General features: G+C 38.4%; 3 protein-coding genes across 3 annotated transcripts; all 3 read right to left on the reverse strand.

Moving 5' to 3' along the window:
- Positions 1–5,991: 5,991 nt before the first annotated feature.
- Positions 5,992–7,122, reverse strand: LOC121740973 (uncharacterized protein At4g13230-like). Its single transcript, XM_042133646.1, has 3 exons — positions 6,998–7,122; positions 6,741–6,878; positions 5,992–6,512 (listed from the first exon to the last, which is right to left on the reverse strand). Exons 1-3 carry the CDS (start codon positions 7,097–7,099, stop codon positions 6,252–6,254), a joined length of 501 nt encoding a protein of 166 aa, XP_041989580.1. The 5' UTR covers positions 7,100–7,122; the 3' UTR covers positions 5,992–6,251.
- A 1,692-nt stretch (positions 7,123–8,814) lies between these two features.
- Positions 8,815–11,918, reverse strand: LOC121740972 (26S proteasome regulatory subunit 4 homolog A). The gene is made up of 6 exons (XM_042133645.1): positions 11,382–11,918; positions 10,478–10,723; positions 9,815–9,984; positions 9,526–9,742; positions 9,316–9,456; positions 8,815–9,048 (listed from the first exon to the last, which is right to left on the reverse strand). Exons 1-6 carry the CDS (start codon positions 11,856–11,858, stop codon positions 8,965–8,967), a joined length of 1,335 nt encoding a protein of 444 aa, XP_041989579.1. The 5' UTR covers positions 11,859–11,918; the 3' UTR covers positions 8,815–8,964.
- Positions 11,919–23,820: 11,902 nt separating this feature from the next.
- LOC121740970 (CLIP-associated protein-like) lies at positions 23,821–39,104 on the reverse strand. Its single transcript, XM_042133642.1, has 21 exons — positions 38,683–39,104; positions 37,801–37,956; positions 37,607–37,669; positions 33,009–33,077; positions 32,696–32,861; positions 32,191–32,352; positions 31,830–31,927; positions 31,460–31,534; positions 31,315–31,383; positions 31,131–31,216; positions 30,876–30,993; positions 30,661–30,759; positions 30,239–30,581; positions 28,258–30,044; positions 27,974–28,075; positions 27,563–27,667; positions 27,391–27,465; positions 26,319–26,387; positions 26,154–26,222; positions 24,440–24,541; positions 23,821–24,228 (listed from the first exon to the last, which is right to left on the reverse strand). The coding sequence occupies exons 1-21, from the start codon at positions 39,013–39,015 to the stop codon at positions 24,070–24,072; spliced, it is 4,305 nt and encodes a 1,434-aa protein (XP_041989576.1). The 5' UTR covers positions 39,016–39,104; the 3' UTR covers positions 23,821–24,069.
- Positions 39,105–72,089: the final 32,985 nt, after the last annotated feature.

The raw sequence follows: 72,089 nt of genomic DNA on the forward strand, positions 1-72,089 counted from the left end.
GAAATCGCTGTCGCCCCGGAGAAGAAGAGGATGTTGATCAATTTGCTCTCTACAAAATGAGGTTTTGAAGCGAGGTTTTTCAGCGCGTCCCTCTTTAATTACGCCCCCTCCGATCCATTTCAAGTTTCTCAATCGGCCACTAGAAGGGATTGACGGCGTGGGTGTAGTGGTGAAGTTGGAGAAGGAGATGGTGTGGTGTGGTGTTTTTTTATTAAAAACCATTTTAGTTTAGTTATCAATTTTGTAGTGGTGTGTTTTCGGTTAATAATCAGTATTACTTGCCCATTTTATTTAATCAGTATTACCTGCCCATTTTATTTATTTAAATCTGGAATTGTTTATTTTGACTATAATTTAGTTTCAACTATTTATTACTCTTTTCATCCCATAAAATTTGTTTCAAATTGATATGGGTTGATATTTAAGAAATTGTTACTTTTAATTAAACAATTAAACAAAGGTGTATAGTGGAATGGTGTATTTAATATATATTTTAGGTATATATTTAAGTGGGATAAATTTTGCCTGACCGACTAAAATAGTAAAATGAGACAAATTTATAAGATGTGGAACAAAGGGAGTATATTTTTGTTATGAATTCGTTTTATTATAAATTCTATTTTTGTGTTAGATGGTGATGTTGAAAGTTATAAGTTGCCCTTTTTTTTATTATTGATGATACTGTTTTAGAGACGATCCCTCTTCTATTTTCTTTTTACTTGTTTTGTCCTATTTTTGACAATTTTCATCTTAGAAGTTTAGTAAACAGATTTTTTTAAAATATTGTGAACGTATATTTTGAATTTATATTATTCTCTTTTTACTTTGTGATTTTTCAAAGTAAAAAGACATGAAATATCACATATTAAGTCATCAAAAAATATACTAAAAGATATATTGAATACTATCATTTTGATGCATATTTGTTAATATATACTCCCTCCGTTTCTTCATAGTTTAGTCATTATATCATTTCGGGAAGTTCCTTCATAGTTGAGTCATTTCCATATATGTTAACTTTTTTCTCTTTCTTACATTACCATTTTTTACATTATTCTCTCTACTTTATTCACTTTATACTTTATTCCCATTTTTTACTTTATTCTCCTACTTTATTCACTTTATACTTTATTCTCTCTACCTTTTCCTCCCTCTTACGTTTTTACCTATCTATTTATTTGACACACCAACATAAACAGTCCTTTCTAAAACTTCGTGCCAAAAATTTTTGCCTCAACTATGAAGAAACGGAGGGAATATCATTATTTGAAATTTTATTGTCCCGTACATAGCACGGGTGGTAACACTAGTTAGAAAAGTAAGAGAGAGATTTAAAGAATTCTTTTTTAAAAGTATTATAATTAGTGGAGAATGGGTCTCATTTTATTAGAGAGAACGAAGTTTCCAAAAATAGAAAATTCATACTTTTCAGGGATAAACTAAAAAGAAAGAGTTCAAACTTTCCAGAGACGGATGGAGTAGTAATTTGTAATCCGTAACAGCATGCTTAGGAATTTTTTATTTGATATATGCGATATTAATTACGTGTAATTATTTCAAGAAATTTAAAAAATCATCTTATGATATCATAAAAAATAAGGATCTTTGATACATTCTCAACAATATGAATTGTCTGCCTTATAGGCTATCACGCAATCAACAATAACTACATACTCTTGCTTGTTTTTATCCTTGTTTGAATAATATATCTTTTGCTATATCAATTTTTTTTCTCTATTTGACATTAACTCTACAAAGAATAAGACTAAAACTTAAAATGGACACTATGACAGTGGTTAGTGATGTCAATCATACCAGCTGCTCTTAGGTGTACAATAGTGGAACAACCACTCCTCAGCCACAAAAAGAACTTGTCTGTCCAGTCATCACAGCCACGTCTCAGTCACAAAAAAACTTGTCCAGCTACGTCCAACCACGCCACAACCACAAATCACGTTATTTTATCAATTGTTGGTATCTTTTAATTGGATTAGAACAAAATTAATTGAACAAAAATTATTATAAATAAAAACCATAGTTCATTCATAAATTGTCAACGAGAATTACAAATGAAAGTAATCATGATGTGCTCGCTCTCTACGTGCCCATATCTCTTCAACCATATCGGCCTGGAGCTGGAGATGTTCTCTTTCCTTGCGTATATCAAGGAAAACTCAGAGCAAGTCTTCATCAGTGTGCGGTACACCCATCTGTAGGGAGGCGGTGGCAACATCGTGACTTGCTTCAGCATCATCGTCCACTGTTCAATGCTCCACAGATATACCTTCATCATCTACTATCATGTTATGCAGTATGATACATGCATACATGATATCAGTGACGTCGTCAGCGTGTCTGATAGGGCTCGTTACAAACATGGTTTTATAGGGGTTTATTACACTAACATGGTTGATAATGTGCGAAAAAATGGTGAATTTGAGTGTGCATGAGCTATAAAGTGTTGAAGCGGCAAAGTGCAGGAACAACTTGATCAACTCGAGAAAGAAGCGAAAAATTATCATAATCGAAGATAAGTTGATCAGTTGCGGACAAGTAATGAAGCATGCTTACACAACAAGTTGATCAAGTGGAGTCACCACAAGAGATGATGAGTCATAGGAGAGAGAAGAAAAGATGTCATCCTATAAATAGTAGAGAGAGTGCACACAAAAGGGGAGTTCGACATCATCATCCTTTTTCACCAATACATTCCACACTTCACACTTTTTCGTAGCATGGAGTAAGCAAGTTATCAGTAGTCGAAGTCGTCGTTCCACCTCTACTTTCATCTCTTCCTCCTCGTCAAGGAATGAGGGACCTGGATCTGCCCAGAAGTCTTCGTAGTTTGTGTTTTCCTCACACCCGGAGGGGTTAAAACAATTTCTACTCTGTTTTTAGTTCATATTTTCCATAGCTTAGTTGTTTTGATGTTTTTCCCCTAGTTGTTACTCTAGTTACCTTCCTGTTTGTTAATCGATCTTTAAATTTTTGTTTTGGATTCTGCTTTAGTTGTGTTTATTGAAGATCGTTTATGAAATGGAGTTTTTAATGCGCGATGTTTTGGATCTGATGTTTTCTATTTTCAGTGCATGCGTTAGTTTTAGCTCAACTCTGATTCAAAGTTAGATCTGCATAATTTAGTTGTTCAAGCTTAGATCTGAGTTTAGATGGAGTTTGCGATGCATGTTAGTGTAGATTAGTTGATCTTTGAGTTAGATTATGTGCTGATGTTTGCTTGCTATTCTGTTTTCAATTTCCCGTAGGTAGATTTACGTTTTAGTTCGTCAACTTGCACGAGAATATGGTAGATACTTTAGATCTATTTTCTTTACGTCAAATTTACATGGATTTGTGCTTGATTTGTTTGATTTCTGTTTTTATGTTTGTTGCTCTGTTTAGATCTACTATAGGTGTTTTTATTTAGTTGCTTAGCGAAGAAGGGCGTAGTTCGTTAGAATAGAAGTACATGTCACCTTTTCATTGTTTACAGCTCTTTAGTAGTGCGTATATGTGTGTCAGTGGTCCCTAGTTACTTCACCTTTCCGTCCTTAGTCTAGTTGATCAAGTCAGCTATTTCCTTCGTTTTGAGTCTGTCTAGCATAGATTGATCAGTTCAGTTTAGTAAGTTGATCAACTCATGTTTCTTAGTTTAAACTTAACCCACTGAAAGCATGGCCGCAGCCAACCTCCCATATATAACTCAACTCGCTTCTGTCCCTGAGGGATTCGACCCTTACTTTCCTTTACTAAATCAAAGTATTGTGGGTTAAGGTCTTGAAAGCCCTGAGTCTCTCCGTTCGCATACCCAGCGACCAGTAGTTGTTAGCCGACTTGAACCATCTATTGTCTAACTTGATCAAGTTGTGCAACTCTACATGTTTTTAATTTGCATGTGAACTCCAAGTTTTTAAGGACCAGCTTTCAGTGTCAAACTCACGACGGGCACCATATAATGCCCCATCGCGTTGGAGCACACCAAATGCTCGCTCAACATCTTCCTCGCACCCTCTTGGCGTTGCGCAAACCAAGATTTCTTTTGACCAACTGATCGTCTTCAAAAATACAGACCACCGAGGGTATATCCCATCTGCCAACCACCGAGGGTATATCCCATCTGCCAAATAGTAGCCCATATTGTACTACCTGTCGTTGGCTATGAAGCTGATTTCCGGACCCTCACCCCGGCACTGCTCATTGAAGATAGGCGACGACTGCAGAATGTTGACGTCGTTGTTAGACCTTGCAACCCCGAAATACGCATGTCAGATCCACAGTCGGTAGTCAGCAACAGCTTCCATGATCATCATCGGGTGTTTGCATTTGAACCAGGATGTCGCGGGGTCGGAAGCACGGATGTCGTGGGGTCGAATGGGCAGATGAAAGAAACGTTCTGACGGCACTTCGGAGGGGTTGATGGGGTCGGCCGACCCCACGCGACCCCACCTGCATTCGCCACTGTGTGTAGGTATTCGTCGAACATGTCAATCGGTTCACCATAGACCAACTGCCTAATTGCAGCGGTGCACTTGTGTATCGTCGATAGTTCGATCCTGCATCTGGCATCAGATCGGAGGGTGAAGCACATGTACCGCGAAGCCAATAACGACGCTATATGTAGGAAGAACCGTCGAGACATTCTGAAACGCCAACGGAAAAGCTCTAGCGGAAAATGCAGGTTTTCGCCAAAGTAGTCATCCATCAGTCACTGGTTAGCCCCGATATGGTTGCTGGGGATTGTCCGTCGATACTGGATCGGACGAGGCCGTCGCCGCCACCAAGCACCCTTCCTACTACTGTACTTCATGCCCAACCTCTTCAACCAACGTGTCATATGCCTCATCCCATGCGCGTTGATTCTCATCGTCGGAATCCATTTTCGAAGAAAATTTGAGATTTGCGATTGGAATGGAATGAAAAATGAATTGGAAATAGGTATTTTATAGATAGAAATTAAAGAATTAAAAAAAATCTGAAAAGCACTGCCGCGGCAGTCTTGTGGCATGCAATAGGCTGCCGGCCTCCCACCCGGTGCAGCCAGGTACTCGGCTGTGGCATCACCGCCGCGGCGCATAGGTGGCTTACAATAGGATGCGGCGGTGGCTCTATTATGGTTACTCTTATTGCAAGTTAATCATGTGTGGTTAATCAAGCTTAAATTTTACGGGTCAAAATTTTTAACCCTAAAACTAAACTTTTGGTCAACATTGCTCTTTTCGTTTGCTCTTCTATGGCTGTAGTTGGAGACATACGCCCTCCGTCCTCCAATATGCATTACACTTTGATCCGGCACGGATACTAAGAAATATAATATAAAATAGGTTGAAAATGTTAGTGGAATGTGAGTCCTATTTTAATAAACTCCCCTGTCACCAAAAAATAGACCAATTTTATCATTTTGGGTCATCCCCCAAAATTAGACAAAGTATAAATATGGGAAGTTTTCAATAAATAAAAATCGTACACATCATTTATAATATGGACCCCACAATCCACTAACACTCATTCCACTACCCCTCTCTCTCTCTCTTACTTTCTCTCATCTCTCTCTTACTTTACTAATTGCACATTAAAATTCGTGTCATTTATAAGTTTGTCAATTTTTTAGGGACAAAGGGTGTATTAGTTTTATAATAAAATGTAAGTGAAAATGAGTTAGTGAAATGTATGGCCCTCTACCAAAATTGGTAATAACGAAGTGGGATAATTATTATGGAACGTACCAAAATAGAAAACTGAGAGACATAATGAGGGACAGACGTTTTATAAATACATATGTTTTGTATCTTCTACCCTCTGTCCCATTAGAAATGAAGCGTTTTCCTTTTTGGTTTGTCCCATTAAAAATGAAACATTTCTAAAAATGGAAACAATACTCTCTCTACTTTTTCTTCTCTCTTACTTTACTCTCTCTTCATTAACTCACAAAACAACACTACATAAAATTCCATGCCGAAAAACAAATGTTACATATTTAATGGGACGGAAGGAGTATTTTTAACACACTGAATATTTTCATATACATACTCAATATTTACAAACATATCAATATATACCCATCGAATTACAAATGGGGACACCAAGAACTATCAACCTACTAACATTTTTATCCCAACAAGACAAAAGACCTATCTCAGGCACATTGCGGCTGAGATTATTCCCTATAACATATTAATCGTTAAACTGAACATGGTAATTAATATAGATCATATTAAAAATAATACAATAGTCATAGTAGACTTTAGTTAATTGATTCAATTCTTAGAGTTGATGGTGCGGTCGACTTTGGCCGCCCCTTCCCTGACGGCGGCTTTAGCCGACTCGGCGGAGGCGTCGGCCTTTCCCACCACCGTGTCCTTCACCTTCTGAGTGGTGTCTTTGACGGTGCCCCACGCGCTCTCCGCTGTCTGCTGCACTTTTCCGGCAGCCTCCTGTGCCACGTCCTTCACTTTGCTCGCCGCATCTTGGGCCGTCCCTGAAATCTTTCCCGCGACATTTCCCGCCTTTTGACCAACCTGTTCATTATCTAATCATATGAGACAGTGAAATGAACATAAATTTAAAGGTCGTGCTAGACTCTAAGTCAAATTGAAAATGCCAATAACAAATGAGCTATGATTTTTATGTATGTTTTAAAATTGAAAATGTTAATAACAATTTTATAATATATTAAAATCAAACTAAATATATAATACAAAACAAACTAGAAAGAAGCTCATATAAAATATGTAGCATATGCATACCTGATCTGCAGATGCAAAAGCCTCTTTCTTCAGGTCATCGGCACCCTTCTTAGCCGCATCGACCCCCTTCTTTGCAGCGTCGCAACCTTGATTGGCCGCGTCATCAAATTTAGACTTAGCACCGTAACATCTCCTCGCCTTGTAAAACAACAAATATTTATTCGATTCCATAATTAATTCTACAATCATTAATTCAAATTTACACAATTAATTATATTGGTGGATTTTAATGGAGGTATGAATGATTATCACTTCACCTGAGGAGCAAAAACAGAAGTGTTAGGCCTGCGAAAGATGATGTCCAGTTTCTTGGTGGATTGGAGCCTTGTGAGAGAGTTAGTGAATGCCATGCTTGCCATTTCTGTTGTGTTTTTTATGTAATTTTTTCTATTCAATAACAAATTACAAGTTTGTTAGCAATTTTGGAGAGAGAGATGTATTTATAATGGAAAAGTTAAAAATAGTAGTAATATTTTTGGTTACAACATGGTGGACCTCCTTCGAAATGGGTTGACAAAACTCTTTTTGTGGTAGAAGCGGTTGACCAAGTATTGGCGTCATACTAATTTTTTGTGTATATTAACATTAATTTGCATAATTATGAGTTAATTTGGGTGTATACTTGTGGTATTTAATTTTGTGGTAAAACATACGCATATTAACTAGGTGGTGTATACTCACTCACTTATTCACTATCTAGACAAAACTTAAGTATAAAGCAAGATAAGCATTTCCTCAATCATAATCTATAATTTAATTACAAGTTCTTGATGCAAATTGGATATCATTGAAGCATTAATTTCAACAAATAACTCATGCATAGATTTTAGTTGGACAATAATCCTCTAGTTTAATAGGCACTGAGTCTCCAAAGGCCAAACTATTTTTTTCTATTTCACACTAGAATTTAATATAATTCAATTGCTTGATATAATCATACTTATATCCATCCAATTACACACATATGATTCCAAATAAAAATATAGTTATAAGAAATAAATTAATATTTGAATAATATTTGATTATATATCCATCTATGTAATGATGGGATTGTCTCGTACAAGAGCCTCTATAAATTTAATTTGTCAATTGAGTACGTATACTTTTTAGTGCAAAGATATCTGGAAACTCAAACGTATTAAATGTTACATGCGTGCAATTTGAGAATTTGAATGAAATCAAATTACTCCATCCATCCATTAAAATATTCACTTCCACATGGGTGGACGATATTAGTTTTAATGAGAAATTGATAAAGTAGGAGAGAAATGAATAAAAAAATAAATAAAGTATGAGAAAGAAAGAGAAAAAATAGAAAAAAAAATAGTGTTAATAATTTGAGAGAAATTTTCTATTGTTAGAAGAGACTATTTTTTGTGGACACCTCAAAATAAAAGGATAAGACTATTTTTTTAGACGAATATATCAACAATCAACATATGAAATCAAAGTTGTTAATAACAACACATATGAAAAGTGGCTTAGAAAATTTGTAAAGTACTCCTAATAATATACAACTAACTTAAATAAAAAAATTATACAAAGAAAAAGGATTTAACATAGTAGTATAATCTAAATCTATATAAACCACAAGCAGTCGAAAATTCACCTCAGACATCCAAAGTTGGGTAGAGATAGAAATAAAACTAGGCTTGTGTTTTAATTGAGTTTTTTTTTTCATTTTTATTAGCAAGTTTGGGTAGAGATAGAAATAAGACAATGAGATAACCCTTTTCTTGTGATCCTCGCCTTGCTATCGTTGCCGCCTCATGTCGTGTCTTTGTCTCTATGCGGTGTGGGTTTTGTGAGAACGAGAACCCAAACCACATATACAATTCTGAGATATTATAGGCTTCGTGCCTCCTCCAAAACCCAGGGTTAAACAATTTCATCAATTAGGCAATCGTTTAAACCAAACCCTAAGTTATTCTTAGTCTTGGAACCGAATAAGGCTAGAAATTTATTATTCCAAATTTCAAACTTAATGATTTATTATTCAGTTTTGAAAAGTAAGAAACCAACTAATGGAAAACAGCTATAGCAAGAATGTAAACTAATAAAGACAACGCAGTTATTGTTGGTGGAAAACAGATGAAATTCATTGCAATTGATTGTAAACATATCTAGTTTCCAAAAATAACTTTAAAGAGCAACAGTCCATAATAAACTGGCAAACTCAACAAGTGATACACCCAACTCAACATATTCATCACATCACATCACATCACATATATAGCCCCTCTGGAACACCCTCTTTCTTCTTGAACATGACCTTGTCCTTCGCTTTCTTGAAATCTGCATGCGTCACCTGAGAATGAATTGTATACACGCGTTAATAAATACATGTCAAAACACACCAGACCCCATGTATCAGTAGCTTTCAATTACAGTTGACCCCGAGAAAACATCTATTACTAAATTAAGAGCTCTCATCGTGCAATCTACTAGTCCATTCGCTATATAAATTATCTATATGCTGAAATTTAATTTTACGCATGGGTTTCCTTCACCTCATCCCTGATCCCTATGCTTTCAGCAGAAACCTAAAAAAATGGTGACGGCTTTGAAGAGTTACCTTCATGCGACGCTCTCTCAAGGCAAGCAAACCGGCTTCGGTGCATATGGCCTTGATATCAGCTCCAGAAAACTCATCTTTTGTCATAACAAACTCTTCCAGGTTCACATCATCAGCTAATGTCATCCTTGATGTGTGAATCTATAAGAAAAGTTATATTATATGAACTCCCAAAAAATTAGTTTAAACAACAAAGCATCCCGTCATTACCTGGAAAATCCGTCTTCTTGTCTTGATATCTGGTAGAGGAAATTCAATCTTTCTATCTATTCTACCTGGCCTAAGTAAGGCAGGGTCAAGACTTTCAATTTTATTCGTCGCAAGAATAACTTTCACATCTCCTCTTGAATCAAAACCATCTAGCTGGTTCAGTAATTCCAACATAGTCCTCTGAATTTCACGTTCACCACCTGAGTGGGCATCATACCTGTGACCAGAGTTCTCCAATTAGTACCAGCTTTACCTATTTTAAGGGAATAAATATAGAAATTAGTGCTACCTTTTTGTACCGACAGCATCAATTTCATCAATGAAGACAATTGAGGGAGATAGGTCATCAGCAACTCTAAATAGTTCTCTCACCAACTTAGGGCCATCTCCTAGATACTTTTGAATTAGTTCACTTCCAACAACACGCAAGAAAGTTGCTGAAGTAGAATTTGCCACAGCCTGAAGGTTTAATGAAAAATAGAGGTTCATAAATTCAGGCCAAAGTAAGTGTTAACGAACTTGTACTATGAAGATACAAATCCTCCAGAGATGTCCATTACTCATCAGAAATGCAAATACTACTTCCAGTTAGCTTCCAATACCAATGGTTCTTTGTATCTTTCAGCTCAGTAGATTGAGCCATTATAGCAACCAAATGAAAGAAATGAATAAGAATGTTCAGCTTTGGAGCGAGCATTAGCCAGATGCAAGGTCCATTCACTATCACTATTAAAGCTAATCTTGCCCTTAGTGCCTCAAAGTACTAATTTTTCTCACTTCTTTTGTTTCTCCCATAAAAATTCTGGCAAACAAGTTATAACATGACAAATAAACAAGACATGTTGAAAAGAGTATGTTATAATTTACAACATTACCAATTGTGAGAAAAAATAAGATATGATCTTGAACTTTTAGATATAATCATATAATGAACCAAAACAAAAGGACACACCTTTGCGAGTAATGTTTTTCCAGTTCCAGGCTCTCCGTAGAGTATAACACCCTTGGGAGGTTTAATACCAATATCTTCATATAACTCAGGGTGAGTTAATGGAAGCTCAACTGCCTCTTTGATCTCCTGGATCTGGGCATCCAGTCCACCAATATCAGCATAAGACTCCAAAGGAGCCTTCTCAACCTTCATCACAGATACCATGGGATCAACATCATCTTGAAGCAGTCCAACGACAGAAAGAACCTGCAACAAAGGAGATTTTCTAATTTAAGAACCTGCAGCCCCAACTCCAACAAAGGAGAATAAAGTAAGAGAGTGAATAAAGTAGAGAGTAAAAAGTAAGACAGAGAATGCCAAAAAAGGAAATCATGCACTTAGCTTGGGACATCCCAAAAAGGAATCTGCACCCCTTAGCAAGGGACAGAAGGAGTAATAAATAGTTAGAGGATAAGGTAGAGATGACTTATTTTTCCAAAAACGAGTGCAGAAAATGAAACGCCTCTATTAACATGGAATGGAGAGAGTATCTAACAACAAAAACAAAACATCATCCCCTGACCGAATCTAGAAAGCCTATTTACTTTATATTCACAATCTAACGTTTCTCAAATTGGTGTGCTCTTTAACACAACTTGCATCAAAGAAACATCTAAAGAGATCGTTCAAGCTGACATTGTACATAGATAATTAGCAATGAAAAAAGTAGCATTCCAATTTACTATCCATAGCAAACTACAACTCCACTCTCAGATGCAATTATAGGAATCAATCGCAATTATTAGACGCATTATCTTCTCCAATTATATAGGGAAAACACGCAAACAAACGCATACAAACTGTACAAAACCCTAACAAACTGCAAAACTCTAATTACAAAAGCAATCATATGCATATACTATACCTTATTGTGCATCAGAATGGCGCATCCCGGTTCCAGCTGATCCTTATCGACGAACGACAATATCCCGACGTAATACTCAGGTCCAACAGACGACGAAACGATGGCGTGGTTCTCATCAATCAGCTCCTCCAAATTTCCGACGCTCATCGGCGTGCCGCGCAGGTCGTCGACCTTGGAGCGATCCTCCTCCGTCTTCTCCTCCTGTGGCTTTAGGCGTTCCTGATTGGCTACAAACTCCTCCTCCATCAGCAGATAGTCCTTGATTCTGTCGAGCTTGAGGAGTCGCAGCTTGCACTTGGTCAGAGGCGTCACCACAGGGATCCGTGCAGCCGCCTCCGGGCCCTTCTGCTTGCGCTGCTTGCGCCCGACGCGAGCCGGAGGTGCCGCCGGCTCGAATTTTTTGTCCTTCTTGTCGCCGTCGTTCTTGCGGTCGCCGGGGAGCTGCCGATTGAGGCCTCCGGGAGTACCCTGACCCATGATTGGAAGGCGAAATTAGGGATTTCGGAAAATGCAGTGGGAGAGAGTAGAGAAAGTTGTCTTAGCATTCAAGAAATCAATGTAGAGAAATAAGGATACGGGCAGGCCTGTGGGTCGGGTTATTCCTACGCCCTGACCCGGCCCATATAACATGGAGTAACATGTTGGTTGAAAACTTACTCTCTCCCCAAAAAAAATTGAAATAAGCAAATAGTCCATGAACTATCCGTTTTACACGCAAATGGTACCTAAACTTTAAAAATATCGTAGATAGTCCCTGAACTAAGATGTAATCACATTTTTTATACTTTTTCACTATTCATCACAATTTTGCACCAAATATTCCCCTATGCACGAAGAGCATTTATAGACTTTCATATCTAGGTACTAGATTTGATATTTTTTTATCTCTCTATTACTAAATATGATATTTTCTTATAGGTTAAGTACCTAAAATGATATTATTTGCTTCACATTTTTCAATCTTATTTCTCTCTACTTCTCTAAAACTTTTAAAAAGTAAAAAATTAAAATAAAAAATACTACTATAAAATTCTTAATTATGGAATAAAATTTAAAATTATAAATTTAATTATCAAAAACGTTTAGCTAAATTTAATTTTGATTCTGATTCAATTAATTTTTTAATATTAAATATTTAAAAAATTAGAATTAACTAAAAATTAAAAATTTAGTGTTGATTAAAAAAATTTAATTTTTAATATTATAAAAATAATTAAATCCCAATCAAAATTAAATTTTACTACAAATTATTTTAATAATTAAAGTTATAATTTTAATTTTTATAATTAATATATTTAAGAATTTCATACTTTTTTATTTTCTAAAAATTTTAGAGAAAGAGAAAGAAAGAAGATCTGACATAAAGTGATTAAAAAAGTGAAGTGGGGTATTATTTTAGGGACTCAAACTATAAGAAAAAGGCATATTCAGTACTAGAGAGAGATAAAGAAAATATCCTTCATGCATTGGGGGCATTTTGGGTGTAAAATTGTGATGAATAGTGAAAAAGTACCATAAATGTGATTACACCTTAGTTCAAGGACTAACCACGATATTTTTAAAGTTTATGTACTATTTGTGTGCAAAATGCATAGTTCAGGGACCATTTCCGTAGTTCATTCAAAAAAAATAGTCCAGTTTTATCATTTTAGAATGTTCATATAAAAAAAAGTTCCATTTCTAAAAATAGAAAACTTTTACTTCATATTTTATCTACTTTTTCAAATTTCTTTCGTACTTTACCCACAATTTCCCCTCTCTCATGTTGCCTATTTTTTCTCCTTCTTTCTCTTATTTATTAATTCTCATTAAAACTCGTGTTATCCACAAATGAGACCATTTTTGTGGACCGAGAAAGTGTTAAAACATCCATTCGTCTAGAGCACTCAATAGCGGATCCAAAAATTAATAATCATTGAGTCGAATTGAATAAGATAAAAATATACTACCTATGTCCCACTTTAGGAGTTCCAGTCACTTTTCTGCATTTGTTTTATAAAAATGATAGTAATAAATAGTTAAAGTGAAGAAATGGTAAAGCAAGAGGGAGGATAATGTCATTTCTCAGCTTTAACTATTTATTATTATTTTTTATAAAACGAGTGTTAAAAAGTGACTGGAACTCCTAATGTGGGACGGAGATAATAACATTTAAATGATTATTTTAATAGAAATACCATTATCTTATATTGTGCATGCATTTTCTTCTTGATGTATACCATCAAAATGTCGTTCATTCAGTCATCTCTCATCTTACTTTGTAGCTCTGTCTTCAAAAATTTCAACAGATACTGTTGTTGCCAGTAAAAGTAAGACTAATTTAATCATTTGATAAGCCAATGGAAAATTATATACTCCCCTCGTCTCAGCCTAAGTGAGACGTATTTCTTTTTTATACGTCCCAACCTAAGTGAGACGTTTCCTTTTTTGGCAACAATCAACTCACTCCTCTCTCCTACTTTATTCTCTCATCTCTCCTACTTTATCTTTTCTCTTACTTTATTCTCTCTTTCTCTTTCTTACTCTTTCTCTTTCTTACTTTACTCTCTCACTTATTTTACTATTAATAATTTAATTCACTAAACACCACTACCTAAATTTTTGTGCCAAAATAGAAACGTCTCGCTTAGGCCGGGACGAAGGGAGTAGTATCTTTATCATTTCAACCATCTTCTTTAAATGACTTCCCAAATCTTCAATACTCCACTTTGTATCCCTTCTTGCATCACTCACAAAAGTTTGGAGTTGTTAATAGATAACATAATAAGCTCCATGGATGAAACATCTATAGGATAAAGGATTGCCAGATGAATAAATTTATTAACATTGAAATTAGAGAAATGATTTCTTGGATCAAGACATATCATACATTTAAGTAAGTATATTAGAAAAATGATTCCTCATCTCTTGAATAAAGAGAGAACGACCTAATGGTGAAAAAAATAATTAATTATGTTACGAGTCAGTGCAAAGACTCAGACTTGTTATAACTACTCAGAGACTCAAACTTGAATAAAGAGAGAACGACCTAATGGTGAAAAATAATAATTAATTATGTTACGAGTCAGTGCAAAGACTCAGACTTGTTTTAACTACTCAAAGACTCAAACTTGAATAAAGAGAGAACGACCTAATGGTGAAAAAAATAATTAATTATGTTACGAGTCAGTGCAAAGACTCAGACTTGTTATAATTACTCAAAGACTCAAACTTGAATAAAGAGAGAACGACCTAATGGTGAAAAATAATAATTAATTATGTTACGAGTCAGTGCAAAGACTCAGACTTGTTTTAACTACTCAAAGACTCAAACTTGAATAAAGAGAGAACGACCTAATGGTGAAAAAAATAATTAATTATGTTACGAGTCAGTGCAAAGACTCAGACTTGTTATAATTACTCAAAGACTCAAACTTATTAGTTTCTTGACATTAAATATTGTAAAACATATCATAAATGAATAAGCAAAGCATGACCAAACAATATATTTCTTCTCATATATTGACAAAAATGAATGAAGCAATCTCGAAACATGCTTTACAGTTAATTCTAACATCATCTCCATTTGGACTCCTCTTTTCAGCCTCTCACCCACCCTTCCTTCTCATGGATGAGGTTCCGGTGGCCGCCCCCATCCTCTCGACATGTCACAGCAGCGCTTAGTTCCGCTTGACGATAGTAGCATGAGCCTCTGACGATAAGCAGTGGATTATGGCGATAGGGAGGGGACTACGTCACAATAACGCTCAATTCAACACGAAGGTAGTGGGTTGTGCTTCGTGAGGTAGCCAACGAACAATATAACTTTGTCTCTCAGCATCTGGTATTTTTCTCCATATTTGCTGGGATCGGGATGTAGAATTTGATTCATTTATTTTTTTTATCCAAAAATTATCTACTTTACAAAAAAACATCATAAAAATCTCATCCAGACATTATCCTATATTCAACCTGAAAATGTATCCCAAGTTAATTTTCTAACAAAAACCCTAAGGCTTCAATTAAACTCTTCCCCCTCCCCACGAGAGAGAAATTGATTTTCTCATCTTCTCTTCGTGATAGATTCCGTCTCTTGTACATTTAAGACCTCTAAGATCAAAATTAAAGTTTGGACAACAGTCAGAAGATTCGTGGTCGAGTACTGATTATCATCACGTGAAGAAGTAGCAAGCAATCTCGATTCTTTGGAGAATCTTTAAGGTATAACTTTGTCTCCGTAGATTATGTACTTTGATTTGATTGAATTGCAAAATCTTTCGCAGCAAACCCCAACAGGAAGATCTGCGGCGGGCCAGGGGTGGGGTTGGTTTTCGAGGGGTTGGGTTGGTTGGTTATTGTATTAATTATATTTTATTATTTAAATTTAAAACTCAATAAATACAATCACAGTTTACATTCTTGCAATCAATAATCTATCACACAATTTATCTATATAGAAAAATGGATCTGATGTCGGACGAGATTGCCCTCCTCGATTTAGCTATGAAAATCGTCATGGAGGCCATGCCTACAATCCAAACAAAAATAGGGAACGATATTGCTCATTACACATCGTCCGTTGCTCCGCCTATACCACGGCCGCGGAGGAGTTTTTTCTTTTTTTGTTCTAGACCACACTTATCATTCCTCGAGTGTACTGAACTTTTTTTTGTTCCGATTTTGGGAGAGACGCATGACCCTCATGCGTCTCCTTTTAATGAAACGCATGACGGAGATGCGTCTTTCATAGAGACGCATGAGGGACATGCGTCTCCCATTTTTTCGATTTTTTTTAATGACGCATGAGCGTAATGCGTCTTAGGGATAGACGCATGAGGCTCACGCGTCTCTAAATATACACTACAGTAATGATTGCTATGAATACTGTGCTGATGGAGTCATGCATTACTCCATTTGACCGTAAGCATAAATTCATGAATAAAGCATGAATGATAATGCTACTAGCCTAATATTTCCCAATTTCTCACTCTTCCACTTTTCCACTTTTCACGCTTTCACTTTTTCCACTCTTCCACTTTTTCCCAATTTTAATAGAGGCATGCATTACTCCATTCCCACTCTTCCACTTTTTCCCAGCAAAACCTGCCCATCTTTGACGTGATAGACTTGTAGACTTTGAGTGTCACAGTATCCATACAATTTCTCAATCATTACACAATGGCTTACAGTTGTATTGTATGTATTTAGAGACGCATGACCCTCATGCGTCTCTCCCTAAGACGTCGGCGCATGACGGTCATGCGTCGTTCAAAAAAAATCAAAAAAAATGAGAGACACATGTCCCTCATGCGTCTCTATGAAAGACGCATCTCCGTCATGCGTTTTATTAAAAGGAGACGCATGAGGGTCATGCGTCTCTCCCAAAGTCGGAATAAAAAAAAGTCCAGTACACTTGAGGAATGATAAGTGTGGTCTAGAACAAAAAAAGAAAAAACCCGCCTCGGAGGCATATCTAGCCAGACGAATTTAGACGAGATGGCATATTGACACTGTAGAAGTACACATGGTAGTGCTCTAGATTTTCTTGACGAGTATCTCCATGTTGAAGACACAACACGATGGAAGTGCTTGACTCGATTTTTTCGAGGGTGATTGCGGCTTTTCAAGATAATTATTTGAAAAGGCCAACCATCGATGTTGTCTAGATGTCGGTGAACATGCACAAGCATGTTTATGGATTTCCCAGGATACTTGACAACATCGATTGTATGCAATGAAAGTGGAAGAATTGCCTTGTAGAATGTAATGGTGCATTCTCTAGCAGACGCAAAGACACACATCCGACAATTGTGTTGGTGGTACTTGCCGACCAACGTTTGTGGATATGGTATGCGTAGTTCAGAGTCGTTGGGTTCAACAACGACCTCAATGTGTTCAACGAGTCCTCTTTGTTCAATGATTTATGCGCTAGACGATCACCGAACGTACTGTTTACTGCACGGCCGCCCGTACAATATGGGCTATTATTTGGCAAATGAGATCTATCCATGGTGGCATGTGTTTTTGGAGTCCTCCAAGGACATTGGCTTGGAAAGACGATAACTTGTCCAACAACTCCAAAGAGGTCGTTGTTCACTCAAAACCAGTAGGTGGCTTGGAAAGACGCGGAGCATGCATTTGGAGTCCTCCAAGGACATTGGGCTATAGTGAAAGGCCGACTCATACGTGGTTCTAAATGATAGTCTTTGTCTCTTTGACATCATATATGCATATGATAATGCATAACATGATAGTTGAAGACCAAAGGGACAACTTTACAATAAGATGATGAATCAGGCTCCTCCAGTTCAACTGTGGTAAGCAACCCCCCAACTCAAAGGGTTGTTGGAACATGTATACTAAAAAGCATTTTTTGAGTTTATTAATAAATTTGATAAATTGCTTGTATATTGTAAAATCAATTTTTTAATGAGAATAATAAATGTTTTCTTCATGCTATGTATTTTACTTTAATGGACATTGACCATTTTAATTATATTCAATTAGAACGCCGAAAAGTAAAATCTGTCTAACTCTTCTACATTGAAAGCTAGGTGGGTCGTGGAACAGGTCATCACAGTAGGTGACTCAGTCGGAACCTTGTAGAAGTAAAATTTTTTCACAACCTAGATAGGCTACCTATTGCGAATGGTTGTAGTGTCCATCCGAAAGTCATCTTTACCTTGAGAATGACTAGTGACACTGGTGCGGTATAGCATTGAAAGTATCTAAAGTATAGACACGTCTTTATTGCTATCTACTGAAAGACGATGTCTTGGAAATTTAATATTTCTTAATCATTGTAATAAAATAGGACATACATTATTAATCATACGTTGCTTTGACTTATCAGTAGGTGCGGGTTTTTCGCAACCCAATATTCCTGATATCTTGGGTAGTAGTAATTAATAACTAGTACGGTGTCAGTTTTATTATTACATTTGAATCGTGTGTTTTCACGGTTTAACTATATCCACAAGAGGTGTTCGAGAAAAGTTCTATTGTTTGGAAACCCGACCGGTTTGAATTTAATCCAAGACTAATAGTAAAGCAAAGTATATTATTTAATATACATCTTGTACTAGACAAACTCTTGGAAATAAAAATATATTAATTAATTTAAAGTTCATAGCTGATATACTTGGATTTTTCATGGTTTTAGAGAGTAGTCTAGGATGATTTTGATTATATTTTGTCTTTGTTTGACATGATTATGGCTGCATTTCTATATTTTGGTATTTTGACATGTTTGTTTAAAGATGATTGAAAAAGATTAGAAAAATATACAAAATATATAGATGTGCAGCAGTCTTAGTTGGAGGCAATTCTGCTAGCGATTTTGAAGTCCAATTAACCCCAAATGCACATCATTCTCTTCTTCTTTGAAAGAGCTTCGCATGGGTACCTTGTACGCCTCAATCGGAGTCCGATAAAAGAAGTTATGGCCGTTATACGAACAGCGCTGTCCAGAAAATTTCACGCGGCCTGGTGATTTATACCCTTATAAATTCACGCGGGCGGGTACAAGTGATACAGTGTTGGACTTCTAGTAAAGGGTCAAAAAGCTTCACGCAGCCAGGTGATTTTTACCCTTATAAATTAATGTGGCCAGGTGCACTGTTTTGGCAAATTAATTTTGCTGAAACACGATTTTTGAAGAAGAAAAAGGCTAGGGTTGTATAGTCTACACATCAATTCACTACCAACCGCCTCCTACACTCTCACACACCCCCAAAAACACCTTCGAGAAAGAGAATTGAAGATTAAAGGTTCTACATCGGAAGATTGAAGCTTCACTCCATAGATCTATTTCACATGAGTACTTAGTATCTTGTGTTCATGTATTTGTTTGGATTCTATGTTAAACTTAGTTTTCTCCATGAACATGAGTAGCTAAACCCTTTTTGTAGAACTCTTGGTGACGATGCACTAATTTCATAGTTTTTATTCAATCAATTTCGTCATTACCTTGCTCTTGTAGTTATTTGATTATTCTTGGGTTTATTCCTTTCAACTGCTTGATCACCACTTGATTGTGTAGGATTAATTAGATTAATCGGGAGATGAAATAGTTACAATTGCCTGATCACCACTTGATTGTGTAGGATTAATTAGATTAACAGGGAGATGAAATAGTTAATTTGGAAATAAGAATAGTTCACACCTTAATATAATAAAACTCGAGGGAGTTGAGTTTCTGAGTGAGGTCTTTGATCTCATCGTGCTTTTGGGAGTTAGGGGTTAAGGGTTAGAAGGGGACTTCAATCATAGCACCTAATCTACAGGTTTCTCACCTCGGGAGGGGGTTTAATCTATAATTATGACTTGATAACTCTAGGGACACTAAAAGGTAAGACAAATAGATTGGATAAGAGCTTGGAATTGTGCATCGGATCCTTGAGTTCTACATTTTCTCCACATTATCTCTTCACATCTTGTTACTTGTTCTCATTTGTTTACTTGTTTATTATAGGCTTTTATTAGTGATAGAACAAACCAAACTTTTTCCCGATTATCTAGATAGTAGTTAATCTTTGTTCATTGTAGTTATGTTGGTACAAATTTGTTTGTAATCACAGATTGGATGGGCGGTCAGTATTTCTTCTATAGTGGCACAAGAAATATTTCACTAGCCTTATATTAAATTATGGGTTATAATTTAATTAGTAAAGAATGTCCAATAGGGGAGGCCGAATCCAAGCCTCGTGGATCTATAACCCAGCCCATCACAAACTCTATAATCAAGGATGAAAGAGGTGTGACATACTCCCTCCATCCCAATAAATATGAAACGTTTGTTTTTCGACATAAAATTTTATGTATTGTTTTTTTGTAATTTAAAAAAGAGAGACTAAAGTAAGAAGGATGAAAAACTAGAGATAAAGTTATTTCTATATTAGGAAACGTTTTATTTCTAATGGGACAACCTAAAAAGGAAAACGTTTCATTTTTAATGGGACAGGGGAAGAGGGAGTACTACACAACACAAAACTCTAAACCTAGCCTCCAAACTAGCAAAAATTTCGACCTCCTCACTAATAGGAGTTTTTTAAAATTGCAAGTGTGTGCAATTGGTTTCTCTTGTCTTCTCCTTCAAGGTTCTTATATTTTCTAATAGATTCCTCCAACAAGGAAGTTAGTGTTAGGATTGGTATACTAAAAAGCATATTTCGTGCATATTGCAACGATAGAATTGCTTGTATACAATAAACTCTATCAATCCACTTTTAACCCAATGCGAGAAGAAGAAATTTAATCGCATTGGTGTTTGCTTATGCATTTATAAGATTTTCTCGAACATCTAAATGTATAAGAAGCAAACAAGTCTAATTCTTCTACGTAGTAGATTGGTCGTGAACGACGTTCACAGAAGGTGACACAGTCGGTTCTTTGTAGAAGAGAAATAGAATTTCACAACCCAGATAAGCTTTGGCTACCTATCGTGAAAGGTTGCAGGCTCAGTCCGCATGTTTCCTTACCTTAGGAAATAAACGACACTGGTGTGGTATAACACTGAAGAATCTAACAGTTGAGATAAGTCGTTCTTGCTATTTACTGAAAGACAAGGTCTCGGTGATTGTTATTTCTTAATCATTGTTGACATAACATTGAGCATACGATATTGATTATGTACTACTTTGATTTATCAAATGGTGAGGATTTTTCACAATCCAAGAATCCTGATATCTTGGGTAGTGGTGATCAATGTCTAGAGATGCTAGTATTATTATTGCAATGAATCGTGTTCTGGGTGAGTCCAATTTGATAATATCCTCAAGAGGTGTTCAAAAAAGGTTTTATTGTTCAGAAACTCGATCGGTTGAAATTTATTCCAAAATAATAAATAAAGATTTTGAACTACACAACTCTTGGAAAAATATATTAATTAATTAAAGTCAAACAGCAAACTTAAATCAATTAATGGATATTTATATCTTAAACACGGGAAATAGAGGTAAAGCCCGAACTACTCGTAATTTGGGATTGGACGGGCAATCAATATTATTTTAGTTAGTGGCTGATAATATTATTCTATTGGACTTGTATTAAATTGGGGCTCAATTTAATTAGTAAAAGTCCAACAGGTTCGGCCCAAGTCCAACCTCCATGGATCCCTAATCTGGCCCATCATAACTCTATATAAAGGAGATTAGATAGAAGACAAATTAATTAATTTTATTCAAAATTTTCGTTCTCTCCTATCACAGATTGAACGTGTTTTTCGGTTCTCTCCAGAACTGAAAATCTATCTTCTTTTTAAGCCCTTTTCGATTCTGACAAGATTTGCCCACCCAAAGGTCATAATCTGAGTTCGGGATACAGATTAGAAGATTCATGGTCGAGTACGAAGATCATCTCGTGGAGAAGGCGCAAGCAATCGGTGATTCTTTGGAGAATCAGACCGACAATTCTAAACCGTAGGAAATTCTTGAGTTAGTGTTTTAATTCCTTTTACATGAATTATTTGCGTTATTGAATGCAATTTTGTGTTTAACATGTGTATCAATTGATCCCATAATCTGTCAAATAGATCTGTAGATCTGAATTTTTGTTTGTGCATGACTTCTGCTGTGTCAGGGGCGCCAAACCCCAACAGTTAGATATATAGTTGGGTCATAGGTTAGTAGGTCTTTGGTTTTGCAATAAAGATTCAAGATTTACACGTGGAAAAATAGCAAACCATTTCGATTCTTTGGAGAATCAGACTTGTAAGATTCAATATCATAATTTAATATTAAATTGTGTGATTATTTGCGCAATAGCATGTTTATATGTCTTGAAGCATGAATTTGAATCGATCCACATAAACACCTAAATAGGTTCTAATATGTGAATTTATTTAATTTGCAATTTCCGTTGTGCAAACCCCAACAGGTGTGCCTCCAGAATTAGTTTATAGCCTATCATGCTTCTATGCACAAAGAACAGGTATATGCTTACCTCCAAGAAGACCTCATCGAGAAAGTTTGGTCACGCACCAACATTTTCCAGCATTGACGAGCTTCTTCAATTTTTAAATTTTACAATGCTCAATTTTCAATTTTTAGGATATGTAATTTTTTTAATGAATAAATTTTAAACTATAATGATTAGTGTAAATTAAGTGAGAGGCATAGGGAAGGGACGTGGGAAAAAGGCGTTCCATTGTGGGAGTTTTTTCTTGGTGCAAAAAATAAGGAGAATTGTTATATGACGAGAGCAAGGTCGTGACAGGAGTGTATCGCATTATGGATGCTCTAAGCAGTCACATGCAATGTCCAATTGCGTGAAATGTTGTTCTTTGGCCATCTGACATGGCCTTTCTTCGTTGGCTTGTCGACATGAAGTGACCTTAAAGAAGGCATCAGTGTTGATGGCTTCGTAGATGATAGCATTAAAGAGCTTCTTGGTATAATGGAATGGAATGCGGAGGGAATGTAATGGAGATGGGAATGACATATCCATTTAATGAGGAGGGAATGTATTGGAGATGGGAATGACATATCCCTTTTTGTGCTTGTTAAGCACAAGGAATACAAAGGGAATGGAATTGTTATTCCTTGATTGATTCAATTCCTATGTTTTGTAACTACAAATAATATAGGAATGGAATTGCTATTCCTTAATTGATTCCATTCCTATATTTTGTAACTACAAATAATATACGAATGGAAGAAATATGAATAATTAATATGTTGATTCAACCAAAAAAAATATTTATTCTAAGATATTTTTGCCAAATATTTTTCGTATAACATATATAAGGTTGTCATTTAAAATTCACGAATTAGCCCTAAAAAAACTTTAGCTACTTCTCTAGCGATTCAATATTATATTGTACTTCAATTTGTCTAACTATGTACTCCCTCCGTCCCAAGGAAGATGACCTCTTCCTTGGGCGGCACATGATTTTATGCATTTTTATTTTGTGTTTTAGGTGAAGAGAATAAAATAAGAGAGAGAATAAAGTACATATAAGAGGTTTTCTATTTTTAGTAATGAGTCATCTTAGGTGAGACAAACTTAAAAGGAAAATAAGTCATCTTCGGTTAGACCGAGAGAGTATTAGTTTAATTAATTTATGTTGAGTGTGTGTTTATGTGGTGTTGTGTAAGTGTGGTGGAGTGTGTGCGTATGTATGTGCTTGTTTTGATGTGCGTATGTGTCCATGTGCGTGCGTATGTGGTGGTGGTGGGTGTGTATGTATATGGTGTTTGTCTTTTTATCAATTATTAAAAATTCTAAAACTTTAGCTTTATTATAAAGTTGAGATAATATTAAATTTAGATATAGTATCATATAATATGTTATATAATTTTGTTAAAATAAAAAATAACGAGAATAAAATGAAATGGAATGACGATTTCTAAGAAAGAAAAATATCAGCAAAGAAATGGAAGTAAAAATGTCATTTCATACCCTCATTTCATCCATCATACCATAGTAGTCCCTAAATCATAAATAGAGAAGATATTATGTATAATAGGAAAAAATGATTTCATTATAGACATACAAAATGGGTATACATCACAATGTAGTTTTCCACACACCAAACAAGCTGACAATGCGCACAAATAGATTAAATCTTATGTAAAAAGAATTACAACTAAACATCCCCGATCGCCTACAGATTTCACACAATATACACGCACACAAACAAAATGAAGAAATAATCAAAATTAACCAGAATCATCAAGCAACGCAAAGCCTCTGCATTAGAATCCGCTGATTATTGGGTAGCATCGATTGGAGTACCAGTCCTCGCTTGAGATATTCTGTTTGCATATATCGTCACCAACCGTAGTTGTGTGCTATTAAGCCCTTCCAAATACGGCAAAAATGCTTTCCCCAGCATGATATATATGTCCACCAGACAGAAAACAACAGTCTGCAAATTGCCAACAAAAATGGAAAAGTTCATTTTCCGATTTTAAGACTGTATATAAAGTGAGTGAATACTATACAAACATGATATGTGGAGTTACTCATTGGTCACCTAAACGTCAAAATTAGGGAGGGAATGCTACAAAGTAAAATTTCAGAAGCAAAACCTACATTTGAATTAATGAATTCATGTTTGCGAGATTAATTATTTTTACCTTCCGGACATCTGCACTCTGATTCCCAAATGCATCAAAAAGAGCAGGCAAAAATGAGGGTAACTGAGCCATCAGTTCCTCTTGAGAGAGCCTGCCCACAAGCTGCAAAGTAACAGGACATTCTTAGGCTGTATAAAATGCCCAAAAAGTTTTCTAACTGCAGCATATAGATTGTTCCTAAGAATTTGCACCATGTCACATATGCTTTGACATCATGTAAGTAAACAAACAAAAGACTTAATGCTTCAGTGATTTATATAATAATCAATAATCGGGTGTCAACAAGGTCTTGGCTATATATAATAAATCAATATTCCAATTGCAATAAACACACCTATTAGCTTAGTTTGGCCAATTTCATATTCCCTCCGTCCCACTCTAAGTGGAGCCATTCCTATTTGGCACATGATTTTATACAGTTTTGTTCAATGTGTTGAGTGTAGAGAGGATAAAGTATGAGAGAGAACAAAGTAGAAATAATGATGTTTCCATTTCAGGAATGTGTCAATAAGAGTATGACATCCAAAAAAGGAAAATTTGTCACTTAAGAGGGGTGGAGGGAGTATTAGATAGCTTTAATACTCAAACACCTATTGTAGTCTTTTCCGTACATCATCATGAAATTGATTCCAAATTCATTCAGTAGAAGACTTGTGACACATCTTTATAACAAAACCTCCACTCAAACTATATTCTTATATTTGAATACATAGTTAATGTCTGTCTGGACTACTGATGGATTGGGCCTTGTGGAATTAAATCTATAGCAACACTCATTATGAAAATAAATATAGGAATTCTAAGATCCTTTCCAGTTTTGGGGTATTTGAATTTTCACCCTTAATTGGTGATTGGGAATTCTTTTAAAAGAAAAACTTGCAATTTTGAATCCCTTCCACATCTCCTTCCATTTCTCTCCGGTAACACAAACAGGTTGAAATGTACATCTACTTTGGTCAATTATTAGCCATTTCCTCTCTCTTTTTATGTCCCTAATATAAGACCCCCCTGTTTTAGTCATCAGTCACTACCACTTAAGCTGGGAAAAACTAAACCATATATCATACTGACAGTTGAATTGCCTTGTATTGGATATTTTTTTGGTTAAACTTGGTAGAGCCAAGAAGATGATGAGGGACAAAAGGCTCAATGACAAGAAGGGGCAAGGTATCGGCATACTTACTAATTTGAAAAACAACTGGAAGTACTACCGAATTGGACATTCCAATCCATCTACTCTTAATGCATCACCAGATGTAGAATCCTTAAAATCAGTCAGTAAATTTAGCAAATATATGCATAACCACATGCATTTGTGTCTTCAAGGACCAGTTCCTACTCCCTCCGTTCCACCATATAGTGTCTAACTTTGACTCAGCACAGAATGTGGGGCCCATTTACCAAAAATAGTAAAAGTGAAATGAGATATTTATTGTGGACATCCATTTCTGTAAAAATGACATTTTATGGTGGATGGAGAGAGTATTTCATAAACATAATTTTATAACGTCTCCTTGGTAAATCTGTGATGTTGGCAAACTAACACTGCATAGATCAGACATCCTTAGATGTCAAAGTCTTAAAAAACAGTGAACAATTGAAAAAATAAAAATGTACCACCACTTTCTGCTAATCTTATTCCTCAGATAGAATAGAAATTGGAAAGCAAATGGAACTTTATATCATAACTTTAAGAATTCCTCATGGATTTTACCTTTGTCAAACAGTTTATGCATGTCACAAGAGTTCTCTCATCTTCAGTCACAAGCAAAGGAACAATAACCTGCAACACAACAGAATAAAATGATGGAGGAATTTTAAAATTCGATTCCATATACCATGGAAACTAGACATGTATATAAATCATAAATAAACTTACACTTAGACATCGGAATGGATCATACTGAGACAACACAATCATCAAGCAATGTTCTGATTCATTGGAAACCTAAATGTATATAAAAGAATGAGAGAGCAAAATAGGACTGTATGAAAAGCACATAGGCCATGCTTGGTATGATGGAACAAAATGGTATTCCTACTATCAATCTATTTCTTTGCTTGGTATATTTTTTCCTAGGAATTACCATTTCATTCCCTATGGGAATATCCATCCTTCCATTTATCCAAGGAATGGCCACTCCATTCCATTTTTCTTCTTCTTGTTTTAGATTTTAACAAAATTATACAACCTCCGTCCCACAAGAATATGCAATTAGGCACGGGTTTTAATGTACAATTGGTAAAGTAAGAGAGAAGTAGAAAGAAAAAGTAATTAAGGTATTGTTAGTGGAGAATGGGTCCCCCACCTCATTAGAGAGAAAAGAGTTTTAAATTTAGAAATTGCATATTCGTGTGGGACGGAGGAAGTACAACATATTATGTTATACTCCATTATATTTCAATTCTATATATCTCAATATTATACTCCCTCCATCAGATGACTCACTTTCCTTTTTAGTTTGTTCCACTCAACACACAAAATAAAGTTACATAAAATCCCGTGCTGCCCAAGGAAGGGGTCATCTTCCTTGGGACGGAGGGAGTAATATTTAAATTTTACAATAAACTAAAATTTTGAATTTTTTAATAATTGAAAAATACTTTGCACACAGCACACACATACACACACACTATGCACACACCCCAGCACATATGCGCACACACAACACCAGCACACACACACATAAATTAATTTTTTTTGTTGGAATAAACATATTAATTATTCACATTTCATTCCACTCCATTGTCTTTCTATATTATTTGTAGTCACCAAACATAGAAATGAAATCAACTAAGGAATAACAATTTCATTCCTTTTGTTTTTCTTATCAATACCAAGCAAGAGAATGGAATGAAATTAGCATTCCATTCCCATGTTCATTTCATTCCTTCCTTATTCCATTCCATCATACGAACAAGGGCCATAGAGCTTCAGGAAATACATGTACCTTCAGAACATTGTCCTTCGTCACACTAAGCAGCTTTTCAATTACAATCTCAACAGAATCCTCCATTGAATCCTTCTGAAAGAGGAAAAAGACAAGCACAAGGATGTGCAGAGTGTAGTTACATACAAATTGACAGAGTACTAATTTTTGGACAAGTAGATAGACCACGGACCTGATTCTTTAACATCTCAACAATGAGTGTCAGAGCCAGCTCGCTGATTAATGAGTCGGAATCATCCAGCATTTCAAGTACAGATGTTAATATCTGATTGAAGTACTGAAATATGCCATTTGTTTAGTAACCAAAAGCAAAATGTTGTAGAATGATTAACAAAATATGACAATTAAATTACTTGAGATTCCACCATGAAGAAGGGAGCTAAGCAACAGTGTTGTTACAATTAAAGCAATCTATTGCTTAGCTTCCACCATCAAATGGATAAGTGTTAAGGATTTTTCAGGCCATAACAGCTACTTATACATAATCTATTGTCAATCTTTAATCCTTATTTTGCGTTATTCACATTGTAGCGATTTTCCACCTAGTAAGCATAACCAGATGGGAAACAAGTATATAACATACCTTGTTCCAGACAGAGTGGTCATTAAATATGGAGATTTCAATCAACTGTTGAAGTGCATGGCATTTATTTTCTGAAGTATTGTCATCACTCCCATTGCATATCTACCAAAAGTAAAGAAAGCCTAAGAAAGATACGAATGAAGACTTCCACACCAACATTGCCACTGAGAACCTCCTTGAATTATTACTTCAAATTACTTAAAAGAATGAGGACATGGACTGGAGGAGAGTGGCAGATGCAAAGTTTTAAACTTTTGATTCGAGAAAGCAGAAGAAGCACTCACCATATGAAGAATTTGAGGAATACTTGGTCCTGTTTCTGTAGAAGAATTCAATTTTAGAGAAGCAAGTTTAGGAAAACTTAGTAATGGTTCAGGTGAATGCTCATTGTCAACCCCAATGTCTAGAGACTTCTGCTGATGATCAGATCCAATCAGTCCATTGAAGTCCAGACGTGATGACAAAGAAACCTCTGCATTTGGATGATTATCTATGGCAGATAATCCCATATTATCACTGGAAATATTAGATGCATATTTTAAACTTTTGTAATTTGAAGTTGTAACATCAGCATCTGAGTTAGTCTCCACCAAATGATGATTCAAATTCTCCTGTGTATCATCAGATTTTTGGTTGCCGATGGAACCTGTGATGAAGGATGCATCTTGAAGAGAGTTCCACTTCCTCCCACTATCACTGTCAATAGATCCAGAAGAATACCTACCAAACAACAGACTCTTCTTTGATGATCCATTATAGCCATCTTCAGAAGATGCTCCAACCATATCAGAAGGATCATATGAGAACTTGCCACGTCTCTCTTTCTTGCTTTGCAGAAAGTTCATGAGTTCTACCTCGATGCGGGGAGTATACTGCTTGAGGGCTCTTCTTAAGGAGTTCTGTTCTTGAACAGATAAGCTAAGAATGAAGTTCAATACCGCCACCGAATCAAAGTGAGTATAAACAGATATTATGCATGTTATAGCTGCTTCCTTCAGTTTTGTATTTTTATCATGAACCAATGGGGTTAATTTTGCAAGCCACAGCTTAAGGATGCCACTATTGGCAGAACCTTCAGAATTTGAAGCATGCTTATTAAATGAGGCAATAGCAAACTCGATAACAGCCAATTTTGCCTTGGGAGACCGTTGTTCGTCCAATGAACGCAACAGAGCAGGTAGGAGAGAATCGGTACCATATGTTTTGCCAACAATATCCACTGTAGTTGAGCAAGGTTGCCTCACTAATTCCTTGGGATCAATCAACCTAGAAAAAACATGGGGTAGAATCCTCTCCATGTAACTTTCAAATGGCTTTCTGCAAGCTGGAATAAGATCTGCAAGAGTTGAAAGGGCTGCCTGTGCAACTTTGTGATGCGGGTCATCCAGGTGTTGGAAAAATAGCTTCATGACCTTCTCAAAACTCTGCATTACTTCTTGAATACCTCTTGGCCCTTGCTGCAGAAGAGAACGAATATAACTAAATGCTGCCACCCGTGCATTCCAATCTGAACTAGAACTGAGCCCTTCACTTAGAGCATCAGTAAGAGAAGTTGGGCTGTCTGAATAACTTGAGAGATCACCCAGTGGGAGCTGACTGTCATCAAAGCTTCTCCTCCTGCCAGCAGACATTCGCCCAGCAGCAGTATTCTTCCTTAGAAGTGGACGCTGGAAATTTGGTATGTGATTATTATGTGACTCCCTATAACTAGCATCTCTGTATTGTGTCTCTAAGTATTGCCTATCATGAAAATTCATATGTCGCCTTGATTCTCTAAAATCAGAATTTTCTTCAGCAAATCCTCTATCATGTACCTTTTCTGGAGCTCTCTTGGCTAAGTAAGAAGAATGTGAAGACTGAAGCTCAGTTCCTGTGCTGTTATAATGTGATAGTTTACTTGACTCCTTAGAAGCCTGTATTTGTGTAATGATATCAGAAAGCACCAACCCTCCATTGCGATTGTTTCCTTTAGAGATACCAGATACTGGATCTGTTAAAGAATTTGTTAGACTAGCTGATGCTGGAACAGCGAGGGGGAAAGGTGGATCACGAGGTGATGGAGGGTCAACTCCTGCACTAGGGGAAAGAAAATAAATAGCTAAACCATCCATAGTCATATAAAGACTCAAGACAATTAGCATCGGCCATTCAAAAGGGATAAAAGTATTCCAGGAGTGGAGCAATTTTTTTACAGTCAATATCAAAACAAAAGAGGACCATATAAATTATAAGTCAAAATTTAGATAAGGGAACAAAACTAAGTACCTAGGTCCAAACTGGAAGATCGGCCTCTCTCTGATATATCCATGCCTCTCAGCATACTCTCTATGGCAGTAACCTTTTGTTTGCTTGAGTGCAACACACTTTCTAGGCTACGCTCTGCACCCTTGCCCATAGATTTTGCTTGAGAAAGTAGTAGTCCAGAAGTAAGAGACGTCCCTGACGATATACTACCACTTCTATCCATTGCAACTATTGCAGAAGTCCCGTAACCAGGTATAGTTGAAGGTGTGGATGTATGAGAGGAGAGTGACATATTTGAACTTCTTTCACGAATGGAAGGTGAAGCATGTCTTCTATGCATTCCTCCATCTTCATCGTTTATTACCTAGCACCAGATATTGTTTCTCAGCTAATGGTTTCACAATAACTGAAGGGTTCAAATGAAAGAAGGACAACATGTGTACCCTTTGAACAACAGGATCGAAGGACATGAACAGGCGCCGGGAGCGATCAGGCCAAGTTTTAGCAAACATTCTATAACATGTCCTTGCAGTAGATCGCACCTATTGACAAAAATGTAGCCCATGAGATTAAAGTAAAGCGTGCCTGCAGCTATTGTAAACCTGAGATATGAATGCTGATGCATGCTGATACAAAGACGTATTCCGAGGACACAAACCTCACTCATTGCATCAGCCACACAACATTTGATAAGGTCCTCATAGAGGTCAGCCGAGCGTTGTATTTCAGGTGCATCAGCCCAATATTCAAGTATAAGAAGCGCATAATCACAACACCTAATATAAGAAATCGAGGGATCAGTACAACCTACAAAAAATAGTTTCTAAGAAAATAAGAAACCAGTACCTTCATACTTTGTACTGTATATAGAGTATAAGAGAGTAGACTAGGAACTTAGAGAACAGAATAATACCTTGCACGGAGTATAGCATTGCGGTCATTCTTTGCAGAGTCCACAATCCGGGGAAGTACACGAGGAACTTTGCAATTGCGTAACATCTATAGATCAAAATATATTTCAAATATTAGAAGGATATTAAAATTATTTTATTTAAAAAAAAACTAAAGACAACCTAACTAAAACATGAAAGCATTACCGTCTTTATGCAGTTATCAGCTGACTCTGCAATTACAAGCACTGTTATGACAACAAGTTTGAAAAGCACCTAAATACAGGAAGGATAGTGAGAGGCAAGATTAATTGTATCAACCATGATAATGTGTACAAAGAGTTGTTCTCACCGGAATAAACATCTCAGCGCATCCCTCAAAATCCCCCAAGAGTTCTTTAGATAAAAAGTTTAACAAATGGCATGCCTAGCAAATGGAAATTACAAAAGTGAAAAGACCGAATGGATAAAACTTCAGCCAACAATTCAAAAATACATAAAAATTTCAGGTATGCATTGGAAAAAAAACCATCGACTCAAAACATCCATAGGATGCATGTATTTGCATCTCAGATAAAAATTCCTCAGGAAGGCTAGTAGTGAACAATTTAGAATTGAATGTCATGATAAATGATCAGTAACTCATCATAGTCTCATTCTTTTAATGTAAATGTCAACACTCTTATAGAAAGAATGGTTTAAGTGATCACATAGGGCCAAACCTGCTTCACAATGCTGGAGCGCCGGTCAGATAATTGTGTGCTCAAAGGACCAATCAGCTGCTTGAGAAGTCCTCGGAAACCAGGGTAATCAGCTGCACCTGCTCAGTTAAAAAAGAATGGTAAGCATTTCTGTAAATCCTAATCAACAAAATGATTTTACTTTGTCAAAATCATAATTATATGACAACATTACTATAGCAGGAACTATTCACTTCGGTATCATAACATGAAATTATCTATTCCACATATTACGAGGCTGTACTCATAGCATAAAGAACAAAGTTTTATATCTGAGACAAGACTGGTGTTGATAAAAAAAATTGGCACCAGGGCTTGGATTATGGATTAGAAACGAAAAGACCTCCAATAACAAGGCCTTCGATTCTCTGCATGGCAGCAATACGTATAGACCAATCTTTTTCAGGCACTAAGGTAGAAACTATCTTCTCAAACTCCCTTACAAGCTCTTTTTCTGAATATACTTTAATAGGTTCGACAGGCTTTTCTGTGATGTCACCATCTCCTGCTCAGTGACAAGAGAGACAAAAAGTTATCAAAAGTTGAAGTAGAAATATATGTTGTCATTTATGCAAAAATGTAAAGTATAAAGAAAATGAATATTTCCACATTCTTGTGTGTTTGAATCGTAAACTGGTTTTATGGATAGCAATTTATCTATACATAACCTCAGAAATTTGAAGGCGTTGCTTCATATGCTAAGAAAAAAAAACTGGATTATATTATAACATATGATCTAAAGCGATGACTTACCAATAATTAAATTCTTTAAGAAAACAATGAAGAATAGCTAGATGACTATGCATTGAAAAACAATTTTGTAGGTAAGAACTGTCATGGGTACTAACCTCCAAAGAGAGAAATCTCACGTGACGTGTTTTTGGCTTTTGGGCTGCTTTTCTTTGGATTATGCATTGTAGGCTTAGTCTCAGTAGATGAGTAATTGCTTACAATAGCATCCGAAGAGTGAATCTTGGGCTCAATTCTTTCCAGCCTGGCATTAATATCTCTTAACTGCAGCCAATGTGTGACAACAAAGCATTTAAGAAACCATTCAACCCTCTGTTTTCTTGTAAAAGGGCTGATCATTTAAAAAGGGGTTAAGGGTAACAAAAATGTTCTGTTTCGTTCTGTTGATACAAAAAAATGACCAACACATACCATTGGTGTAGGTAGATGATGTCGATTTAATTCTTCAAGGAACTGAGGCCCAGCCTGAGTATACATCTCCTGAGATTGTTCAAAAAAACAGGAAATGTGGCTCTTTAGCTCAGAAACAATACCACTAGGTAAGCAGGCAGTTTAGACCAACAATACCAAATAAAGCATCTAGAAATAGAATGGTACATATATACTTTAAAAAATCTGCAACAAATTCCTGAAGCAAGAGCTTCACGATCACATCACCCTGATATAAAGAACTTTTTGACATCAGTAAATTAGTTTTGATTGCTTTTACAACACATCCCAATTCACAATGAGTACATCAAACACCAGTCAATTCAAGCTACCAACACATTTAGTGCCCAAATTTGTATGAATGGTAAAGTAGTAAAGTACTGAAAGAGTCTATGGTCAAACCGCCAAAACTGCCAGCTAAAAAGGAAAGATTGTTAAGCACAATCTAAATTCATAAAATGATCACTATTCTCATAACAATGTTCAGCTCAGCATTTGATAATAAGACAGATAGAACAGCTTCTCTGACACCAATTGCATAAAAACAAACAAAATCAATTTCAATTTAAACATAATATGCTCCCTCCTTTTTCGCAGGATACCACCCACAATGTCGTTGGTGTCAAACCTTTAGAAACCCATTTCCATTATACAGGGAGCATAAGCATCAGTAATTGATTTTAAAGTTGGAGCCTTTGTCAGTCTTATCTAGAGACTAGAGAAAGACTGCCTAAATCAAGGATCAGAAACTGTTTATTTTTTCTTCCATCCTGATATTAGTTTTAGTGATGTTTAAAGCACTAAAATGCATGGCATAAAATCAAGAAAACGTCCCAGCTAAGATGTTTAAACCCTAATTCGACTATAATATAATATTACCAGTTACTTTTTTGTAACTTTGTTCACTAATACTCCATCCATCCCAGCTAAGATTGACACATTTCTTGGTCAGCACAAGATTTTCGGAGTTATTGGTTAATGTGTTTAATTGGAGAGAAAAATGGTGGGTGTAAGTATTAAAATGAGAGATGAATTTTTTAATTGGAGAGAGGACAAGTGGTTGGGTGTATTAATTGGAGAGAAGTTTTATTATTTCCAAAAATAGAAATGTATCATCTTATCTGGGATAGACTAAAAAGGAAAACGTATCATCTTAGCAGAGGTTGGAGGGAGTATTTTCCATGAAAAGAACAGCTTGATTCCTCAATACTCTGATTGCAGAGCATGAGGAATGTCTACATTTATAGAACAAGTGAACAAGAATCCATTTCACTCACTGGTTAATGAATCGTGTTTTCTATGGAAAGATGATAGCAACTGCAGTAGAACGTGGAGTAGGAAATTGCACATATTTAGTGGTTATTTGAGCATGAGAACGTGGAGAGGTTGATACATGAATTTAGGTATTTGCTTGTAGTTTTATATATAACACGTGTACGAAGAGGGGAATCATATTAGAAGTATTTTGCAGCAAGTGTCGAATTGGACAAAGGGTAACGAATGAATCTCCCTTTGTAGTTCTTTTAGCAATTATGTGTTGTAGTTAAATCAGGAAGTTCCTCTAAATATTGCCATGTATTCAAAGTATTGTTGAACTCGTTCATTTCAATCTCTTACAATCATTCCATCCACCTTTCACTCCGCATCAAATGGCATGGTGAGCGTGGAGTGCCGGTAGATAAAAACTGTAGGATTGGAGAAGGCGGATGAGGTTCCTTCCGTATATGGGCATGAAGTCCTCTAGTCGGTACAGGATATCCTCGAGCGCATTGAAGCACGACTTTATGCGTTTACGTTCCCGCCCTAGCCCTAGCCCTAGCCCTTGCCCATCAAGATTTTATTTGACGAGGTAGCAGGAACCCCTACAACCTTGTCTACCAACATGGTGCCAAAATTTCTGCTGCAGTCCAGCCTTCCGCCACCACCACAGCCACAATTAAGGCATCCCTGGTGTCTTCCAAAGTGGCACCAACACCTCTGCTTTCCAGTCACCACAACCAAATCCAGTAATCTCTTTAAGTGGAATTGCCAAGGTCTAAAGCATGTCAAAAGTAAAGGTCTTGGCTCTAAAAAGGCTTATTAAATGCAATAATGTGTAATTCTCCCCAATCAACCACCAATTGGCTACGGCTAGCGTTGACAAAACTTGGAGATTATGGGATGTATAGACAAGTGAAGAATTGTTTCTCCAATAAGGCCATAGTAGGAGCTGTATATGAATTTACTCATAACAGCTCCTTGGAAGGCTCTGTCCAGTTTGATGTGCAGTCTTTGGAGTTTCAATGATTCTCCACATTTGTTCATGTTCTCAAGCTTGAGTATGAGCCTCCTCCGGACATTGCAACGGGTTTAATTTTCAATCATAGCCTTGAGGGCAAGGCTGTTTCGACAAGGGGGCAATTGATAGCAACTGCAGGGGCAGAAAACTGCGTATATTAAGTTGTTTATTTGAGCATGAGAACGTTGAGCAGTTGTATACATGAACTTAGTTAAGAAAAAGTTCTGTTTTTATTCTGGGAATATTAACGATAGATACATATATATCTGTATAGATTTTTTCAATGAAAATTTTTAAAAGGGAGGATAATTTACAGATTAATCGGGGATTTCTTCTTTTTAATATTTGCCATTTTTCAAATCTTTTAGCATTATAACTTGTTTTGTTAGGACTAAGATTTTTTATTCTTGTAGTTACTTTTTTTTTCTCTTTTGAGTAACTGCTTGTCATTTTATATATATAACACTTGTATTAGTCTATTAGAGAAGAGGGGAATCATATTAGAAGTATTTTGAAAAAGGTTCCTCTCTTTGTAGTATTTCATCAATTATGGGATGTAGTTAAAGAAGGATGATACACATTACAAGGCTGCCCATGATCTATCACAATAAAAGAGTAGTAAATGTGGGGATGGGAAAAGACATGAGAGAATAAATAAAGAAGGAAGAGGGAAGGCTGAACAATAACCGCTTCGGCTGTTACCAATTTTATTGCTTTTAATTATTAGTTAATTAGTAACTGATGTTAGGCCCTATATAAACCCTTGAGGTTTGGAAGGAAGATTATTGTCAATATATTTGAACCTTAGCTTTTACGGGAGATAATCCGTGGCCTTCTTTGAAGGAGTATAGTTCGTTCTAACCATTTCACAAACAATCCTTGGCATTGCCATTTCATCTCTAACAAAGGAAGCCCCTCTGAATATTGTCATAAATTCAAAGTATTGTTGAACTTGTTAATAAACATTTCAATCTCTTACAATCATTCCATTGTATACCTTATTTGCAATTCAACCACATTATTATGACGATGGTGTGATATGCTTCATATGCTTATATCTTGCCAACAGTCTCGCGAGCATCCTCCTTTCACTCCGTATTACAAGATGAATGACATATTTGCAAGTGTTAATAAAATGACACTCTCAGATGCAAATACCAGATGGCAACCATCAGATAGTAGTTTACTAACAGTAAAAAACAAGATGATTCAAGGACATAGCAAAAAGAATAACAGTGTATTCTGAATGTACTACATAACTCAGCAAGAAATTGATATGTTCACACCTAACTGGCCTAGATACCCCAAAAATGGATACACTTGGAATACAATCTATGTTCTGAAGTCCAAACCCTGCTGAATGATTTTACTCTGGATATGTAAGACACATATAACCATCTATATCTAAACTTAAAAATACATATATGTGAAATTAATAGGAGTAAAGATGGGGAAGATGGATAATTGGCTGCAACAACTAAATTTATGGACACTTTGAACTGAGATACATCACCCTATTTATAGACTATACTAAACACTACATGTTGAATTAAAAACTCTAACAAAATAAAGACTACTATACATACTGAAACAAGGAAAAGATAAACTAACTCAAGACTCCTAAACACACTAAAACTATGAAAAGATAAGTACACATACTAAGGCATAAACTATGGAACAAGATGCATATCCAAAATGGATCCACCCGGAATACTATCTATATTCCGAATCCAGCAGCATTATTTTTACTCTGAATATGTAAAACATCTACTCCCTCCATCCTTGAAAAGTATGAACTATTTCCTTTTTAGTCCGTTCCTAAAAAGTATGAACTTTCTAATTTTAGAAACTTCTTTCTCTCTATTGAGGTGGGACCCATTCTCCACTAACAATACTTTAAAAACTTTTTCTTTCTATCTCTCTCTTACTTTTCCAATTATGCATTAAAACTCATGTCAAACCAAATGTTCATACTCTTTGGGGATGGAGAGAGTATAATCTAAATTTAAATTAAAAAACACCTACATGTGAAAGTGATATTGTCCACAACCAAACAGCCTAGATACTTCAAAGTTCAAAATGGATCCACCCATAATACAATCTATCTTCTGAACTCAGCAGCATTATTTTACTCTAAATATGTAAAACACCTATAACCATGTAAATTTAAACTTAATAAAGATATCTGGATTTAACAAACATTCATCTTCAAAGTATAGGTGGTGGTGTGGTGTCAGCAGTAAAAAAAGGCTATCATTGTTGGGAGTACAGGACAGAAACAATACACAAAAACTTTCCTAACCTCAATACATGAAATTGCTGCTTCCCTAACACCAGGGTTTGGATCATTCAACATCTGTAAAATCTGATCCAAGAAGATAGCACATTTGGTGATTCATTCTTGTTAACGTAATCATGCAAAAAAACTTAACCATGAGTAAGCTTCATTTAAAATGTAAGCCTACACCACTTAAAAATGAATAGAAGTCAACATACAGGAGGAAGAATGGCACGCTGAAGGGGCAGTTCTGTAGATGCAAAAAGACTAATCGCTGATGTGACTGTACGAGCAAACTCTTCTCGAATTCTCCAACTTCTGTGCATCCAAGCGTAAGATCCTGCCCTTTCAACAATTATTGTTGGTGAAGAAACCTGCAGCCGAGTTGACACCCTCAATCTCAGAATGAATCTCATACAATTTTATCGTACATGGAATCCCGTCCTTTAGTAGAATAAAAGGCAAGACTCATTTGTATGATATAAGTCATATCATTATCTGCCCATTTTAATAAAACAGCTCAAGAGGTTTTAATGCGAGAAACAATGTATGAGTAAGGTTAGTAAAGAACAATTGGTGATTCAGGTTCCATTACATTGCTAAAATCCTGTATCAGAGTAATGGCTTTAAAAAAGATAGAGAGTGAAACTAACCGTTTGTTAATCAAATAGGAATCCAACAGTATTCATTACCATTCAAAAGAGATTTAAGTTCTAAATAACCAAATAAATAACTTAAAGAGGAAAATTCACAATCTTAGATAGGAATCTGTTTAACAGAGGCATGCTCAATTGAGGATTGAGGAAGGTAACAGTACTCTTACAGATTTGTTCCATTGATTTCAAAGTAGGGAAGTCTATAATGGAACTACCGTGTGAGTTGTGACACTTTGGATTTCAGGGGTTTGTAAACCCTAGATGCGGATAATTTCTACAATAGGTTAAAAGGGCAAATTTAGAACGTAGAAATCACACGGAATTGCGATTTTATTAAAACCCTAAGCAACGGGAACCAATGCAGAAAAACCGAAAACAACAATTAAAGCCATTACCAATTGCACAAAATTTGAAAAGCAAGCATAGGTGCAGTAACAGGTGTACCTCCATGAGAGTGAGCAGCAGCCTCCTGGCAGCATCCCTAACCGGCTGCTTGGCGTCTCCGAGCCTCTCGACGACGGCGGGAACAAGCGCATTGAAATGAAGCTTAAAGTGCTCGCCGGAGAGCACGGCGGCGGAGGCGAGGGCCTGCAAACCGCCCTGCGACACACGGAAGTTGTTGTCCTTCAAGAGATCTAGGCTGACGTCGACGAGTGACGTCACCTCGGAGGGAGACAGAGGCTTTCTAGAAGCTTCGAGGAGTTGGTAGAGGCGCTCGACGCCGGCCATTCGCTCCTTAGTGTCCTTGGCACGCGCCAGCTCCAGCGCCTCCTCCATTGGTGCGGCGGTAGGGGCAGTTCGGTGATTTCGCAGGCAGGGAGCGATCGGATCTGCTCGGAGTTGGGGCGATGGGAGAGAGAGATGGATAAAATTGTTTGTAATGAAAATCAGAAAATAAGTCCAAAAATTTACGGTTACAGTGACATTGACAGTGACAGTGATAGTGACATTGACTCTATGACTACTGAGTGGCATAAGGACTTCCAACTGCACTATCATGTCATAAGGATATCCCACTGCACAGTGACGGACATTTACAAGGACATCCCGACGGACTTCCCACAATAATAAAAATTTACAAATTCACCAAATTAAATAATTTACGAAATTAAAATTTCGACACAAATACGGAGAAATTGCAACCACTTTATTTAAAAAAACATATATAGTACAAAAAAACATACATAATTATTAAAAAAAAATTACATAGTTAAAAAAAACCATCGTCTCACTCATCGGATTCCCCGCTGCCAGTATCCTCGTCGTCCCCGCCGATAGTCCCCTCATCGCCACTCTCCGCCATGTCTCCCAACCCCAAATCGCGCCGCATAGTATTGATGTTATCCTTCAGCGACGACCTGTAATGGCGATCGGTCGATGTTCGCCATTCAACCATTGCACGTAACAGGGTTTCTTGTTACGCGACGCGGGCGAGTGAGGGAAGCTCGGGATCGTTTTGGGTAGGAGCTGTCGATTGGGCCTCGGCGGACCCGCTAGCGCTTCCACTCGCCATCCACGCCGCGGACTTTTGCCCCACCGGGCGACGGTGGCGGGCCGACGATGAAGGTGTCGAGAACTCTGCCTCGGCGGGGGGAGTTCGTGGGAACCAGCACTGCTACTGTACTCCCCGGAGGCGCTGATCTTCGTCCGCTTCGGCCAGCCAGATTCAACACCCGCAGTAAACTTGGCCGAAGTCTGCACCACAAGATACACATCCCACTATTTGAATTCCTCGAAGCCCGCCGCAGCGACTTTGAACTGATGGTGAGACAGAAGCTTCACATCCTCGGCAGACATGCCGCTGGTTGCCGAGCGGAGGTTGTTTGTGTAAATGCCGGTGAATCGACTGAGCTGCCTCTTCAGCCGCTCCCATTGTTTCCGGCAATGCTCTCCGTTGTGAGGCTTCCCCCCTGGCGGTTTGAATTGGAGGTAGCTTTGGCTAATGCGCCACCACATCCTGTCGATATGCTGGTTAGCCCCGATATATGGATCATCCACTATACTGATCCACACCTTCGCAAGCGCGATGCACTCCTTTGTGCTCCAGACGGTCCTCTTTTTCCCGCTGGATCCCTCCCCCCCCTCAGCGGCCCCCTGTCTCACCATCGTACCCCGCCGCAGGCAAGGTAGTGCCCCGTCCCATGCCCCTCCCTCTCCTTGTCCTCCCCCTCCTCCCTGTCGCCATTGGTGCGTTTGTGGGAGAATCCCAGATTGGAGATAGCCCCAACTCCTCCATCGAGAACGTCTCGATGCCAGTGAACTGAGTCTCTAGAGGAGTATTCGGGGGGTTATCCATCGACAGTAAATCCATATAGGGGCGATAGACATTATCCACCGGTGATTGGGGGACCTCATGCATACTCCCCCCGCAGCGACAGGCGAGCCCTGCATCATCCCCGGCATCGTCATCCCGGGCATCTGGGGCGGCATCATCCCCGACATTACGTGCATCATCCCCGACATTGGGGTCATTCCGACACTCACCCAGTGCATTTAGGGCATCATCCCATACCAAGGCGGGTACATGTTGTAGTACCCGGGCATCATCCTCGCCGTCATTTGGGGTTGGGGCATCATCCCCGCCATTCCGGACATCGTGGCGGTCATTGGGGTACTTCCGCCAACGGGAAAGATCGGTCCCTGTGACTCGCTCGTGGCGGGGGAATCACTATCGTGGTACTCCATTTATCTTCGAAAGAAAAGTATTTAGAGAGAGAGAGAGATACTCGTTAATACAAGTGGGGCGAATGAAATGAAATTCAACGAGCTGTATTTATAGAATTTTTGAAAAGAATTATAAAATAATCGGGACGTCCGCGCGGACGTCCGTGGGGTCAACGCAATGGCGGACGTCCGCAAGGACGTCGCCACGGACGTCCCGGGAACGCCGCGGAACTCCGGTGTCCGCAGCGGACGTCCATATACGCGTCATCTTTGCACAATAGCGGACATCCCGCGCAGACGTCCGGCACTCCGGTCAGACGCCATTGTGGATGCTCTAAATCCTAGTAGTGATAAACGTATTTATGCTAACTAAATATTTTTTGTTTTAAGTTTTAATGTATAATTTAAAGAATAGAAATAAATAGAGAGAGGATTAATTTTTGGGAACAAAACGATAAAAATGAGAGGAGTATTATTTTGTGTTTTTATAAAATTACTCAAAGGTAGGAAATGAATGGAAACTGAAATTTAAATTTTGTTTAATAAAGTTGTGTGTTTATTTATTTAATGAGTGAGCTTTAATTTAATACAGTATCGGGTGAATATTATGTGAAAATAATTAATATTTGAATCGGCTTGAGGTTTTATTTTTTTATCTGATTATATTTTTTTTACCATTTTCAACCTCTAGGACAACTTTGACTATTTTTTGTTTATTTTTATCTCACTTTTCTCTTTTTCCTCTTTTAAAGCATTCGCAATGACACTCGTCCCGGCGGACGTCCGACCTGCATGCCGGACGTCCGCTGCGGACACCGGAGTTCCGCGGCGTTCCCGGGACGTCCGTCGCGACGTCCTTGCGGACGTTCGCCATTACGTTGACCCCACGGACGTCTCGATTATTTTATATTTTTTTTTGAAAATTCTATAAATACGGCTCGTTGAATTTTATTTCATTCGCACCACTTGTATTAACGAGTATCTCTCTCTCTACGTTTCTTTTATATATCCAGAATGGCTGGTATTGGTAGTGGTTTTGGTGCTGGCGGTAGCGGTGAGGGTGGTAGTGGTGGGGGGTATGCTGACATTATGAGGCGAATTCATGCACGTATGCGGGAGGCAGCGGAGAGGGAGATACAGGCGGCCTTGGCGCCGGCGGTACCTCGTGGATGGCAGCGGAGGGATCGTCGTGGATGAAATTTTTATTTGTTGAAATGTACTTTTTTAGCTTTTTTTAAATGTACCTTTCTTTTTTTATTTAATGAAATTTTTATTCCGTAAATTTTAATTCCGGAAATTGTTTAATTCCGTAAATTATTTAATTTGGTGAATTTGTGAATTTTTATTAATGTGGGAAGTCCGTCGGGATGTCCTTGGGGATGTCCGCCACTGTGCAGTGGGAAGTCCTTATGACGTGGCAGGAGGTGTTTTGGGGATCTCCGCAGGGATGTCCGTCAGGACATCCGCACCACTGTGGATGCCCTTAGAGCATCCACAATGGTGCGGATGTCTTGGCGGACTTCCCAAAAACACCTCCTGCCACGTCATAAGGACCTCTCACTACACTGCCACGTCATAAGGACATCTCATTGCACAATAGCGGACATCTCCAAGGATATCCCGACGGAAAAAAAATCACAAATTCACCAAATTTAACAAGTTACGAAATTAAAATTTCGACACGAATACGGACGGAGAAAGTGCTATGATAATTTCATTAATTAAAAAAAGTGCAGTTCAACAAAAAAAAAATTAAACAAATTACATTATAAATATCAACGACGACCCCTCCACGTCCATAGCTCTTCAATTATATCTTTCTGGAATCGAATATGGGCTTCTAGTTGGCACTGTCGGCAAATGCCCGGACCCGATCGGTCTCTCCATGGGGTATCCCCATACGCACATTGGCGGTGGCCACGCCGTGGCTTGGACCGGCAGCATCAACATCATCATTGGCCCAATCAGTCAGTGATGGACCTTCATCTTCGACAATCATGTTGTACATGATAATATATGCGTGCGTACATGACATTAGCGATGCTGTCAATATACCACAGTCGTGATGGACCCTTCACTGCCGCCCATCAAGCCTGGAGCACACCAAATGCCCGCTCCACATCCTTGCACGCTGCCTCCTAACGTCCTGCAAAATAGACCTTCTTTTCGTCTGATGGGCATCTGATCGTCTTCACAAAGACGGGCCACATAGGGTATATCTCATCCGCCAAATAGTAGCTCATATTGCGTTGGTCATCAATGGCGACGAAACTGACGGTCGGACCAACACTCATGCACTGTTCGTTGAAAAGGGGCGACGACTGGAGGACGTTGATGCCGTTGTTCGACCCTGCTACTCCAAAATACGCATGTCAAATCCATAGCCGGTAGTCAGCTATCGCTTCAAGGACAATCGTGGGATTCTTGCCTTTGAAGCCGGTAGTGTACACCCCTTTCCAGGCAGCAGGGCAATTCTTCCACTCTCAATGCATACAATCTATGCTGCCCAACATTCCCGGAAATCCGTGCCGATTCCCGTGCATATCCATCAGAGCCTGACAGTTTTCGGGGGTAGGCTTCCGAAGATACCTATCCCCAAATATATCCCTAACGCCCTCACAAAAATACTTCAGACAATGGCGGGCAGTCGACTCGCCGATGTGGAGGTACTCGTCGAACATGTCGGTTGCGCCTCCGTACGTCTGCTTCCTTATTGCGGCAGTGCACTTCTGTTTGGGCGTGTGACCGGATTTACCAACCGCATCCTCCCTGAACCTGAAATACTCATAGTGACGCTCTAAAGCGCTCACGATACGCATAAATAGCGGACAATGCATCCTCAAACGTCGTCAGAATAAGTTATCCCCAAACCGCGGCTTCGTAGTGAAGTAGTCCTCATACAACCGATGGTGTGTAGCGATGTAGTCCCGGGGTACTATAGCTCGACGATGGATGGGGCGAGGTACCGCCGGCTGCTGCTGCTGCTGCTGCTGCTGCTGCTGCTGCAAGGCTGCTTGTATCAGGTAATTTATCTCTCGTGACGTAACGGCCCGCACCTCTTCGTTAATTCACCGGCGTATGTCATCAACACCCCCACCACTACCACCCGCACCACTACCACTACCACCACCACTAGTCATTTAGGATATACTGATAGAAACGTAGAGAGAGAGAAACTCGTTAAAACAAGTGGTGCGAATGAAATGAAGTTCAACAAGCCATATATATAAAGTTTTTTTAAAAAAAATCGGGACGTCCGTCGTGGCACCGCAATGGCGGACGTCACGACGGACGTCGTCGGAAAGCCGCGGAATGCGGTGTCCGCAGCGGACGCCCGCATCCGTCCCTCCCACGCCTAATGGTGGACGTCCCGCATGGACATCCAGCACGCCGGTCGGACGTCCGCCGGGAAATCCGCCATTGCGGATACTCTTAGCATACTAGGAGTATCATTTACTCTCTTAATTAAATTGTCTTTTATACTAAAAGTCAACTTATGTTTTCCCATTGGAACAATGTATTTATGATTAATTCGATGTCTAAAGTGATGCTTAAAATAATAAAGTTACTTTTGTATTTTATTAATCTTTGGAAAACATATAATTTTAATTGTATAATTACTTTATTTTTATAATTCATAATTTTATGTATGTATCCATAGAGTTGTAATCAATTTTGTTAATTGATTAGCCATTTCAAATTAAGATAATTCTTAGCCATTAGATTAAGAGATCTAATAATTCAAATAATGCAAATACATTATATTTAAATTTTAAAATTATTAAATAAACTTAAAGTGTACTATTGTCAATAACCACTTACCCTCTTTTTAAAATTACCTTAAAACTTTAAACTTACGTAACTCTCTCGATTTAAATTACTTTTTCGTAAAAATATAGTACTATCAAGTAAAGGTAACTTTATAAGGATTCTAACGAGATCTCAACTGCATATGTTGTGAAGATGATCGAATGATAAAATTTTAGAATTTTTATTTCAATTTGCGTATATGTTGATATACAGATTTTATATCAATAAATGCATCAAAAAAATTCAATATAATGCATGTACAATATCATAAAACTGTGTTGAAGTTTTCATGTATGTGCATTGAAATATCTATATTATTGAGTAGATATTTTTACTACATTATGTTGATGTCAGAAAAACCACGAAATTACCATATTATGACAAATTGATGATTTTACCCTTGTATTGACATTTTATCTATTACTCCATTCGTCCCACAATAGGAGTCCTATTTAGTTTGGGCACGAGTTTTAAGAAATGTAAAGAAAAGTCGATTGAATAAGTTAGTGGAATGTGAGTCTCACTTATATATACTCCATCCGTCCTACGTTACTTGAGGCATTTCTTTTCGGCATGTGATTTAAGAAAGTTGTGTTTAGTGAGTTAAATAAATTAAAATAAAGTAGATGAGAGAGTAAAGTAAAAGAAAGGATAAAGTAGGTATGGTTAGTGGAAGGTAGGTCCTAATTTTATATATTAGTTTTATAATGAAATGTGAATGGGATAAAGTTAGTGGAATGTGGGTCTATTACCAAAAATGGTAAATGGTAAATGAGACTTGTATTGGTGAACGGACGAAAATAACAAAATGAGACACTTATTGGTGGACGGATGGAGTATTAATTTTAAATATGTAATAACGTAGTATTCCATAAGAAATTTTAGTTTTATTTTATCAAATTTGAACTAGATAGATACATATTTGTATCATCTAACTTTATATAAAAATTTGAACCATATATAATATGTATAAAAATATTTTGGAAACCATAATAAGAGAAAGAAATGAGAGGATAAGAGAGCAATAAGAGAAGAGAGAGAAATAAGAATAAATATAAATGGTCAAATTTTCCCTTTGAGATTGAATGGGGGTATAACGAAAAAGAAATAGTCACAAAAGATGAAAAAATAATTAAAATGAATTAAAACCTTAATACATAACTCTGGTTTAATATATTTTCATTAATACTGCAAATATGCATTCTTTAGAATCAAATTTACAGTTTACTCTTATTTATATTTAGGTCTTTGAATTAAAAAAAAATCCTAAAACTTCTAAATAGTGTATTAGGAGATTTGCAATAAGAGATATAGTAATGAAGAGAATCTTTTAAGTGAAGGCATACCGATCTTAAAATGTTACTTCCTCCGTCCACAACTAAAAGATTCACTGATGAATCAACACGATTTTTAAGTAATTATTTGACTTCATGAAAGGAAAAGTCTATGAGAAAAAGTAATGCAATGTGAGACTCACTTTTATATATAGTTTTACAATAAAATGTAAGAGTAATTAGTTATGGAATGTGGGATCCACTAATTATAAATGAAATGAAAAAAGTAAATGGGTCATTTAATTATGGACACCCAAAATAGCAAAACGAGTAATTTAATTATGGACGGAGAGAGTATAAATTTTAAAGGAAATTTAATAACTCTAATAAACATTGATATACTATTAATCTTTAAAATCACAAATTTTAAGACCAGAGCTAAGTTTTTACGATGGGTCATTATTCATATCAGACAAATCTATGTGACATATTTCAACTTTTTTTGTAGACCAAATGGTCTAACTCCAGCATACTTCTATAAATAAGGCAGTCACTCCGTGTATTTCACTATATCAGTCGCTGCATTCACAAAGCACAAGCACTCTTGCATTTTTCATACATTGAAGCTCCATTGTCGCCATCTTTCTATTCATTAGAGCTCATTTATCAGCAATGATGCTACAAACGTAGTTGTTTATCTTTAGAGGCGGCTCACTTATAAACTAAAAGCACTACCAGAACACATTTCGTCTTATTTTTTTTTTCTTGAACTCAGTTTTAATTTACGATTTTGTGTTCTGATTCTACAATTTTCAGTTTCCAATTTGTGTGTGATTTCCTTCGGTTTATTACACTTGGCAAGTTTCTATTCTGTGTACCTGATTTTCCTAACGCCAAGTATGGATAGTCAGGTATGTCGTGGAGTATTTCATAGACCAAAACTACCGATGACAGCTTTTACATTTTGTCGCAACAAAGAAAGATATTTAAATATAGAGTGAACTACATAAATGGTACGTGATCTTTCACTTTCGCACAAAAATGATACATAATCTTTATTTATATCATTTTCGGTACCTATAAATCACATTTTGGTACCTGATGCGATTTTCACCCCAAAATGCCCTATAAACAAATACATTTTCTCATTTGTGTCATAGATGATATTTTGGGTATACACATAGCTAGTACCAAAAGTGATATTATAATATCTTTTCTCATTCTCCTCATTCTCCTCACTATTAATATTAATATTAATATTAATATTAATATTTTAATATTAATAATTAATATATTTTTTGGAATCATTGAAATATACATAATTATAAATATAGTTATAATTATATTTAATTATTATAATAATATTATTGTTATAATACTAAAAACTAGTAATAATAAATAATTATAGTATAATTATTTAAATTATGAATCATACTCCCTCCATCCGCGTAAAATAGAACACATTTGCCATTTTTGGTTGTCCACGAAAAATATAGCACATTTAAAAAAGGAAAGTTTTCAACAACTTATCTCTTACTTTTTTCCCTTCTTTCTTACTAATAATATGAACCCCACATTCCACTAATATTATGAATTCAATTAGATGTATGTATAAAACATGAACAAAAAGAAGAGAAAAAAAAAGAGGAAACATAAATTAAGGAGAAAAAAGAAAGAAGAAAGGAAGATAAAATACGAAAAAGAAAGAAGAAAATGAAGAAGAAACTAAAGAAGAAAAAAAATAAGAAAGGAAGAAATTTTTTTTACATGTTTGGTACTATTTAATTGAAATTTTCAAAAACATCCTCCATAACAAAAAAAATCACATGTTTGGTGGTACTTAGGGTTATTTTTGTCACGGAGTACCATAAACGATATAGAATAAAATCAGGTACTATTTATGTAGTTCACTCTTAATTATAAATAACTACTACTCCCTCCGTCTCAAGATAAGCGAGTCATATTTCTTTTTCTTTTTGGGATGTCCCACTATAAGTGGACTATTTCATTTTTTAGCAAAAAATCATCTCTCTTTATTATCCACTTACTTTATTCTCACTTTACTTCTCTACTTTTCTCATAAATCTCGTGCCCAAAAGAAGTGCTTCACTTATCTTGGGACGGAGGGAGTATAAAACTAGAAAGAGTTGTCATTGAACAATTGGTCCCCCGCAAAACTACCAGATAAGGGAAAAGGAGATGGTAAAAAATGAAAATTGATTATCTTTTCCAGTCCAAATATAAGGCACTTAGTTTAAGTAATGGTGAGTCGCCGCAACTACACTCATCAATGAAAACATGCGACCAAACACATGAAGAAGAAGAATGAAGCAGACATTGTATCTAATATTCCATTTGAACTCGCGACCAAACACATGAAGAAGAAGAATGAAACAAACATTGTATCTAATATTCCATTTGAACTCAAAATGTATTTTTCATTGTGATCAATACAACAAGATTCAACTACATATACTTCTCATTGGAACTATCTAGAATCTTGCTCTAATCTAATTAGCACGATGTTAATCATGCTTTACATTCTTAATCAAACTAACTCTGCAAAACATGTTTCCTCTTTAAATCACGCAACACCACGTCACGCCAAGTACAACGGTGGTCCTCCACCTTAGCCGGCATACTTGACTCAATCACAACTGTAGCTCGTGTGAGTTCTCTGATTGGTTCTTTTGGTGTACCAGCCTTTGTCCTCTCTTTTGGCTTATCTATCACCTTGACTCGTGTGGAGTTGATGACTTGTTTATCACGTGCATCTTGCTTTGTTGCCATACACTGATCACCATGGTTAGCAATCTCAGCATTGTATGCAACGGCTTGATCAACTTGGCATACAACGGCTTGATCAATTTGGCATGCATCGGTAGCTTGATCAACTCGGCATGCAGCGGCTTGACCAACAGCTTGATCAACTTGGCATGCAGCGGCTTGACCATCAACTTGGCATGCAACGGCAGCTTGATCAACTCGGCATGCAGCGACTTGACCAACAGCTTGATCAACTTGGCATGCAGCGGCTTGACCAACTTTGTTATCACTTCCAACACACCCCCTCAACCTGAACGAGGCTAAGGACACAACACCTAATCTCTCTCTTAGCTTCACGAATGGTTGATGACTCAATGGTTTGGTGAAGATGTCTGCAATCTGATCTGCAGTTGGCACATGTCTTAACTCAAGCTCTTTTCCAAGCACTTTGTCACGAACAAAGTGTATATCCAACTCAATGTGTTTAGTTCTTGCATGGAGCACGGGATTTGAGGCCAAGGCTATTGCACTGAGGTTATCCACCCAAATCACTAGACTCCCTTCCCTTTTAATTTTCAATTCACCAAGTAGAGATGACAACCATGATACTTCTGCCGCAGCTTGAGCTAGACTTCTATACTCTGTCTTTGTACTAGACCTAGCCACCACGGTTTGTTTCTTAACACACCAAGAAACAAGATTTCTTACATGATATGCACAAATGCCTGTGGTGGACCTTCTGTCATCCAAATCAGATGCCCAGTCTGAATCTGAGAAGGCTGATATTTCAAATTAGAAAAGAAAGAAACAAAACTATTTACACCTATGCACTACACAAATCCATGTAATAACACCATGTATCCCCGGCAACGGCGCCATTTGGTGAAAGCAGAGATTTCGCGTGGATCAAGTTACATGGAAAGATAACTGAACCGGTGGATCAATTTGCAATAGTCGTTGTGACTTGATCAAGGCGCTTTCTCTTTCACGAAAACATTTATAACTCCCTAACATGCACTACTTTAACAGTAAAATGGCAAGTACGGGGTCGATCCCACAGAGAAACTGGTGCGTTGAGTGTGTGAATAGTGAACAGGGGTCGGCTGCTGCCACGCTTTAAGTTGGGAGTTTTAAACTACTGGATTACGCTGGGCAGGATATAAACTAACTACTTGATCAAGGGGCTCATCATGCGGACAACAAATAACGGACCAAGTAAACGACATATTGAAATAAAGACTTAACTACCTAAACATGCTACTAAACTACAAACCACTTCGTCATTCATCATAATGCAGATTCAAGCACTCGATCTGGGATTTCAAAACGAAACTAAGCTGGAACAGTAACAAGAATTCCAAAAACAAACAACTTTGATTTTTATACTCAGAACTCAAAACAGTACTGTGAACATGCGAAATACAAAACAAGAACTATTCTTTAACTACGCAACAACATGGAATTAAACTTTAACAACTAAAACTAGAAAGTAAGAAAGTGAATAAAGCCGAGACGCTCTCGGTCGGAAACTTGAGACGGCGCTGAACAGATCTGAGTTTCTCTACCGCACTCCCTTCGGTCGCTCTCCTTCTAACTAACCATTTCTACTCTCTAACTCTAACCTAGGCTATTTTGGAACGTGGAAGAACTTGGAACTATGCGAGAACTAAACTAAGGGACCGACCGAAGATTCTCATTATGGTGCTTCGTCTTCTATTTATAGGCTCGTCACAACAACCTCCAGCTAGGATAACGACTTCGGCAGTGAATATTCGTCCTTGCTGGGATTGCGCACCTCATCAATTGATACATGCCCTCCTTCTATAATGCAGTGGTTCTTCAATAACCGAATGAGGATTCGGCTTCGTCCTTGCGTGTTTTATCCATCGATACGTGTCCTTTTTTTGTTTCACAACTGTAGTTCTTGATAACTAATTGAGGATCGCTTTCCAGTGCATCAGCCTCTCGTGTCCTCCTTCTAGAATGCAGTGGTCCCCCCGGCTAACTGCTTGATCGCCACCTTGATCAACCCACCCAGTGTTGCCCTTTTTCGCCTCCTGCACAATTAACACTCGCTTTGCCCGATAAACTGATCAAATTGCCTTCATTTTACCCCTAAACCGATGCATGAAATAGGCCTTATCAAACTGCTCACACTTAAAACATACTTATCCTCAAGTATAAAGAAAAAGAAAATAAAAAGATAAGGTAAATTTCAGGCATGGTTTACTCGTTTCAACAAAGTGAAAGAAAACGAAGAAAAACTTAAGGCTCAAAACAAAGACATATATCCAAGCCCCCTAGCTCAAGTGGTTGAGGAGGGAGGCAAGGATACCGCGCCATTCTAGAGGTCACGTGTTCGACCCCTGGGAGGCGCATCTTGGGATTAATTTCCCTTGGGGTGACAGTCGATAAGCCGTTTACCAGTTCTGGGGTCGGCAGGTTGACTCGTTGGTACCCAACCTTGGGGGTGACAGTTGACTATGCCGTGTACCAGTTCTGGGGTCGGAAAGTTGACTCGTTTGCTCCCAAGGGGACAACGAAGCGCAGCTCGGTGGTAAGACGCTTCACCTCCGACCGTTAGGCCGGGGGTCCGAGTCACTTCGGGGGGGAGGGGGTAGGTGGGGAACCACCGTCGATCCTCCTTTTAAAAAAGGAAAAAAAAACAAAGACATATATTCACATAGATGCATAAAACTGAATAAACTTCCAACAATCATACCCGAAGTCGAGGTCAATCCATTTGCCAGCAGCTTATGTTTCCTCTCTTTCGCGTTCACTTGATCAAGGTGTCAGTTTGTCAAGATAGCTCAATTTAAACCAACTGTTGGATTCACTCAGCCACTCATTTCTCACCAGGGATGTTAGGACTATTCACTCAGTAATTGCTACACATTTAATATCTCGAATCGGACTGCACAAGATAGTTCCTTAAGGTCTTTGTTTCGGTTGTAATGGGGCTTAGGGGAGTAACGTGTTAGGGTAGGGTCCTAGGGGTTCTAAGTTAAAAATCCAAAAATATAAACTAGAAAAAGAAAAATGAAAAGCACATGAGTCAAGGAACCAAGACCGGAACACTCTTCTGGATCAGGCTGGGTTATTGTTTTGCCACTTGATGTCTCACTTGATCAAGCTGCGACCTTTAGCCTTTAACTTTTGGCTTATTTCCTAACTCTCGACTTACTGGGTCAGGTTACAAACTTTTTCCTGCCCTTTTTTTCGACTGAACTGATCAACCTGACTGACTAACTTGCTCAACCCGGCTACCCTTTTATTTCGGCTTTTCTATTGCTATCCCCTTTTCTTTTGAAATAATTCATCTCTTGACCCCTTTTTCTCATGTGTGTGTAAAAATGTAAAATTTGGTTCTAAGGCTTCAAAAGATGGGTAAAAGTGTATACAACTCAATTTGGTTTACTAAGGGGTACCTTGTTTGACTAGGCGGGTTCGTGAAACGAAGGAAGAAATGGCTCAATTGGTTAAGACCTAATGCCTTTAGTCCTTACTACTTGTGCAATTTTCATCTAAATATTAAAAGTCAGCCTCTCATTTTTTTTCTTTGTAAAAATAGTAGAAAGTGTTCTACTTTGGCTTATAACTCGTATTTTAGAGAGGCTTCACAGAAGGTTTTAAAATTGAGCATTTCCATCATACTTACGTCATTCAAACTGATCAAGTTAGGCAATCAAGTTTCACATGTAAACATACTGTATCCTTTTTCTTACTCTTCCCCAGGCATTCATATCTTTCATTCATCCAATTCCATGCTACTGCCCTAATTATTTCTATCTGTTTGTTTGAATTTTTTTATAAGTTGACATGAATGATTTCAATTAGGCCAACCCTCCCCCCTCCCACTGCATATTAGCTCGCCCTCGAGTGACTTGATGCAGTGGAAAAAAGGTTAGGCAAAGGCACAGAGATAACAAATCAAGGAAAACTTCTCACACTTAGACCAGACACTGGGCTAAGTGAGGGATAGTGCCAAAAATCAAAGACACACTGAAACAAAAATTATGAACAAAACACTTAGGCAGTTAAAAGAGCAGAGAAGATCCATAAACTTCTCACACTTAGCCCAGGCACTGGACTAAGTGTGAAACGGATAAAAATATATACATATACAAACCAAAAGCAAAATCAAAAACAGAAATTGTTTGAATTGGAACGAGCTGGGTAAGGATGATATACTAGTTCTCCCTGGATTGTTGACCGGGTTGAGAAGAGGGATGCTTGGGTAGGGTGGAGGTACGCCTTCCTTGGGGAGAGCTTGTAGAGGGAGGTAGTGGGTGCCTGATGTTTGGTTATGTTGCCAGGGCACTAGCTGGATCGCGAACGTCTTCCAGCATCCTTTCCATCACAGTCCCAACCCTAGTCATCAGGACCAGGTTGGGGTGCGAGTTTTCCACGAGCTGCTCATCATTTGCTCCATTCGAAGCTTCCATCCATTGTCGCTCTGAGCAGCCTCCTCTTCGTGCTCTGTCCTCTGGGTGGGCACCAATGCCAGCCTGGGCCTCTGCTGCTTGCTAAGGCTGGATGGGCGTTCAGCCGGCCTTCGCCTCTCCTCTAACTGGCTCTTCGATTGCTCCCGTTGGCCAGTAGTATAGAAGCGAAACTTCCCTTCTCGCGCCTTCTCCAGTACCTGTATTCTGAAAAAGAAGTCCAGGTCAAACAATTCAGGTCTAGGGCAATGGAGGGGCGTTCCACACTCTCCTGGTTTTCCAGTGTCCAATTTCTTCTCAAGTAAGCACCAAGGAGATGGCACACATTCAAATGGCGAGCTGGGCGGGTAGCAATCTGGTTGATGGAGTAGGCCAGCCAAAAGCCCAGGTGGACTTTTCTTTGTTCCTTCATGCACCACATGAAGTAGAGCTCCGCCAGAGTGATTATCGCCATGGTGTTGGCCTGACCCAGAAGGTTGCAGCCGAGGTAGACCTGGGCGAGGCGAAGGGCTGGGTCAGCAATATGATTTCACATGGACTCAGAGGCTTTGAAAGCTGGGGCTTGTTCATGGCTAATGGCCTTCCAGATAGCTTGCTGATTAAAGTCGGGCTTCTTGTTTGGGAGGCCGATGTGTCGCCCAAACCACTCTCCATTGGCCACTTGGGCATTTGTATAGAGTCCCATGCGGATGGAGAACTCATTTAAACTCATTCGTTGGCCACGGCCAAACACCCTGAACGTGACACTCCTGGCCTTTAGGTCTGTGTCGCTGGTGAACCAGAAAGAAGTGAAGAATTCCTTGGTTAAGACCTCAGGAACAGGGGTCTCATCTACCTCCAGGAGCCACTCGAACCCAATCCCGGTTATGTACTCCACGAACCTCTCCTCGACCTGTATCTTCTCTAGGGCCGGTTGATGGAGCTTCTTCCCTGACTTTAGCCGCTTTTGCTTAGTCACCCGCTGGTTGACCTCCTCCTGCCATTTGGGATTATCAAACTAGAGTATCTGCCTGAGGAGGTCTGCGGTCAAGACCACAGATTGTTTAGAGTAATCAGCAGCAGGGGCTGACGCAGGCCTCCCTTGTCGTCTCCTGGACGTCCGGGTCTAGCGCAGCTCACGTCCCTCAGTCTCACTGCCTTCATCTTCTTCCTGCGGCAGTGGGGAGGCTGGCAGGTCGGCGTCCCTGATCACAATTCCCTAGCTAGCAGAGCGTGTTTTCTTAAGAGGAGGGTGAGCAAGATCCTTCCCCTTCCTCTTCCTTTCTTTCCTTACGTGGCTATCCTCAACAGCCTCTTCTTCATCAATTAGGCTCCGCACGACGCGGGGCCTCTGGTCTAGCGGCTCCTCCTCCCTCCTTGGCTGAGTTGCCTTCATGGCTTCTACTTCATCTATAAGCCGCCTCATACGGCGCGTCCGGCGATGTAGCGGCTCCGCCTCCTTCTCGGGTACTGGTTCATCCTCAACATTTTGTAGAAAATTCCAGTCAACCTCCCTTTGCTGAAGTAAACTATCGCTGGGAAGAGGCGGAAAGTCCTCCAAATCATTGTCGTCAATCTCCACCACCTCTATCTGTTGTGGCCTTTGGAAAGAGGCAGAGTTAGAACCCCCGCCACTCGCTGGTGACGGAATGTTGAGGGCAGCGGTGCCCTCTTCTGGCTTAGGTCTAGACCTACCAGTATCTCCGACAAGCGGCTCTAACTTCGCTTTCTCCAGCCGTGGGGTAGATACAACCTCATCGTGACAAGCGATAGGCTGCTCAATAGCCTCCCCCTGCTCTGCATCGTCTAATCATCTCCACTGTACTGTACCAGCGGAATGATGGGGGGAAATTTAGGAGAGTGAGGCGGAGCTTGTGTTCTGGGAGGAGAAAGTGGGGGATTTTGGGGTACGGGAGGCGGAACGGGATTCCCAGACCTGGGAATTCCCAGTTGTGCTTTGAGGGTGGCGTAAACCGCCGCGGTATCCATCCCGGCGGGTACGCTGCCAAGGAGGCTCTCTAGTTGCCTCATGAAAGCCGGGTCCACTGTAGGGAGTGGAGCGGCGGCGCTAGGGTTTTCAGATGTCGCCGCTGCGGCTGGTACGAAGGGTCCTCGGCCGCTACTCCTGGAGACGTCCCTGGATTATGTGGTTTCCTCGCTGATTTCGGTGATCTTCATTCTTTGATATCTGTGGGGTTTTTTTCTGTGAAAATGGTGGCAACTTGGGTTAGGGTTCTGCAAATTTGAGAGAGAAACGAGAGAGCAAACAAAGAAGTACTGTTGGCGGTTGGAAGAAAAAGTGAAGGACGGTTCAAAAAACTCCCTTTTAATCTGAAATGTAGACTGCTGGTTAGGGGTGAGCAAAAAAACCAGAAACCGAATATCCGAACCGAACCAAACCGAAATTTTGAAATTCGGTTCGGTTATTTCGGTTTTTCGGTTCGGTTCGGTTCGGGCGAAGAAAAAACCGAATAACCGAATTATATATATATTCTATTAATTTAATATATTATATTATATATAATATATAGTATATTCTTTTAATAAATTCTACTATATTATATATATTATATGTATTATTAATTTTATATTATATATAAATATTCTATTAGTATATATAAAATAAAATAAATTACACACATATATATATATATATATATATATTAATATTATATTTATTTGTTCGGATTTTTCGGTTTTTTCAGTTTTGTTCAGGTTTTTCGGTTTTTTAAGTTCGGTTTTCGGTTTTTCGGTTTTTTGGGTTCGGTTCGGTTTGGATTTTGAACTAAATTCGGCTTTTCGGTTTTGGTTCGGTTTTGACAAAAAACCGAACCGAAACCCGAATGCGCACCCCTACTGTTGGTGTCCGTGCGACGCTTCAAGTCCCGGCGTGCTTTTTTCAGAACAACAGTTGGCTTGGCTTCCCTAATACGCTACTTCTTCAACTACGACTTTTCAACATAACAGTTGGCCTTCTCCGACGTTCCGTCTTTCAGCGACCTTTCAATGAATGAGCACGCCTTGTTATTTTCCTGCCTTGGTCAAGCCTACCATATTAACCCACCAATTAAATCTAGATTCCAACTGGTCAAGTGGACAAGTAATTCCAGATGAATACTCAAATAATAACCACTTTTTCAGTTTCTTCCTTTTTTTAAATTTTCAATTTTATATGCGTTTAAAATTAACAATGAGAAAAAGTATTTACACTAAACTACCAAGGAATTGGCTGAGTGCCCTTAGGACGTCTTGATCAGTTTGTAGGTTTAGAAATCAGTTGCTTGATCAAGCAGACTACCCAAGAATACTCAGTCACTCCTTATACCTGCTTTCACTGGAGAGAGTTAGGCATGAGCAGTGGAATGTCGTCCACCACGCACACCTCAGTTCCATCTCTGTAAGGCTTCACTCTATGCCCATTCACCAAAAAAGAAGACGAATCAGGGTCGCTTCCTTGGAGTTCGATTGCTCCATTTGCTCGTATGGCGATGATGGTATAGGGGCCTATCCACCTTGACCTTAACTTTCCACGCATCAACTTGAGTCTTGATTGGAAAAGTAGTACCTTCTATTCCACCTTGAGCTCCTTCTTTCGGAGGTTCTTGTCATGCCACATTTTTGTGCTTTTTTTGTACCACATGGCAAAGTCTTACGCGTCAAGGCGGTGCTCTTCAAGCTCTTGCAGCTGCAATTTCCTTCCTTCAGCATAGGCCTCAGCATTCAGATTCATCTCTTTGATGGCCCAGAAGGCTTGATGCTCGATTCCCACAGTTTAATGGCATATTTTCCCGAATACCAGATGGTAAGGGGACATTCCGATCGGCGTCTTGAAGGTGGTCCTGTATGCCTAGAGCGCGTTCTCCAATCGACGGCTCCAATCCTTCCTTGTGGGGTTCAACGTCTTCTCCAAAATCGCATTGATCTCCCGGTTAGCCACCTCAGCTTGGCCATTTGATTGGGGGTGGTAAGGCGTGGACAGTCGGTGGTGGACGCCGTATCTTCTCATTAAAGCTTCAATGGTCCGGTTGACGAAGCGAGTTCCTTGATTAGAGATGATGGCTCGTGGCACCCCGTACCGGGTAAAGATATTTGATTTTAAAAATATTGCCACCTCCTTGGAGTCACACGTCCTTGTCGTCTTAGCCTCTATCCACTTGGACACGTAGTCCACTGCCACTAGAATATAAAGATTCCCTTCCGACGATGGGAAGGGTCCCATGAAATCCATACCCCACATATCGAAGATTTCACACACTACTACGGGGATCTGTGGCATCTCATCTCTAGCAGAAATCCCTCCAGTCAGCTGGCCTCGGGGGCATCTCTTGCAAAACTCATAGGCGTCTTTATGAAGGGAGGGCCAATAGAACCCGCTATCAAGCACCTTCCTTGCTGTCTTTTTCGGACCGAAATTACCGCCACAAGCTAGCGTGTGGCAGTGGACCAATACGTCCTCTTGTTCCCACTCTGGTATGCAGCGTCGGATGACTTGATCAGCTCCCATCTTCCACAAATAAGGATCGTTCCAGTAGAAATAGCGGGAGTCGCTTTTGAGTTTTTGCATTTGCGCTCTTGTGACTTCATCATTCCTGGGCAGCTCGCCTGTCACCAGATAGTTGGCCATGTCAGCAAACCATGGCTCCTTCCGCCTGTGGATCTCTCTCCCTTGCTCAGCTTGATTTAACCTCTCAACTTGGTTAATAGACTACAGACTGGACGTTGACTTGATCAGGTACAAGTGCTCTTCAGGGAAGGCGTCAGAGATGGCTTCCCCATTGTCTTCTTGCATGATTCAGCTCAGGTGATCAGCCACCTGATCACCTGAGCTGAATAGAGTGGCTGATCACCTGAGCTGAATCATGCAAGAATATAATCGCTTATCAATCGCCTACTACAAGAGTCAGATAAGGTACTCCTACTACAAGAGTCAAAACCGTCCCCTTCTTGTCAACCGCCTCCCAGTCAAACTCTTGTAGAAGAAGTACCCATCTGATCAGGCGCGGTTTTGACTCTTTCTTAGCCAGGATATACTTGATAGTCACATGGTCTGTGTAGACAATCACCTTTGCACCCAGCAGGTAGGGTTTGAACTTCTCAAAGGCATAGACTACTGACAGCATCCCCTTCTTTGTCGTATCGTAATTCTTCTGCGCTTGATTGAGAGTCTTTGAAGCGTAGAAGATAACATAGCTTTTCCCATCGATCTTTTGACCTAGGACCGCCCCTACTGCATAATCGCTTGAATCGCACATCACCTCGAAAGGGTGACTCCAGTCGGGGGCGCGAATGATCGGAGAACTGATCAGTATGTCCTTCAATAGCTGGAAAGCGGCCTTGCAGGCATCGGAAAACTTGAACTCCACGTTATTCTAGCCTCGTCAAGGGCTGGGCTATCTTTGCAAAATTTTTGATAAACCGCCTGTAAAAGCCCGCATGACCAAGAAGGCCCTGATCTCCTTTTGATTTTGTAACATCCCAAACTTTTGTGACTTCTTTTCATGTAATTGGAATTTTGGGGAATTCTGAAACGTTTGATTCTATGTGATTAAGTGCTTTGTGTGAAAAAATTGACGTGGTTATTATGGAATGACGAGCTTGAGATTTATGTTATTCCAATGTGGGGAAATAATTAATAGGATCATGCATTTATTCTTTCTCAAGTCAATTCATTGAAAAATTCGGCCCTCCCAAATTATTGAAATAGTACTTCTTTTTGTGGATTTAATTAATTGTTTTGGGACATTATTCCAAATTAAATCCAAACCAATGTACCTTAAATTACACTACATGAAATTCGAACTCCATCCTTTTATCCTTGGGAGTTTCGAAAATCTCCAATAGGAGATTGGATTATTTTTCATTTGATTTAATTGGTGCTTTATTGACTCTCTTCTTTTAAATTAAATCCAATTAAATCATGCCACATATTATTTCTTCACCCAAAATAAATAGAGAGTTGGAACATTTCCTTGGCTATTTTAGCCTAATAATTTTCGGCCCCTCCAATAAAATATGGAGGATATTTTATTTGTTCCTATTTTGTGGAACCCCCTTTTATTCAAATAAATTCCCATGTCTAATTAATTGGGGATGTGAATATTTTCCTTCTATTTTTCCTCCATATCACATGCCCCTTTGCATTATTTTTCCTTGTGGGAATTTAATTAATTGTTGCCTATTTTATGGGAGCCTTTTTCCTATAAAGAAATTACTTAATTTAAATCCTATTTTGTTTAATTGGGGATTTAAATAATTTTCCTTGTACAATTTCTCCTTAAATTTTCGGCCCCCCTCCTATTATTTCCTACTTGGAGATTTAATTTAATTGTTCCCTTGTATTCCTTATTTTTATTTCCTAAATTATGAATATATTCTCTCCAAGTAAATATTGCTATATTTCCTTGTAATTAAATCAGCAAATTTTGGAATTAATGCCCTCAAAATACACGCCTACTTTGTGATCTAATTGTGGGATTTTTATTTAATTTATTCCTCCCACAATTTAATTATTACTTGGGTGTGAATTAAACCTAGTACATAAAATTGAATAAATCCTAACCCTAGCCACTATTTTCACACGCCTCCCTCTCCCTCATTCTCTCCTCACATGTTTTACCTCTCCTCTCCACTCTCCCATCTCCATAAATCTTCCATTCAAGCTTATTCTTGCATCCATTGGAAGTACCTTCGAGAGTTTCCGACGGATCGCTTCGTTCTTCTCTTCTACCGATTGGTTTTTGTAAAGGAAGGTATAATTGCACACTTTTTCTTCTCCTTCTCTTTTGAACCATGTTTTGAGTCCTACATGCATGTAGAGAGTGTAGGTTTGATAGATCGCAAGTTTTAACGGGAGGGAAAGTGTGTTTCATAAGAACTTGTTTTGTTTTGCGTTGTTGATTGAAATCATGTGTGTTGGATTGAATTAATTGGTGAATAATATGAGTTGTATGCAAATATGTGTATGAGGAACGTGTAAGCATGATCTGGTGTTTTCGAGCATGGAAAATCGGTGGTTGTGTTGTGGAAGTTTTAAAAACCCTATTTTCGAATTTGAACCAGAAATCTGTGATGCACGACCAGTGACTTATGATCTGTATTCGACCCATCAAACGAACGAATTTTGCTACGAAAATTTTACTGAGTAAACTTCAAGGTGTTTTCTGTGTCTCGTGTGAATTTCAGCCCGTTTTTATCGAAAAATGAATTTTTAATAAATTTTTGAAGTTGACTGCGCAAATCTGCCAGAAACGTGAGTTCTCGCCATGAATGTTTCGTTTTCTGTTTGACTGACCAAATGACCTCCGATCGATGTGATTCTTGAACTATATGAAAATTTGAAGTGTCTTCTGTGTTGTTTTAAATTTTCAGCCTTTTTGGGCATCATATGAATTTATGGTGAATTGTTTCAAATGAACTGCGCAATACTGTCATAAATTGTATGTTCTGACCAGAGAGTTCAATATATGATATGACTGAATAAATAACGTGATTTCAGTGTGAAAATTTTCATGGATGAACTTGAATGTGTCCTCTGTATTGTGACCAAAATTTAGCATCTTTTGAGGTCGGGTGAATTTATGGTGATTTTTACAAAACGGTCGCGCAGTTCTGCCAGTTTTCTGCCTTGATAAAATGACACTTATTTTCAAGTTTAAAAGTATTATATGATGTATGTATGTCCAAGGAACGTGCCTAATGATGTGATCACGTGTGATAAGTTGAAATATATTACGGTGTGTTTTTCCGTCTTTGTGACGAACGTTAGGTTGGGTTAATTGAGAAAAACGGTGAGAGAGAAACGATAGGACATGCATAGTAGTATGATTTTTGTGGAAGGCTGACTTGTGTTGTCGTTGACAAGGGTGATTGTGTATTCGTGAACTCGAGGAACGAGAGTTGCCATAAGTTGGATTGTGAATTGTTAAGCGAACAAGGTGGGCTTTCTTTTCAAATCTCTTTATTTTTCCGAAAATACTATGTGGCGTTATAAGGGTGGTTTAACTTGTTATGTCATACCATGGTTTGTTTTGATTGAGATTGTGTGTCTGATGCCTAGTTCGTCTGAGTTTACTCCGTTAGGCTATATGGCTGTGTTGTGAAACGAATTCGGGTCTGAGTAGGGCCGCAAACCCTATCAGGCTGTGTACACTGGTGGGATCGTGAGCCGTCCTTGCTAGTCGGCCGGTCTCGTGGGCGAATAGTGTTGCCACACTTTCGTCGCATATGGAATGATGATTGTGATTGATGGATTGTTGAGAAAGTGGGGAGATTATTTGACTGGCCAGTCTATGAAATGTTTTTGTGTTCTCGTGGTAATTTCTTAATCTCATATAAAAATTCGAGATCACTGGTATGGATGACATAACTATATAAAATGTTTTCGGCATGAGCCCATTGAGTACAACAAGTACTCAGCCCTGCAATTTCTTTTAAAATTTTACAGGTTGAGCAGGATGTTGCGAAGGATGTTGAGCTAGCCTTAGGACGCGTTGTGTCTTCATACATAGGCGTGATCCTTGACTCTCTTTAAACCTTATTTTCCGCTGCTATATTTTAAACTATGTCTCAAGACTTTAATCTTTTCGTACTGTGTTTGAACATGTATGGTTGTGTTAGGTTTTAACCAAGTAATTACGTTATCTTTTGAAAATGGTGTTCTCGTGAATTAAATTAAATGGTCTACTTTAGAAGTTAATTGGTTTTCTTTAAGTTATTTTCTCCGTTTTTTTCTTTTAAAAGTATTTATTATAAGCCTTTTCTAATTGATAGTAAAATTTTAACCTTAAACTTCTTTAAACTAAAGTGTCTTTCTTCCTTTAAGTTAATTAGGATTTTCTTTTAAAAACGTCATCCATGCATGTCGGTCACGATCGCCGCGTTTGTGGTACCCCTAGTATGGGCGGTCGTGACAGAGTGGTATCAGAGCTTTGTTCTTTCGCTCTGGTTCGAGAGTCTTCTTTCACTTTGAGTCTAAGTTAGTGAACCCTTTTTGACTAGAAGTGTCACGAAGGCTCAACATCCAAAGCATCAAGCTCAACCAAGGAAAGTATGGTATGTTTTAAGTTGTTGATGAAATGTGTGAACGATGTATAAAATTGACGATATGATGAGGATGTTTTGGGCAAATGAATGCATGAGCATGTAATTACGTGATGATGTGATGTTATTTTCATGTTGAAATTCGAGAATAAATGATATGATGACATACATATGTTGAATGTGAGCATGATGATTTAAACGCGTGTATTATGGGTGAAAACAATATTGTGATAGTGTGAACATGTGGAATATGAGCATGAATTGAGAAGATGATTTAAGCACGTGTTGTATGTTTGAATGTGATATTGTTATGGTATGATTATGTGAGACATGAGCAAGATTGGCCTGATGACCTAAGTATGTGCTATGTGTGTGAAAGTGTTATGACGTAAGCATGTGATCATGGGAAGATGGCGTGTTGTACATGAAAGATGGAAATTAATGAGTTGTTTTGAGAATGTTGAAATTTTTTTTTAGAAAAGATGAGTAATCTAAAAATGTTGTCTCAAACATATATGTGAAGTGCATGAGTGTTTTGTTTGGAATGCAAATGTGATATGAGTTTTGCAATATTAATGACTAGTTGTTCTAGTGGGAAAAATATTTATGTTGTGGAAAGTTGTTGGAACTTTTTGAAGAAAAAAAAAAATCTTTGAACTTTAAATGAAAATATGTTAGTTCTTTCTTTTGAGAAAATTAATTGATCAATGGAAAATGTTGTGTTTATGAATTGTTCAATAAAAAAAAATTGAGTTTCGACAATTTTTTTTTTACTTCGTTTGGAAAATTGAGCTGTGGAAGTGTGATGTTATGTATGTTATGAGGTGCGAGGTATGATGTGTTATTCTATGGAATGTTTTATACGAATGATGAAAGTTGATGCGAAATTACGATTTAGTTTGAGTCAACTTTTACTTTAAAAGTGAGATGTGGAAAATTTTTAGGAAAGTGTGAAAGTGTAAAGAAATTTTGTTTCAAAAGTTTTGAATATAATGTGAAGTTCGAAAGTGTTTTGCTATGGGATGTGAAAATGTGGTGTGTTTATCTTGAGGTATGAATGACGTAAACTGAAGTAGATGATGATCTATGAGATGATGATTTGTGTTGTGAACTTAGAGTACCTAAAATATAAGCCTAGTTGACCGCGCGAATCGTAGTTCTAAGTTGAAAACTTAACAATTGCTTTTCCGAGCAATGAAACGTACGAGAATATGAGAGTTTAGGCAAACGCTTAAGTCAAGGTGCGAGACAAGAAGAACCGATGCTAAGAGATATTTTCATGCAACGACGGGCGATCATACTCGCGATTTAAAATTGTATAGTTTAATCTTGCGTAAGTGGAAGCACGAGGGAGATGATCTCCATACCCTGCTAAGGAGCACGAGGATGATAACCATGTTCTACGAGGATAGTCATTATGACAGGCAAAGAATTTTATGAAGATATGGATTTCAACTATCGTTATTAGTGGCAATGACACGAAAAATCTCAGCGTGGAATCCACAGTTCTTAGAGTGATGTTACCAGTTTCGGCTTGCGAAAGATGAACAAGGAGGTGCGACTTTAATAGCTATAACAAACTATTTTAATCAACAGTTCTTACTTGGATTCTAAGAAGTTATTTCTCAGGACCTTTCAAATAACCGTGAGCCCTTGTCTACTTAACGGCTTGTTTCATTCACCCCTTGCAAGTGATGCATATTATTTCTTTTCCTCCATTGAGTCATAACTCACTCTCAATTCTTGGAAAGTGGTGTTGCCTTCATAACTTTGGACAATTGGATTGATTGTAGTCTTCTTTGACTTATTATTTATACGAACAATATTTTGACTTTGTGAGCCTTTGCTATTGAACTTCATTCCTAAGACTGCTTGCAGTTATGTCCTTCAATACAATCACGTTTTGCAGACATGTTTCTGTTGGATATTTCTCTTGGAACTTTTGTTCAACTTTTCATTTGGTCACCATGTCTGTGTCAAGTTCTTTCTTACAGAGTGAAATTCTTTTGGTTCAGTTCCACTATATGTATCCTTTCCATAATAGGACATTTCTTTCTACAAAACGATGTTAAGGCCTACATTTTGTACCCTGCCTTAACAAACTTAATACACTTGATTTTTTTTCAAAAGCCCCTTTGACTTTGGTTGTCTTTCACAAACTTATGAACCCGTGAATCTATCATTCCATATTAAGATTTTTGTTGAACCATGATCTGTACTGCTTTGTGACAACTGCCTACATTTCTCAATCCTTACGCAACTAATCCTTTTTATCCTCAACTCTTTAAGTAATTATCCATTGATGTGTGGACCTTCCAAATTTGGTCGAACAACTGAATTATCTTTTGGTAGCCTACTATGAGAATTGACATTTATTTGATTTCATCCCATATTCATGACCTATCTTATGTTATTTCAAGCTTCGTAGGGATGATCATAACCAATTGTTATATTTCAAAATCGGATCATATCCAAGTTAAGACTGTTTGACTAAAGTTTGTGTTAGGAGAGTTAAGAGTAGTAGCTCGACTCTTACACGTCATGCCTTGGAGAGCGTTGACATAATTTTAGGAATGGATTGGCTTGCCGAGAACCACGCGACGATTCACTGCAAAGGGAGGCAGATTTCTTTTCAAGCCCCGGGCAAAGAGCCGACCATCTTATATGGGATCTCCATGAACCGACGAACCTCCATAATCTCCGCATTGCAAGCAACCACGATGATAAGAAAAGGGCGTCCGGCGCATCTTGTGTACTTGAACGGAGAAGAGAAGATGGATTTGAAAGTGGAAAACGTGGCAGTAGTATGAGACTTTCCCGATGTGTTCCTTGAAACCTTACCTGGACCGCCGCCCGACAGACAAGTCGAGTTACCATCGACTTAGAACCCGGATCTGCGCAAGTATCGAAAGCACCGTACCGAATGGCCCCTAAAGAGTTGGCTGAATTGAAGGTTCAGTTGCAGGAATTGTTAGACTTGGGTTTCATTCGACCCAGTGTGTCACCATGGGGAGCGCCAGTTTTGTTCGTTAAGAAGAAGGATGGAACGATGAGGATGTGCATCGACTATCGTGAGCTTAACAAGATGACTTTAAAGAATAAGTACCCACTGCCAAGGATTGACGACTTGTTTGACCAACTTCGAGGAGCGGGCGTATTCTCGAAAATGGATTTGAGATCAGGGTATCATCAACTAAAGGTCCGACGAGAGGATGTGCCTAAGACTGCTTTTCGCACTCGTTATGGCCATTATGAATTCGTCGTGATGCCATTTGGGCTGACCAACGCCCCAGCCGTTTTCATGGACTTGATGAACCGAGTTTTCCACGAGTATCTTGACAAGTTTGTGTTAGTCTTCATCGACGACGTGTTGGTATACTCGAAGAACGAGGAGGAGCATGGACAGCACCTACGAACAGTGTTGGAAACGTTGCAAAGGGAGAAACTTTATGCCAAGTTTAGTAAGTGTGAGTTTTGGTTGACTCGAGTGAACTTCCTTGGTCATATTGTGACGGAAAATGGGATTCAAGTAGACCCAGCAAAGGTCGAGGCCGTACAGAATTGGAAATCACCGAAAACGCCAAGTGAAATCCGCAGTTTCCTGGGATTGGCAGGATATTATCGACGATTCATTGAAGGATTCTCCAAGATTGCGAGACCGATGACACAACTACTAAAGAAAGGAATCAAGGTGGTTTGGACGCCAGAGTGCGAGGCGAGTTTCCAACTATTGAAGGAGAAATTGACTACAGCACCAGTCCTAGCGGTACCAGAACCCGACAAGGACATCGCCGTCTATACGGACGCGTCGAAAGTAGGACTAGGATGTGTGTTAATGCAGGATGGGAAGGTGATAGCATATGCTTCTCGACAGTTGAGACCGAATGAGTTGAATTTTCCGACGCATGATTTGGAGTTAGCAGCAGTGGTGCATGCACTGAAAATTTGGAGACATAATCTCTATGGAGTGAGATGCGAAATCTACACCGATCACAAGAGTCTCAAGTACTTCTTCGAGCAGAAGGAGCTAAACATGCGACAACGACGTTGGTTAGAGGTCGTGAAAGACTATGACTGCGGTATTAATTACCATCCGGGCAAGGCGAACGTGGTCGCCGATGCTTTGAGTAGGAAGAACCAACCTCAACTGGCCTATTTCCTAACGCAAGAGGAAGCGTTGATTCACGAGTTCGACAAGATGAGTTTGGAGATAGTGAAAGCGCCCGAGACAGTGGGTGCAAGATTGGCGACGCTAGTGATTGAGCCAGACTTGAGGACCAAGCTCATAGAAGCCCAGCGACGTGATGGAAGGTTGGAGGAGTTACGTGCGAAGGTGAGAGCCGAGAAGCTTGATCATTACCGTGAGGAGGCGGATAATGCTTTGACGTATGATGGACGATTGTGTGTGCCAAGCGATGAGGTGCTAAAAGAGGAGATTTTGAGTGAAGCGCACGACACGCCTTACACCGCACACCCCGGAAGCACGAAGATGTATCGGGATTTGAAACAACGGTTTTGGTGGAATGGAATGAAAGGAGACGTAGCGTCATTTGTGGAACGATGTCTAGCATGCCAACAAGTGAAGGCCTTACACCAACGGCCATATGGGAAGTTACAACCGCTCGAAATTCCCGAATGGAAGTGGGAGCATCTAGCTATGGATTTCGTGACGGGTTTGCCAAGGTCACAGAAGGGCAACACTGCGATCTGGGTGATCATTGATCGACTTACTAAAAGCGCGCACTTCTTACCGATTAAGATTACTTATGGCGCGGACAAACTAGCAAAGCTCTACGTGAACGAGATTGTGCGATTGCACGGAGTGCCAAAGACCATTGTATCCGACCGCGATACGAAGTTCACATCAAAGTTTTGGATGAGTATGCAACGCGAATTGGGCACACAACTGAACTTCAGCACTGCATATCACCCGCAATCGGATGGGCAGTCCGAGAGGACGATTCAGACACTTGAAGATATGTTACGAGCAGTTGTCTTAGATCGAGGGGAAAGTTGGGAAACGGTTCTACCATTGGTTGAATTTGCCTACAACAATAGCTATCAAGCGACGATCGATATGGCTCCGTATGAAGCTTTGTACGGCAGGAAGTGTCAATCCCCACTTTATTGGGATGAAGTTGGCGAGAGAAAGATGTTAGGACCCGACGCCATAAAGGAGATGACCGAAATTGTGCATCGAATCCGTGCAAGGATCAAAGAAGCTCAAGATAGGCAGAAATCATATGCTGACGTGCGTCGAACGGAAATCAAATTCGACGTTGGTGACAAAGTGTTCCTGAAGGTGTCCCCGACGAGAGGAGTTGTGAGATTTGGAGTGAAAGGCAAGCTGAAACCGCGTTTTGTGGGACCGTACGAGATCATCGACGAAGTAGGTCCTGTAGCGTATCGATTGGCGTTACCTCCCAGCTTTGGGAACGTGCACAATGTGTTCCACGTGTCGCAGTTGCGCAAGTACATGTTCGACCCCAAGCATGTGATTCATCAAGAGGAAGTGATCCTAACCCCCGACATGAGCTACGAGGAAAGGCCCGAAGCAATACTAGATCGGAAGGTACAAGAGCTTCGAAACAAGTCGATAGCGTCCGTGAAGGTGTTGTGGAAGCACCATGGTCCCGAGGAAGCTACGTGGGAGTTAGAAGATAAGATGAAAGAAAAGTTTCCCGAGCTGTTTGTGTGAGACGTTTAAATTTCGGGATGAAATTTCTGTTTAGAGGGGAAGGATGTAACATCCCAAACTTTTGTGACTTCTTTTCATGTAATTGGAATTTTGGGGAATTCTGAAACGTTTGATTCTATGTGATTAAGTGCTTTGTGTGAAAAAAATTGACGTGGTTATTATGGAATGACGAGCTTGAGATTTATGTTATTCCAATGTGGGGAAATAATTAATAGGATCATGCATTTATTCTTTCTCAAGTCAATTCATTGAAAAATTCGGCCCTCCCAAATTATTGAAATAGTACTTCTTTTTGTGGATTTAATTAATTGTTTTGGGACATTATTCCAAATTAAATCCAAACCAATGGACCTTAAATTACACTACATGAAATTCGAACTCCATCCTTTTATCCTTGGGAGTTTCGAAAATCTCCAATAGGAGATTGGATTATTTTTTTTCATTTGATTTAATTGGTGCTTTATTGACTCTCTTCTTTTAAATTAAATCCAATTAAATCATACCACATATTATTTCTTCACCCAAAATAAATAGAGAGTTGGAACATTTCCTTGGCTATTTTAGCCTAATAATTTTCGGCCCCTCCAATAAAATATGGAGGATATTTTATTTGTTCCTATTTTGTGGAACCCCCTTTTATTCAAATAAATTCCCATGTCTAATTAATTGGGGATGTGAATATTTTCCTTCTATTTTTCCTCCATATCACACGCCCCTTTGCATTATTTTTCCTTGTGGGAATTTAATTAATTGTTGCCTATTTTATGGGAGCCTTTTTCCTATAAAGAAATTACTTAATTTAAATCCTATTTTGTTTAATTGGGGATTTAAATAATTTTCCTTGTACAATTTCTCCTTAAATTTTCGGCCCCCTCCTATTATTTTCTACTTGGAGATTTAATTTAATTGTTCCCTTGTATTCATTATTTTTATTTCCTAAATTATGAATATATTCTCTCCAAGTAAATATTGCTATATTTCCTTGTAATTAAATCAGCAAATTTTGGAATTAATCCCCTCAAAATACACGCCTACTTTGTGATCTAATTGTGGGATTTTTATTTAATTTATTCTTCCCTCAATTTAATTATTACTTGGGTGTGAATTAAACCTAGTACATAAAATAGAATAAATCCTAACCCTAGCCACTATTTTCACACGCCTCCCTCTCCCTCATTCTCTCCTCACACGTTTTCCCTCTCCTCTCCACTCTCCCATCTCCAAAAATCTTCCATTCAAGCTTATTCTTGCATCCATTGGAAGTACCTTCGAGAGTTTCCGACGGATCGCTTCGTTCTTCTCTTCTACCGATTGGTTTTTGTAAAGGAAGGTATAATTGCACACTTTTTCTTCTCCTTCTCTTTTGAACCATGTTTTGAGTCCTACATGCATGTAGAGAGTGTAGGTTTGATAGATCACAAGTTTTAACGGGAGGGAAAGTGTGTTTCGTAAGAACTTGTTTGGTTTTGCGTTGTTGATTGAAATCATGTGTGTTGGATTGAATTAATTGGTGAATAATATGAGTTGTATGCAAATATGTGTATGAGGAACGTGTAAGCATGATCTGGTGTTTTCGAGCATGGAAAATCGGTGGTTGTGTTGTGGAAGTTTTAAAAACCCTATTTTCGAATTTGAACCAGAAATCTGTGATGCACGACCAGTGACTTATGATCTGTATTCGACCCATCAAACGAACGAATTTTGCTACGAAGCTTTTACTGAGTAAACTTTAAGGTGTTTGCTGTGTCTCATGTGAATTTCAGCCCGTTTTATCGAAAAATGAATTTTTATTAAATTTTTGAAGTTGACTGCGCAAATCTGCCAGAAACGTGAGTTCTCGCCATGAATGTTTCGTTTTCTGTTTGACTGACCAAATGACCTCCGATCGATGTGATTCTTGAACTATATGAAAATTTGAAGTGTCTTCTGTGTTGTTTTAAATTTTCAGCCTTTTTGGGCATCGTATGAATTTATGGTGAATTGTTTCAAATGAACTGCGCAATACTGTCATAAATTGTATGTTCTGACCAGAGAGTTCAATATATGATATGACTGACTAAATGACGTGATTTCAGCGTGAAAATTTTCATGGATGAACTTGAATGTGTCCTCTGTATTGTGACCAAAATTTAGCATCTTTTGAGGTCGGGTGAATTTATGGTGATTTTTACAAAACGGTCGAGCAGTTCTGCCAGTTTTCTGCCTTGATAAAATGACACTTATTTTCAAGTTTAAAAGTATTATATGATGTATGTACGTCCAAGGAACGTGCCTAATGATGTGATCACGTGTGATAAGTTGAAATATATTACGGTGTGTTTTTCCGTCTTTGTGATGAACGTTGGGTTGGGTTAATTGAGAAAAACGGTGAGAGAGAAACGATAGGACATGCATAGTAGTATGATTTTTGTGGAAGACTGACTTGTGTTGTCGTTGACAAGGGTGATTGTGTATTCGTGAACTCGAGGAACGAGAGTTGCCATAAGTTGGATTGTGAATTGTTAAGCGAACGAGGTGGGCTTTCTTTTCAAATCTCTTTATTTTTCCGAAAATACTAGGTGGCGTTATAAGGGTGGTTTAACTTGTTATGTCATACCATGGTTTGTTTTGATTGAGATTGTGTGTCTGATGCCTAGTTCGTCTGAGTTTACTCCGTTAGCCTATATGGCTGTGTTGTGAAACGAATTCGGGTCTGAGTAGGGCCGCAAACCCTATCAGGCTGTGTACACTGGTGGGATCGTGAGCCGTCCTTGCTAGTCGGCTGGTCTCGTGGGCGAATAGTGTTGCCACACTTTCGTCGCACATGGAATGATGATTGTGATTGATGGATTGTTGAGAAAGTGGGGAGATTATTTGACTAGCCAGTCTATGAAATATTTTTGTGTTCTCGTGGTAATTTCTTAATCTCATATAAAAACTCGAGATCACTGGTATGGATGACATAACTATATAAAATGTTTTCGGCATGAGCCCATTGAGTACAACAAGTACTCAGCCCTGCAATTTCTTTTAAAATTTTACAGGTTGAGCAGGATGTTGCGAAGGATGTTGAGCTAGCCTTAGGACGCGTTGTGTCTTCATACATAGTCGTGATCCTTGACTCTCTTTAAACCTTATTTTCCGCTGCTATATTTTAAACTATGTCTCAAGACTTTAATCTTTTCGTACTGTGTTTGAACATGTATGGTTGTGTTAGGTTTTAACCAAGTAATTACATTATCTTTTGAAAATGGTGTTCTCGTGAATTAAATTAAATGGTCTACTTTAGAAGTTAATTGGTTTTCTTTAAGTTATTTTCTCCATTTTTTTCTTTTAAAAGTATTTATTATAAGCCTTTTCTAATTGATAGTAAAATTTTAACCTTAAACTTCTTTAAACTAAAATGTCTTTCTTCCTTTAAGTTAATTAGGATTTTCTTTTAAAAACGTTATCCATGCATGTCGGTCACGATCGCCGCGTTTGTGGTACCCCTAGTATGGGCGGTCGTGACAGATTTGTTGGGTACGGGAGTTTTGCAATAACGGCCACCTTAGCTTGATCAACCTCTATCCCTCTGCTTGAGACCAACTGGCCCAGGACAATGCCTTCAGTGACCATGAATTGACACTTCTCGAAGTTTAAGCCCAGGTCCTTCTGCCGGCACCTCTCCAGCACTCTGTCTAGGTTATGTAATCCTTGATCAAAAGTGTCCCCATAGACGGTAAAATCGTCCATGAAGATCTCTATACAATCCTCCAACAAATCAGAGAAAATGTTCATCATGCATCTTTGGAAGGTACCTGGGGCATTGCAGAGACCAAATGGCATTCTTCTGTAGGCGTAGGTGCCAAATGGGCATGTGAAAGTGGTCTTTTCTTGATCCTCTGGATTCACTGCAATCTGAAAATAGCCACTATATCCATCGAGGAAACTGAAGTATTGTTTCCCGGCTAACTTCTCAAGCATCTGGTCAATGAATGGCAACGGAAAATGATCTTTCTTTGTGGCCGCGTTCAGCTTCCTGTAATCAATACACATCCTCCACCCAGTGACAGGCCGTGTCGGAATCAACTCATTCTTCTCATTCTTCACCACCTGGATTCCGCCCTTCTTTGGCACCATATGAACTGGACTGACCCAGTTGCTATCAAGGATGGAGTAGATAATTCCTATGGAGACCAACTTGACTATATCCTTGAG

This window comes from Salvia splendens, chromosome 7 (assembly GCF_004379255.2).
Source record: "Salvia splendens isolate huo1 chromosome 7, SspV2, whole genome shotgun sequence".
Classification (NCBI taxonomy): domain Eukaryota; kingdom Viridiplantae; phylum Streptophyta; class Magnoliopsida; order Lamiales; family Lamiaceae; genus Salvia; species Salvia splendens.

What these genes read in the sequence shown, in the direction of transcription:
- LOC121740973 (XM_042133646.1), bottom strand. Translation starts at nt 7,099, where the DNA reads ATGGCAAGCATGGCATTCACTAACTCTCTCACAAGGCTCCAATCCACC. An exon ending in CTTCTGTTTTTGCTCCTCAG is followed by an intron (nt 6,879 to 6,997) that starts GTGAAGTGATAA and finishes TTGTTTTACAAG; the next exon opens with GCGAGGAGATGTTACGGTGC. An exon ending in CTTTTGCATCTGCAGATCAG is followed by an intron (nt 6,513 to 6,740) that starts GTATGCATATGC and finishes GATAATGAACAG; the next exon opens with GTTGGTCAAAAGGCGGGAAA.
- LOC121740972 (XM_042133645.1), bottom strand. Translation starts at nt 11,858, where the DNA reads ATGGGTCAGGGTACTCCCGGAGGCCTCAATCGGCAGCTCCCCGGCGAC. An exon ending in GAAAAACATTACTCGCAAAG is followed by an intron (nt 9,985 to 10,477) that starts GTGTGTCCTTTT and finishes TTAAACCTTCAG; the next exon opens with GCTGTGGCAAATTCTACTTC. An exon ending in GATGCTGTCGGTACAAAAAG is followed by an intron (nt 9,743 to 9,814) that starts GTAGCACTAATT and finishes CTCTGGTCACAG; the next exon opens with GTATGATGCCCACTCAGGTG.
- LOC121740970 (XM_042133642.1), bottom strand. Translation starts at nt 39,015, where the DNA reads ATGGAGGAGGCGCTGGAGCTGGCGCGTGCCAAGGACACTAAGGAGCGA. An exon ending in AGCGTGCCATTCTTCCTCCT is followed by an intron (nt 37,670 to 37,800) that starts GTATGTTGACTT and finishes TTCTTGGATCAG; the next exon opens with ATTTTACAGATGTTGAATGA. An exon ending in CTGATAACTGCATAAAGACG is followed by an intron (nt 31,217 to 31,314) that starts GTAATGCTTTCA and finishes TTTGATCTATAG; the next exon opens with ATGTTACGCAATTGCAAAGT.